General features: G+C 33.4%; 1 protein-coding gene across 5 annotated transcripts; it reads left to right on the top strand.

Moving 5' to 3' along the window:
- The first annotated feature begins 10,919 nt into the window (after window positions 1-10,919).
- Window positions 10,920-43,700, top strand: POSTN (periostin). Of its 5 annotated transcripts, XM_016218757.2 has the most exons (23): window positions 10,920-11,083; window positions 12,352-12,450; window positions 14,305-14,369; window positions 17,086-17,243; window positions 19,452-19,616; window positions 20,503-20,649; window positions 21,160-21,301; window positions 22,376-22,588; window positions 23,165-23,299; window positions 24,430-24,578; window positions 26,758-26,894; window positions 27,461-27,591; window positions 28,176-28,306; window positions 28,413-28,515; window positions 28,623-28,690; window positions 29,433-29,478; window positions 32,442-32,522; window positions 34,773-34,862; window positions 36,244-36,331; window positions 37,027-37,106; window positions 37,488-37,571; window positions 41,857-41,898; window positions 42,926-43,700. In XM_016218757.2, exons 1-23 carry the CDS (start codon window positions 10,965-10,967, stop codon window positions 42,961-42,963), a joined length of 2,511 nt encoding a protein of 836 aa, XP_016074243.1. In that variant the 5' UTR covers window positions 10,920-10,964; the 3' UTR covers window positions 42,964-43,700. The 5 variants fall into 5 exon arrangements, with proteins under 5 accessions (XP_016074243.1, XP_016074240.1, XP_016074244.1 ...); XM_016218754.2 differs by lacking the exon at window positions 37,027-37,106 and having other exon boundaries at window positions 36,244-36,333; XM_016218758.2 differs by lacking the exon at window positions 32,442-32,522.
- The last annotated feature ends 28,389 nt before the right edge of the window (window positions 43,701-72,089 follow it).

Genomic DNA, 72,089 nt, shown 5'->3' on the forward strand with positions numbered 1-72,089 from the left:
ATCCTTCTGGAGGACTTTAAGGGAGAGATTGACAGCTATAATCTCATAAAAGGGGACTTTAACACCCCACTGACTTCAGTGGGTAGAACCTCCAGACAAAAACATCAACAAGGAAATAGTGACCCTAAATGACAGACTCGATCAGATGGATTTAATTGACATTTACAGAACATTCTACCCCAAAGGTGCAGAATATACATTCTTATCAAGTGCACATGGGACATTCTCAAAGATAGAGCAAAGATAGGACACAAAACAGTTCTCTACAAGTTCAAGAAGGCTGAAATAATATGAAGCATCTTCTGAGATCACAATGGCATGAAATTAGAAATCAACTACAATAAAAACATGAAAAAACACTCAGACACATGGAGCCTATATAGCATGTTATTAAACAATGAATGAGTTACCAATGAGATTAAGGAAGATATCAAAAACATCCTGGAACTAGTGAAAATGAACACACAATGACCCAAAATCTATGGGACACAATGAAAGCAGTCCCAAGAGGGAAGTTCATTGGCACTACAGGCATATGTCAAAAAACTAGAAAAATTTTTAATAAACTATCTAAACCTACAACCTAAAGACTTAGAAAGAGAACAACAATAAAACCTCAGAGTAGGTGGGAGGAAGGAAATAATAAAGATCAGAGCAGAAATTAATGATACAGAGAATAAAAAACAATACAAAAGATCAGTGAAACCAAGAGCTTGTTCTTTGAAAAGATAAACAAGATTGATGAGCCTTTAGCTGGACTCATCAAGAAACAAAGAGAGGTCTCAAATAAACAAAATCAGAAATGAAAAGGGTGACGTAACAACGAACCCAACAGAAATAAAAAGAATTGTAAGAAAATATTAAGAACAACTATACACCACCAAACTGGACAACCTGAAGGAAGTGGACGAATTCATAGAATAATACAATCCTTCAAAACTCAAACAAGAAGAGTCAGAAAACCTGAATAAACCAATAACTGCTCATGAAGTTGAAGCAGTAATAAAAAAAAACTCCTAGTACACAAAAGTCCTGGTTGGGATGGCTTCACAGAGGAGTTTTACCAAACAGTCAAAGAACTAAAACTTATCCTCATCAATCTACTCTAAAAAATTAAAGAGGAAGGAACACTTCCAAGCTCTTTTTACGAGACCAGCATTAACTTAGTTCCAAAACCAGATAAAGATACTACAAAGAAAGAGAATTATAGGCCAATATCCCTGATGAACATAGATGCTAAAATCTTCAACAAAATATTAGCAAATCGGTTCCAGCAATATATTAAAAAGATCATAAATCATGACTATGTGGGATTTATTCCAGAGATGCAAGACTGGTACAATATTCACAAATCAATTAATGTGATGCATCACATAAACAAAATGGACAAAAATCACATGATCATGTCAATAGATGCAGAAAAGGCATTCTACAAAGTACAACACCCATTTTTGATAAGAACTCTCAGCAAGGTGGGAATAGAGGGATCATATCAACATAATAAAGGCCAAATATGACAAACCTACAGCCAACATCATAGTTAATGGGCAAAAATTTAAATAATTTCCCCTAAGAACAGGTACAAAACAGGGGTGTCTACTTTTACCAATCCTATTGAACATAGTACTATAAGTCCTTTCCACAGTGATGAGACAAGAAGAAAACACAAAAGGCACCAAATTGGAAAGGAGGATAGAAAATCGTCATTATTTTTGCAGATGACATGATACTGTTATTGAAAATGCTCAAGACTCCACCAAAAAACTACTAGATTTAACAAATGAATTCAGCAAGGTAGCAGGATACAAAATTCACACCTAGAAATTGATGGCATTTTTATACTCTAATAATGAACAGAAAGAGAAACTTAAAAATCAATTCTATTTATCATTGCATCAAAAAAATTAAGATGCTTAGGGATAAGCTTAACCAAAGATGTAAAAAAGACCTGTACTCAGAAAATGACAAGACATTCCAGAGAGAGACAGAGGAAGATATAAATAACTGGAAGAATATATTGTGTTCATGGATTGGAAGATTTAATATCATTAAAATATCCATACTATCCAAAGCAATCTATTGATTCAATACAATTTCTAGTAGTATACCAATAGCATCTTTCACAGAACAAGAAATATGACAATTGAAATTACTAGATTTGAACGAACACTTCAAAAATTTATATGAAACCAAAAAAGACCTTAAATAGCCACAGCACTCTTAAGAAAGAAGAACAGAGTTGGAGAGATCACAATACCAGATATCAGGTTACTCTACAAAGCCATTGTAATGAAAACAGCCTGGTAGTGGCACAAGAACAGACATATAGATCAGTGGAACAGAACAGAGAACCCAGGAATCAATCCTAGCTATTACCCTCAATTAATATTTGACAAAGGAGGCAAGAACAGATAGTCTCTTCAATGAGTGATATTGCCTGGCTGGGCGTGGCTCAGCGGTTGAGCATCGACCTAGGATCCAGGTGATCAGGGTTCGATTCCCGGTCAGGGCACATGCCCAGGTTGCGGGCTCGATCAATGACTCTCTCATCATTGATGTTTCTATCTCTCTCTCTCCCTCTCCTTTCCTCTCTCTGAAATCAATAAAGATATATTAAAAAAAAAAAAAATAAGTGATATTGTGAAAATTGGACAGGTACATGCAGAAAATGAAATGATACCGCCAACTTACACCATACACAAAAATAAACTAAAAATGGAAGAAAGACTTAAATGTAAGAGGTGAAAACATAAAAATCCTAGAAGAAAATGTAGGCGGCAACATCTCAGACACCTCTCATAGCAATATGTTTGCCAAAACATCTCCTAGGGCAAGAGAAACAAAGAATAAAACAAACAAATCAAAATAAAAAGCTTATGCACAGCAAAAGAAACTATGAACAAAACAAAAAAGGAGCCCACTGTATGGGAGAACATATTTGCCAATGACACATCTGATAAAGGGTTAATATCCAAACATGTAAGGAACTCATACAACTTAACAGAAGGAAGACAAACAGCCTGGCTGCTGTTGCTCAGTCATTGAGCATTGACCTATGACTCATGAGATCATGTTTTAACTCCCTGTTGGGGCACATCACCAGGTTGTAGGCTTGATCACCAGTATGGGGCATGCAGGAGGCAGCCAATCAAAGACTCTCTCATCATTGATGTTTTTACTTCTCTCTCTCCTTCTCCCTTCCTCTCTGAAATTTCATATATATGGAAGATAATCCAATTCAATTAGCAAAGGACCTAAATAGACACTTCTCTAAAGAGGACTTACAAATGGCCAAGAAACATATGAAAATGTGCTCAAAATCAGTAATCAGAGAGATGCAAATTAAAACAACAGTAAGATATCACCTCACACATGTCAGAATGGCTACCATCAACAAATCAACAAATGACAAGTGCTGGTGAGGATATGGAAAAAAGGGAACCCTAGTACACTTTTGTTGGGAATGCAGACTAGTGCAGCCAGTATGGTAAACAGTATGGCATTTTCTCAAAAAATTAAATAGGGAACTTCTGTTTGACCCAGTGATTGCACTTGTAGGAATATATCCTAGGAAACTCGAAACAACAATCTAAAAGAACTTATGCACCCTTATGTTCATAGCAGTGCAACTTACAATAGCTAAGATCTGGAAACAGTCCAAGTGCCTATCAATAGCTGAGTGAATAAAAAAGCTGTGGGACATTTACACCATGGAATACTATGCAGCTCTAAAGAAGAAATATATCTTACCCTTTGGGACAGCATGGATGGAACTGGAGAGTGTTGTGCTAAGCAAATTAAACCAGGCAGAGAAAGACATGTATCACTTGATCTCACTCATATGTGGAATACAATGAACAAAATAAACTGATTAACAAAATAGATTCAAAGACAGAAGCATGGAACAGACTGAGGAATCCCAGAGGGAAGGAGGGGTGGTGAAATGGATGGGGAGAAGTTAATCAAAATGCATATATGCATAAATATATAAAGCTTGGACACAGATAACACTGTGGTGAAGGCCTGGAGGTGGGGCAAATGTGGGGTGGAAGGGATCAATTGGGGGGGTAGGGGACATCTGTAATACTTTCAACTATAAGGATAAATTTTTAAAAATGAATAGAAAGTTGTAGTGAATAACAAACTTAATCAGTTGTAGTATTTAGAGAAAAAAATGACAATTTTAAGTAAATTTGAGCAAGGAAAGCAGGGGCCCTCAAGACATATGGGGTGAGAAAGAAGAATAAATCTCTAATAATAATGATGCTGAATCCCTGCAATTGGAAATTAATCATATATGATCAATATTTGTAGAACTAGAGAAACAGTTTATTTTAGGGCACAATATATTCAATGTCTTTGATTGGCGTTTTTCCTGGGAAGAGGTAAAATAAACTTTTCAAATGTGGAGGTAGAGGGTATACACCATGCATTACAAACACTGAAAAGAAGAGATAAAGAGAATTTGAGGACAGCGTTAGCATGGACAAATCAGCGAAGGAGACATCAGCAGACAGAGATCTAAATATGTTACCTAAGAATTGTTAACGTAAGAAACAGTCAAATCTGTGAAGAACTTTTTTGAGTTTATTTGAGGCAAATTGTGGACAATTACTGGGGAAGCAGAATCACAATAGATTGAGATAATACTACAGAGACTGGAACTTATGCACCTTGTTTTATGCATTACAATCAAAGAGGGAGATATAAGTGGGTTAAACAGAATCCACTGGTGATAGATTAGGGTGGAGGGAGAAAGCAAAACAGGGCAACCTCTGGGATTAGATAAAAAGTAAGATGATAGACACACACTTCTTTTAGGTGGGTGCAGGATAGTTAACAGTCAACGATTAACTCAATAACAATGAGCGAATTTGCGGTCTCCACAGAGTGGTGACTGTGCTTTGAGGATTCCAGAAAAAGAAAAATTACTTTGACATTCCAAAGAGATGTTACAGTAGATGCAAAAAGATAATAGGTTCAGTTAAGGTAAAGATTGACCTTTGTCAGGAAAGATACAGGTGTAGGACATGACTACCCACCATAAACTGCTTTATAATTTAAAAAGTTTTAATTTCAGACCATCCTTTGTGGTTACTTTAGGTCTCTGAGTTTGCAAGGCTGACACACAGGCCTCCCCTGAACTTGTCAGGTTTAGCATGTGGCCTCTTTTCATTCATAGAATGTTTCTATTTCAGAAGGACAGGATCCAAGGTGAGTGATAAACAATTATGAATTATGGAGTTATCATAATTAAGACTATTGTTTCAATAGACCAAATGTGCCAGATGGTATGCTGAAATTCTAGTAATAAAAGGGATGAATGTCTACAAAGTTTTATAGATTGCATCAATTACCCATCCCCTCATTTTAAAGTCTGATCTGAAAGAATATTGGAAGTTATTTGTAAGTGAGAGACAGATAGTGACTAGAATATTAATTACCTCTGAAACAAAATTGTTCATATGTAAAAGAGAGAAAAGATGAAAGGCACAATGTTAGCAGTATCAAGCAAGCCAGCGATGAGAAATACAAGGTTTATAAATGTAAGGGAAACCAATGATGAAAATAGACTGCAGAAGTGATTATTTCCAATCATTTATTTGAAGTAGAAAAACCTGTGACAATTTCTTATTCACAATTTTCTATTCTTGTCTCTAGTCTATATAAGTGTAGAGCCACAACAGCAATGACAACAACAAAAACTCAGATAAAAAGTAAAGCCACATACATACATTCTTTACCCACATACATACAAAAACAAGAGTAAATTTTTCACTTTTTATCTAGAGTTGACATCATTTATTGTGGTGAATCTAAATAAGCTTTAAAATATTTTATATAAAAGGTAATTTTAATTTTAGTTGTTTGGAATGTGTGTATGCATACAAAGTGTTTAAGATTATTTTATATCTATTTCATATTTATATTTTAATCAAAATATAATAGATGTTATATGTGCCTCTAGAAATATATACTGTATTTTCTCCACTAGATGTCTCCAGAGAAATACAAGTAAACACTGCTAATAAGAAATGGTGCTAATATACAACGAGTTCTAAGATTTCAGTAGTACCCAGCACAACTAGGGACATAATAGTGACACTGGTTACTTTGGATGAGACTAAGATCTGTCACTTGATGGCATACCACTCACATTTATTGAAGAAATCCTTTTGTTCAGCTTCTAAATAAATTAGCATTGAAGAGATAACATTTAATATTTATTTTGTGGTAAAGTTTGTCATTTCTTTCTCTGAATATAAGTTCATTATCTTAGTTATGTTAGGCTAGGATATATCTGTAAGGCCCATCAGGATAGAGGAAGAAATCCTCTGGAAATATACTGGGAGAAGGACTCAGGAAGTCCCACCATTTTTAGGCACTACAATGTGTCAGTAACAAAAACCTGAGCCTATATATTGCCCTTTAGACTTCTTTAAGTCAATTTAAAATTAAATTGGTATTTAATTTTATTTTGGCTGTTTGAATGTTTTATAAAGAAAAAAATCACAAAATTTAATTTTTGCTTAATTTGAATTCCTTCTACTGTTGTCTTAGCTCAGCATAATCTAATAATTTTAAGAAAACATTTCCCCTTACTCAAAGGAAACAAAGATCACTGGGTCTTTTCCAGAACTTTAGTTTATAGAGCTGCAAACCTAGGTACCAGGGAAAGCTGAGATGTTCCTTGGCCAAGGTGCTTGGACACTGAAGAGTACTATATCCCCAAGAATGTATATTAACTTCAAGGCCTTATCACAGTTTATAAATAGGTCAATAAAAAAGCAAAGTGATACTAAGAAATGTCAAGATCTCACAGAAATGTTAAAAGCAGGGGTTTAGAGACTTGGGGAAAATAACCATTCCGGATCATTCAAAGCCAAGAAAATTCCATCCTAAAAATCTCTTGCTTGAGTATCCAGTTGTTGTCATTGTTAATCCATAGGCCATGTCCAATGTTAGAGAGATTAGGATAAATCTAATATTGATTGCATGCCAGTAAGCATATTATTACAATGACTTCACAATCTCTAGAGGTTACAAGGTTTACAAAAAGATCTGGGTAATTTGGGAACTGCCAGTGAATTAGCATTCTGATACCTACAAACAAACGTCTCTGTCTTTTAGAGACATTATTTTTCTCTTATTGTATAATAAATAGTTTCTTTTTCACTAATGGCTTAACATTTCCAGGTCAGACTTTGTAACCCAGAAAGTCCTAAGACTTCAATCTTCCTTCAAACAGTGAAGAAAATTATGTAGGCAACCCATGGGCAGGATCTTTTCATGAAGCTTAAGAATAAGTATAGGTAGAGAGAGAGAGATTGACCCATGATGAGTGCTCTGAAAGGAGAGAACTATATTCCTCTCAAGAATTTTCTATCTTTTCTCTACAACTTAGACTATCTTTTCTTTCCATTCTCTGAAACTTCCCATTTTTTCCCCTCACTGTCGTACAAACTGTCAGCTATGGACCAAGATTCAATTATTATTCTCTCTCAAGCCAAGATTCTGTCTAAAGTAGTTGCTTGGACTTTTCCCCACTATTACCTTTGTTAGCTAGTTATTGAAAGGAAGAGAGCAAAGGAAGTCGAAATTTGGGGGCATGGTCAGCTGGGAAGCAGAGGCCTGTTTGCTTCTCGAGGAAGCTACAGCTTCACACTCCCCCCAGGGAACCACCAGTCCACTCCCCATAGATTACTTGGGGAAAGATAGAACAAAGGGGGAAGTAAACACATTAGCAATAAAGTCAAAATGTTGCAGGGGGAGCTGCAACCATAGAGGACTGTCAGGCTAACCTGGGAAAAAATCATTGGCTAAGGGGTGGAGCCAATGCAAGCCTTCAAAATCTTGGGAAGTTAATTGGTTATTTTGAAAAAGCTCCTAGTTAAAATCCAGTAGAGGATGAGCTCTCTCATTCTCTCTCTTGTTGGTGACCTGCACTGGCCCTATTCATTGTGTGCTATCCTGCCCCAAGCAGGTGACCATGTTGGTCTAGTGACCACCTTGGGTCCTCAGTAGACTGAGGGGGTTCTGAAGGACTATGAAGCTGAAACTCTGGGCACTGGCCTTTGCTTTGGCCTTGCTGAAGACATGTACATGGACAGAGATGGGCATTAGAAGCCCAGGGGTATGGGCAATTATCACAAATAAACCATGCCACTGCACCACAGTCTCCTGTGTGTGGGTTCTTGAAATGCTTTCCTTGTGATCCCATGGAGGATCCTGATTTCCACCAACACTACCAGTATATCACATTTCTTTGCTGAGCTCAACTTTTCAAGCTGCAGTGCTTTAATGTTTTTATATTTACCCTAAAATTGCCCTTGTCATGGAATGTTCTCCAACCTCTAAATTTACATGTAGTTTATATGTGCAATCTGGCTCTAATTTTCAAGATCCTCCTTGAATGGTATTACTCATCTTGAGTGTAAATATTTGTTGAGGGCTAGCATTTGTTGACTTCCATGAGACTTATACAAATTCCAAATATGATTCTCATGGATATAATTAAGACTCCATTGTTTGAAAATCTAAAAAGAAAGATTTAGGAAATGCTTTTTACTGGGTGAGCATATCTCATGTTTTTTACAGAAAGGAACCCTATGTCTCTTGTCAGAAAGGGAGCAATCATCTTTTGAATTACAAATAATTTCCATTTTCACTACTCATCTTCTGCAATTAATTGTCCATTCAGACCCTGAAGGATAAAACTGTGGTCTCAAGGAACAATTAGTTTTTTCTTGAGAAGAATCAATATATTTTTGATTTATTGCAGGCACTATTAAAAATGTAGGTGATATGGCAGGAAATTATTGGTTCTTCCTTCACAGTTATAATTAAGTTTATCTGTCATTATTCTAGACTATATTTAAAGAGCTCTTTGACTCTTAATACATATTATCCAAGTCTATACTCTATTACTTCCTCTTCAATAAAACCACATCAGATTTGAGCAGATTTTAGTTTCATTACAGAAAAACTTATAAACAGTTATGGCTGTCTAAAATAAAAAGGGTTGCATTAATAACAGTGAGCATCCTGGTAAAGAGTAAATTACTATTTATAATGGTGATGTTAGAGAGATTTCTGTATTGTAAGTTTGATTTATTTTTCTGTAACTCCAAAACTCTATTGTTATGTCTTATGAAAATAAGTAATCTACACTATGTCTAACCAACCTAGAACTGAATACTTTATAACTACATTACCAATAATGTTCTAACAGCTAATTTGCTGATATTAAGTAGAAATTATTTTCATTAGAGGCTTTTCATCCTACTCAATAGACAATTACTAACCACCTATTTGCACAACATAAGAGTAATAGGAATCTATTATATAACACATGCCAGCAACATACAGATGAAATTAGAATAATTTCATTCACAGAAATATAAATAATAGGCTAATTCTCTCCTTCCCACAAGGGACTAGAGAAAGGATACAATTTACCATCTATGCCATCTTCTTTTCATCTCTCCTTTTGCATAGCTCTTTTATTTTCTATACCTGACTACCAGTATTTTTAAATTGATAAAAAAGCCTCTGGATCATATTTCAGAATTTATTGTTTCATTCTATTTTTTCTTAATAAACTGGCAGCAAGTTGAAGAATTATTTATTTCCCCAACACAAAATCCTGTAGCAGTATTAATATAATTCTCCTGATAATATAATTCTCGCTGGTTCAATCCAGCCTCCTCCAACAGCACTTCCAATTGACAACATGGAGATTCAGTGTATAATTTCTTTATATTATCAGTAGGCTGGCAAAACTAATGTGCCATTGAAACAGAAGGACTTTGCCACAAGAAATATTTGAATTACACTTTGACTTTAGAATAGTGTGTAACTTGCTTATTCAAGGAGACTCCTTGCGGTTATCATTTTAGCTCAATATTGACTTCTGAAATTCGGAAATCTTGTACCCAAAATGTTCTGAAGATTTGACATATGTGTGGAGTTGTGAGAATGCATATCCCCTTGGCTAGAAATTGCATGTAGCATTAAGAGACTTTAGTTACTCTTGATAAAATCAGAATAATAATTCTGGCAAAGCCCCTGTTTCTTAATATAAATTTAATTATTCTGTTAAACAGTAATACTGTTTTCCGATAGGGGATACTTTTGTCCAGTGGTTATCAGTAGATGTGTTGCCTAGAGATTTTCAACATCATGTGAAGTATGTAATGAATAAACAATCAAGTTCAAATGTTTTCCTTTTCTGCTTTGTTTCAAGAGTTAGGGAAACTTGCCAGAAGTAGATTTATGTTAACTCCATCTATTCCTTGGTATTTAAAGAGAGAAGTGAAATGGGAAGGATCTCCTCAGTAGGATTGCTAGGAAAATGTGGTCTCTTCTACACTTTTGTCAGCAAGTTAGAATTCTTATTTCATATTTCGTGCAAGTTTTAAATCCATTCAACATTTGTTTTTAATCAACAGTCATTACTCCTTTGTGATTATCAAACTTACATCTTCCTTTGTTTTCTGGTGAAAAAATAGTAATTTTTCACTTCTGATGTAAACTAAATGTGACAAGATCAAATAATGATCTCATGGAGCACAGGGACATGTACTCTGAAAGGAATGAATTGAAGAATATTCCTTCAAACCCAAACAAAATTACTTTCCATTAAAAGGCCCCTCTAAGTTACCAAAGAATAAAATTGAAATATGAACAGGCAATGAGCCAGGTATTAATAAAGAGAAATAAAATAATATAAAAATAAATATCTTCATAATGAGTAAAAAACAGGCTCAATGTGTTCAGTAAATCTAACTAACAAAAGCGGATTTTAGCTGGCAACTTGAAGTTGCTGATGTTTTTTGCAGAGTTCAGATTTCCAAGGTTGATACAGTGCTCCCTCCCACAACTCTGACATGTATATAAACTCTGAGCTCTCCAAAGCCTACTGCCAGTTCTTTTTGTGGACAACTGCAACAAAGAGGCTAAAGATGATTCCTTTCTTACCCATATTTTCTCTACTCTTGCTGGCTGTTGTTAAACCTGCAAATGCCAATGGTCATTATGACAAGATTTTGGCTCATAGCCGTATCAGGGGCCGAGATCAGGGGTAAGTCAGTGGTTATAAACTTTTTTCTACCTCTTATCTTGTTGTATGTACAAGAATACATATTTTTTCTATTTGTTACAAAGTAATAAGAAAAAGAAAAAACTGAGTATTCTGTTATTTTATGTGTGTGTTAAACTTTAAGAATTACTTTCAAAATAACCTATATATTTGCTTTTTATGAAACGTTATATAATTCTAATCTAATTAACATTTAACAAGTCATTTCTTTATGATACCATTTATTTGTGTTTTTATTTCCTTCCAAAAATCTGGAATAAGATTTTCAAAAATTAAAGAATTTGTGGTTAGAGGTTTTCATTATATAAACAGCTTTGAAATACTTCACATGATGTTATGGAAATTTTTATTTAAGTTTTGTATAAAAATTAAATAATGGGTAATGTAACAACGTCTCTGTTTTGAAGCATTTAAGAATGCTTTTAAATTTTAGATTCAGTAAAATTGCAAACAATGTATATTTCTTAGGATAAATTCAACTACGATTTAGCATTTTGAAAGTTTTGTCATAACTGAGTATCTTAACCAACCATTTAGAATTTTTTTGAGAGATCTTGGCATTTCTTCCTATGTCTTAGAGGGATTTTCACAATGCTCAAAAGCTTCTTGTCTTACAGTGCAAATAAGACTTCCATCTTTTTAAGGGAGAAAAACACTTAAAATTTTGGCAAAGGATGTTCTAATCTATTATTCCCATTCAAAGAAATAAATATTCCTTTGTGCAGCCATATTATTTAAGTTAATTTTAGCCTTCATTTTGTTCTGTTATGACTTACCTAGAAAATTGCAGAATATAATGTCTGTGAACATAGTAAAACTTGTATATTTTGTTCTCTCATCTTCCATTGTTCCAGAGAGCCCTAGAGCTTCTCCCACACCCAAAATGAGCAAGAGTTTAGTTTAAAAGGGGTAAATGGATCATTTACAATTAAAAGTAATAATGAGATTATTCACAGTTAAAAGTAATTATGTTAAACTTAATGCTGCTTTTATAATCCTATTAGATTAACTTTTGGAACACTGACATTTTATTCTCAGGAATGTATCATTTCTTCTCTATTTACAATTGATTTTAGCTTTTACAATGATTCAGTAAGATTGAATCAAAATTCAGGTTTGTGCAAGATTAGAATTACCTGTTTGAAAATCAAATCTACATGTTAACTTTTTTTTAACCATCTTACCTGCAGATATTAAAAAAACTAGATGTCATTAGGACATTAACTCTTTTTTTTCTTCTATCTTTCAAGCCCAAATGTCTGTGCCCTTCAACAGATTTTAGGCACCAAAAAGAAATACTTCAGCACTTGTAGGAACTGGTATCAAGGTGCCATCTGTGGAAAGAAAACGTAAGTCTCATCTTTTTTCTTAATGTGCCAGCTCCAAAGACAACACCATGTCTATGCCTTTTCTTGGGCATAACTCCCCCATTTTTCTTGAAAATACTCCCCCAAATTGTGAGCTTTATAAAAAAAAGAATGGATCACATATATGAATGAAGAAATTCTCCCTGCATTTCTCCATATACTAGGGGAATTATGATTCCTGAACCTATGTGTCATAGAGGTCCAAAGGAGGCAAGTCACATGGCAATGTGCTTTGGTATAGAATCATTGTGAGAGGTTAACTGTGTCATTTCTACTCCCTTTTTTCTCTCAGGCAAGTCATTTAACCTTTAAGCCTCAGTTTCCTTAATTTATATTAAAAAAAGGATGGAAGAGCAAAATTATCTGAAATATTAGGGTTTTGGAGGCATAAATTTATGTTTACCTACAGTCGTTTGGAAATTATCTAATGTATGCCAAATGACCACAGAGTTTTTATGAAAGCTAAAGTTGCAAAGAATTTGAATATTTCAACTGAATATTTAATACAGCCATTCTATTCCAAACTAGCAGATTCTCAGGGGACCATAAAGTCCACTACTATAGTTAATATTTCAGTAGCCGGAAAGGCAATTACTCTTTAACTCAGTTATATATTTCACTGATTAACTTAAAATTGGAAAATATTTTTTGTTACTTGATAGACATGCTTATTGGTTTAATCTGTTAATAAATATGAATAGAAAAAATACAATATTGGGCATATAAAGGTAGAGAACTACTCATGTTGTCCAAATTCTTCATTATAAAATTAAGGAGCTGAGTCATAGATAGAATAAGTTACTAACTCAAAAAGATTAGAGATTTTCTCCCTAGTTAGGAAGACAGTGGAAATGACTCCTTGCTTTTTATTAATTTGGACTCCACCTTCAGTGATGAACATCTTAAGAAGCAGTCTCTGAAGAAGGACCTCCTTAGCACATCATCAATAAATGTCAGTTACTCTAAATAATGTGGAAGGATTGAAGGATTGTTAAAAACTTATTCCTAAATTTAAAATATTGGTGCAAATTAAAAATATGAAATCATTTAACCTCTTGGAGTCTTTTTGTTGTTGTTGTTGTTTGTTTGTTTTTTACCTGTGAAATGTGGATTTAATGCTTATAGAGCCTCTGATAGTAAATTGAATTGGACGAATGTGAAATTGCTAAGCAACTAACACAATACCAATTGTCCTCTTATTTTAACTATTTTAAACAAGTGAATATATGCAGATGGGAAAGGGTTTGTGAGTAGATGCCTATTTAAAATGCATAGGACTATTTTTATTTCCAAGTAAGAATCCTGTATTCAAGGCATGTAACCTTAACTGGACTGTACCTGCCATGGTAACCCAGTGCAGGACACCACAAGACATTGCTATCCATTCCCACTCATTGGTTTAATAGATTCTTGACTGATGTTACTTTTTTACCAAGACATTATTCCTGTTAGTTTGCAGACATTTGGTAGACTTGTAACTTATTCACACATTTACAATTACAATTACAAATCAGTAGTGACAATGATCTTAGTTTTGATGCAGGCCAGGCCCCAGCTAGGAGCTCCAAGTCTCTGGATTCAAATATTTTTTATATTTCTGGTTATCATGAGGTATATTTGGAATGCACATTAACTATACAGGAAATGACTTATTCTCTGAAATATTTAAGGTAAATCTCAAACAAATATAAATACCTCGGTGTCAAAAATAAATAAATAACTGATTTCTGGGTTCTAAAAATTTCATGGTAGTACGTGATATGCTTTACTAAGTTTATGTCAAAATGTATTCTATGTAGTTCCCCATTTTAATATTGATTTTCTTCCAATGTGCAGGACTGTGTTATATGAATGTTGCCCTGGTTATATGAGAATGGAAGGAATGAAAGGCTGCCCAGCAGGTAAAATTTCAATTATTGAATTAAATGAGGAACTTGTCTTGTGTGAAGAAAAAGGCTAAGGTAGCTTGTAGAGAAGTCAATTGTGTGTGTGTGTGTGTGTGTGTGTGTGTGTGTGTTTAGCATCATGATAAATACTAACAATACCTTCCATATATTTGCGTTAATCAATAATTTATCATAGCAATAAAATATTAAAACATGCTTTGGAAGCACTGAATGCTGGAAAATGCAACCAAAGCTTAAATTAAATTAGTTCAACTCTCTTTCATGATCAAAAATTTCTTCTACAAAATCCCTTTCTTTGCACTTGTCTAGAAACATGTAGCTGACTACTTGGCAAGGCATTATCTTTTCTAATTGGACAGCTCTGGTTTTATAATGTTCCTCATATTGAAAGTTGGTTTCCTAAAACTGTGCCAACTAGAGAAAAAAAATAGTTCACCTATTTCCTCTTTGAAATGACAGCTATTCTGATATTCAACACCAACCATCACACCATTCCTCCAGCTACCCTCTCTTTCCCAACAGAATCGTTCTTTTCTGGGGGAATTGGGAAGCCAACCTCACTACCTCTAATGCTGCTGACTTTGTATGTCTCACCATCATGGACACCAATCCACAAAAAGCCTCTAGTCCAGTCACCTTTTTTCTGATTGTGATCCCAGACTGAGGTTTACAATTTATGTGGGTCCAACTAACTGAATTTTGTTTAATATAATTGGTTACCATGTCATATCATTAGCTCATATTGAATTTGAAAATCAATTAAAATTGATTAAAGGCCTTGTTTACATGAACACTGTCCAGTTAATTCTTTCTTTCTTTCTTTCTTTCTTTCTTTCTTTCTTTCTTTCTTTCTTTCTTTCTTTCTTTCTTTCTTTCTTTCTTTCTTTCTTTCTTTCTTTCTTTCTTTCTTTTTCTTTCTTCCTTCCTTCCTTCCTTCCTTCCTTCCTTCCTTCCTTCCTTCCTTCCTTCCTTCCTTCCTTCCTTCCTTCCTTCCTTCCTTCCTTCCTTCCTTTCTTCCCTCCCTCCCTCCCTCCCTCCCTCCCTCCCTCCCTCCCTCCCTCCCTCTCTCTCTCCCTCTCTCTCTCTCTCTCTCTCTCTCTCTCTCTCTCTCTCTCTCTCTTTCTCTCTTTCTCTCTTTCTCTCTTTCTTTCTTTTTCTTTCTTCTTTCATCTTTCTTCTCTTTGTTTTTCTTTCTTCTTTCTTTTTCTTCCTTTTTTTTTTTTTTTAAATATATCTTTATTGATTTCAGAGAGAGGAAAGGAGAGGGAGAGAGAGAGAAACATCAATGATGAGAGAGTCATTGATCGGCTGCCTCCTGCATGCCCCCGACTGGGGATCAAGCCCGCAACCCGGGCATGTACCCTGACCAGGAATCGAACTGCAATTGCCTGGATCCTAAGTCGATGCTCAACCGCTGAGCCATGCCCGGCAGGGCGGATTTTTGTTTTCAATTTAAGCATAGAACTTGCATGGAACCCTACTACATTTAACCTGTTAATCTTGACTCATTTTCCTCATCCTGTTGGAGTCTTTTTATTATTTATTATTATTATTATTTTTATCCTCACTTGAGGATATTGTTTTTCCATTATTTTTCAGAGAGAGTGGAAGGGGTGGAGGGAGAGAGAGAGAGATAGAAACACCATGTATAAGAGATGTTGACTGGTTGCCTCCCGAACACACTTGGCCAGGGGCAAGGGATTGAGCCTGCAACCAAGTTACATGTCCTTTGCCGGAATCGAACCTGGGACCCTTTGGCCCGCAAGCCACTGAGAAAACCAGCTAGGACTGTTGGAGTCCTTTTAAATCTTGATTTTATAATTTAATATATTAATTATATCACCTAGCCTTATTATATTCACAAATGTACTAATCATTTATCCAATGCTATTGTCCAAAGTAGACTAATTTTTAAATATGATAGGGTTATAAAAATAAGTTGATCATGGGCGCAAACAGCAGTGTGGTGGTTGCCAGAGGGAAGGGGTTCCTAATATATGGTGATGGAAGAAGATATGACTTTGGGTGGTGGGCATAGTGCAATATACAGATCTTGTAACATAGAACCCCACACCTGAAACCTAATTTTTATATTAACAATTGTCAACCCCAAATTTTAATTTAAAAACAGTTGATTGTATCAACCTTAATGTTGACATTCATATGTTAACTTTTCTTCTGGAAGTTCAAGAGAACTATTCTGGACATGCTAGATACTTTGACCTATTTCCTTCCTGAAATTATGATTAAAAGAAGCAGGTCTATATATTTCTTTTAGTTACTCAAATCTATCAAAATTATATTCATATATGTAACAATAACATACTATTTAGGAATTTTAAGCCAACATGAGAGAAAATATTGCCTTGGCCATGAAATAATCAGAGATATTTATTGATGATTATAATTGAGCTATTATTGACATAGAAGGATCGACACCTAAACAGACTACATGTTAAACCATGAAGATAATTTAAAATTCATTTTTTCTCACAAGAATATACACAAATGGTATATGAAATAATAGTTTTCAATAGTATTTTATTTAGCACTCAAAAGGCAAATTTCATATAAAATTGATGATTCAGAATTTTATTGCTAAAATTATCAGTTTAATGTCTTGGGGAACTTAGTGTAAAGTTTAAATGATTGTGAAATAATCTCCTTGAAATAAAATCCTAAATTCTTATTCACTTCTTTATTATTTCAGTTATGCCTATTGATAATGTTTATGGTACTTTGGGCATTGTGGGAGCCACCACAACACAGCGCTATTCTGATGTCTCAAAACTGAGAGAAGAGATCGAAGGAAAAGGATCATTCACTTACTTTGCACCGAGTAATGAGGCTTGGGACAACTTGGATTCTGTAATTCATTATTACTTTTTTTAAATAGAATTATTTTTGTTGTCATTATTATTTTATTTAATTGCTTTATTAACTTGGAAATTAATAGAAGTATATATCTTTCTATTGTACATATATCAAGATACATAAAATAATGAGTTATTGAGGATAAGGAGTAAATTATTCTAATATACCATAAATGAAATAACTCCCCAGCAATCTCATAGCTTAATAAAGAAAAGACAAACCAAAAGTGGACTGAAGAAGCACTTATTATTCTATTTTACTCCTTTCCTCTGTCTTTTTTAGTTGTGAGAAAATATATGTAATTTTAATTGACATATCTAATAGAAAGGTAAGTTAAGAAGCCTAGTGAAATTTGAAATTTATTGTAATATGAAATAGATATACTTTATTATTTTAATTATATGTAAATACATATGGTCATTCAGAGATTCACAAATTTATAAACATGTGTATGAATATTTAAGTGAAGTGCTATAAACAATGCATTTGATTTTCAGGCATTTTGTGACTAGTCTGATTTACACACACCAAATTATGGCTCAATTTCCAAATCTGTAAAACTGGTATAGAAATCTATTTCTACTTTCTATTTGATGAATTGATAATTGTGACTAGAACTGAAAAATTTTGGGTAAAACTTAGGCAGATTCTTCTTGCCACATTAACTGTGTGATTAATTGCTTGCAACGTAGAACTCTCTCTTCTGGTTGTCTTTAACAACATCTCTAACTATCTTTCTTTTGCTGACTCCTCTTCTTCCTTGCCTGAAGGAAGGGTTTTACTAAAGTTTGTGCAGGAGCAGACTTTGTTTTTTATATACACGTCTGATGACCTCAGCTATCACTTTAGTGCAAATAACCATGGAATCTGTGTTTCTTGCACTTGCTCTTTTTGGAACTCCAGGAGAATATTTCTAATATCCATCTTAATATTGCTCCTTGGATACATATTTTGTATCTTTAAACAAAGGAATCTACAACATATGCCACATTCTTTCTCTCCATAAACAATTGTTTTTCTCTGGCTTTTTTCCATAATTGGCAGTAGCAATCTCAGTGTTCAGACTTGAAAATTGTAAATCATCCTTACCTCCTCTCTCTCCAATTCTTACAAACTACTTAGTCACCCATATACCATGTTTCATACTCTTAATACTCTCATTTCTGCTGTGCATTACAATCATATTAACCTTCTTAGGGCCCACTATGATTATTATAATCCAATGCCACAAAATCTTCAGTGGCTTCTCATTTTAATTTATAATTTACTCAGGCATTAAAATCTTACGTTATTGTTTCACATACTTTTCTAATTTTTTTTCTTAATATTATCTGAGAAACACAAAGTATGTGCTAACCCCACTGGACAACTTCTGCTCTCCTAATAGTCATCTGTGTCAGCAACTGGACTCAGAATGATCATTACACCATTTCTATCCTGTTTACCCTTCAAAGCCTATCTGTGAACCTTGAAAAGATGACTTTCCTTTGATCCCTGAAATAAATTTTCCTCCTTCTGTCCTCTTTCTTACTGTATTTATTTTTGTGTGCTGTTACGTGATAGGTACCTTAAATGTAGAGACTTCCCCTTAGCATCGTGTATACCATGATATGATATATGGTTTGGAATAAATAAAAAGGTATAGAATGCTTGAATTCTTCAATTTGTTCTTTCAATTTGTTTGTATGCTTTTTAATTTATCTTTATTGGTGAAAGAATTACAGATGTCCCTTTTTTCCCCCATTGACCTCTTCTACCCCATACCCTCCCCCTGCCCCAGGCCTTCACTACACTATTGTCTATGTACATAGGTTATGCATATAAATACTTTGGTTAATAAACATAAAATCTTTTTTTAAATTCAAATATTGTATACAAATATATTTTTTGTTTTCTTACTCAAAATAATTTAAATATCTGATAATTGTATATCCCCATAAGCCTTTACTTTATATCAAGATTGTTACTTCATCGATATATGCATTATAATTTTGTTTTGTCTTTAAAAATGCTCAAGCACTCTACCAAATTCAGGACCTTAACTGAGTACCTGTACTTACAAAATTCCTTAATTAGTTAAAATAAAAAATAAGTTATTTGTATCAGTTTTGGTTGCCCAGCTAGACAATACAGTGAGAAAGTAATCAGAGGAGAGATAGTGTAATTATAAGAATATTAAACTATAATTTTAATTTTTCCTAGGATATTCGTAGAGGTTTGGAGAGCAATGTAAATGTTGAATTGTTGAATGCTTTACATAGCCATATGGTTAATAAGAGAATGTTAACCAAGGACTTAAAAAATGGCATGATTGTTCCTTCGATGTATAACAATTTGGGGCTTTTCATTAACCATTATCCTAATGGGGTAAGTTTCACTAGTAAACATTACATTTCTAAGTAATGTGCCCTTAATTTTTCTGTACTATTTATATAATGTTCACAGAGCTAATAAAAGTTAGTAAATATAAGTGCCATATCATGATTTTGCCCATGTTTAGGGCAGGTACATTACTGATTCAGTGACTGAGTTCTACTAAACAGTGATTGTGAGGAATCAATTAAATTAATAGCAGACTTAGATGTTCTAAAAAATGACATTTTAGTGGTTGATGAGTTTAAAAAAATAGCAGAGAAAAATAATAAGAATTTACCAGAGAAGTATTAAAGAATAATCAGAGAATTAGAATTCCTTTACTCAGCCTCTGACTACTATACTATAGGTTTATGTTCTTGTGTATTTAGATAAGAGTCTGTGAAACTTACAAGTTCATAGGGCTCTTGCAAGAGTCAAATTTTCAGGGTCAAAAAGGGTCACTGATGAGGCAATATTTAGGACATTATTAGAATCAAATTGATTATATTTATGCAATAATTATAGCTCTCAGAACTTATTTTAGGATTATTTAGACATTTTATATAAGTTATTGCCCTACATTAGAAATAATTGATTACTATCTCTTTAAAAGAAAGAAAAGTATCAAAGCAATAATTAAATGAAAAAATGCTTTTGTCTTGTTTTGTGATATATTAAGCATATCTGTACTTGAGTTCTCTACTGGCTCTGTTTTCTCTTATTCCTTTTTTTATACATAGCAATATGTAAGCCTTCATTCTCAGCCTTTATAGTCAGAATGTCACTTTCTTCATGTTAATTTTCTTAGTATAAATTAAAAATAGTCAATGAGCTTTCTGTCTCAGTGGTCAATGGGTAGCTCTGATTCCTGCACTTTGATTTTCCCAAATAATTATAGGTTGTCACTGTTAACTGCGCTAGAATCATCCATGGGAACCAGATTGCAACAAATGGTGTTGTACATGTCATTGACCGTGTCCTTACCCAAATTGGTAGCTCAATTCAAGACTTCATTGAAGCAGAAGATGATCTCTCATCTTTTAGGGTAAGAATAAGAAGTAACAGTAGATTGTATTGGATCATTGATATTCCTTCTCTTTCTCTGTCAGAATCTAAAAACAATAAAAATGTTGTTAAACAAATCTGGCAGAAATGTAACAAATATATTTCTTGAAGTGAAAAGGTTTTCATTTCACATAGAATAAATCATCTCATATGAAATAATATTTATATGAGCAACATAAATAAAAATAGTTACCTGACTGTAGTATATTTAGTACATTTAGAATTTGTCCATCTCAGTTATTATATGTACTGCTGGATAGTGCTACAAACAAACAATGGCAGAATTGTCATTTTTAAAAACTTAGTTGAAGAAAGTTGGAAATGACATGGTGTACCAAAAAGTACTATAATGTCTTGAACATATAACAAGAGCAAACTTTTATAGTGTTCTATAGAATGAGCTTATTCATGTCAGCTTAGGCTAAGTGTGCTGTAATTTTCTTTTGGATTTATACTTTGCAAGCCTCTGAAAAGCACATTTGTGTTTTAGGCAGCAGCCATCACATCTGATATATTGGAAGCCCTTGGAAGAGATGGTCACTTCACACTCTTTGCTCCCACCAATGAGGCCTTTGAGAAACTTCCACGAGGTGTCTTAGAAAGGATTATGGGAGACAAAGTGGCTTCTGAAGGTACAAAAATGTTTTCCTATATGAAAAACTTTCCAGAATTTCAAGAAGAAAATAAAATAAAAAAGAGATTGCCATGCCAATATTAGCTTTGATAAGCAAAGACAAAGAAAAACTTTTTTGAAGCGAACCATAAAAATCTTAAAAAGCAGTCTTTGAAAACATATGCAGAGTAATTAAATAATAACTAAAGTAGTTAAAATAATAATATTCTAAAGATTACACTTTTGTACTGCTTTCAAGTAAACAGCAATATTAGAAAGAATCAGCAAGTACTGAAAAAATATGAAACCATCAAATTTTAATATTACATACATATTATGAAATGTTCTTAATTCTAAATTTATGCTAAAAGATATAATTGAGTTGAGAAAATTACATGGTTCTCTTGGGCCATTACTTAGTGATGTACAAAATTTGGCTTCTTTCCAGTCTCCCTTTCTATTTTCAAATACATTTTACACTGTGACTACTACATTCCAAAATACATTTAACTGATTTAAGATGAGAATTTTAAAGATGCAGATATCGATATAATATAGTTGAAGCATCGATCCCTTGAGATGCCCTTCAAGAAATCTTCTTTAGCTACTTTCTAGATGTTGTCTTTAGGGAACCTTCTGTCTTGTCTTCAGCCTCTACTGCTTTACAAATTAGGTACAGCTATTCTGTTATGTGTGCCTAATGCAAGGTACTGCTTGGGTGTTTTGGGATAGGTATCAGTTAACAACTTTACAGGCTTTCTGAATGGAACAATTTTATTTTTGGCTTTCACATCAGAAATAACTTTCTTATGATAGTGGGAACTTGATCTAACACATTTTGTTAGCATACACAAATCATTTCATGCAACTGATCCTAATTCCTACTGAGCTGAGTTTTGTCTATTGTATAGCCAATGAAAAAAACATTCCAAGAACTTAAACAGATTTTGAAAACATTTGATGGATCCTTAGATAAGATATATGTATTATATTTCTTAGGAATAGTTAGTTTCACAGTGAAACAAGTTTTTTTAAAGGGTCAAATTCTATTTCTCTTGATATAAATACTTTCTCTTTTTATTTTGTCCTCCAGCTCTCATGAAGTATCACATTTTAAACACTCTCCAGTGTTCTGAGGCTATTATGGGAGGAGCAGTCTTTGAGACTCTGGAAGGAAACACAATTGAAATAGGATGTGATGGTGACAGCATAACAGTAAATGGAATCAAAATGGTGAACAAAAAAGATATTGTGACAAATAATGGTGTTATTCATTTAATTGATCAGGTCTTAATTCCTGATTCTGGTGAGTAACAGTTTTATATTTTTCTACTCACTATTGTTAACAATTATGATGCTTCAAGAGTAAGTCCATGAAAGACAAGTGTGTAGTATAAGTGATGGCATGTGAAACACAAACACAAAATAAATAACGAGTGAACTGAGTGTTAAATAGTTAACCTGTGGAGTCATGGGCACTCCATGCATGGAAATTTTCCAAGATTTCTAATACCTAATATTTATAAAGGTTCTTACAGTGTCGAAGGTTTCTTAAAAACACAAGGAAACATATAACTAAATGGTCATCTTTGAATAAATAAAAGAGCTATGGCACTCGCAAGAGTAGAGTCTAGAGGTGAGTAATAGTGTATTAAAGAAAATTGAAAGAAGAAAGAAATATATTTTCCTTCTGAAATGTTTTGATGTTATTAATCCCCAAAAAGGGAAGCCAAAATTCTTACTAGAGAAAGGCAGGATGTCTTATTACATTGTCAATGCAGCAAATAGCTTATGGAAAACAGTCAATAATTGATTTACTGATTTCATGATGATGATGATAACACTGATGACATTTTGGGAATGGTGATGGTTTATTTTACAGCCAAACAAGTTATTGAGCTGGCTGGAAATCAGCAAACCACTTTCACAGACCTCATGGCCCAATTAGGTTTGGCCTCAGCTCTGAGGCCAGATGGAGAATACACTTTGCTGGCACCTGTGAATAATGCATTTTCTGGTATGTACTACTGGACAATGTCATTCCTGCTCTTCAGCCTTCAGCCCACCCACACCATTTTTATTCACCAGGATTGTTTGCAATAAGAAATAATACATATTTTACAAGTTGTTGATTAGGTTTTATATTAGCTACCCATACAGTGTGTTAGCACTTCATAGCCTCTATTAAAATGTCCTTTATTTCAGTTTATTATAATAGGTAATAGCATACAAGGAGTGAAAGTTTGTGCTAAGGGGTATTCAGTTATTGTCTGAATATAACCATATTACCAGCACACATAATGGGTCTTAAGAAAAATAAATTTGATTTTATTATTTAATACCAATGTAATATTTAGGAATAAACAGGTACATTTTGTATCTCAGAATTTGACAGTAACATGTTACATTATAAATAAATAAAAACAAGAGAATATCATACACTTCTATATTATGGTGTAAACTATTTTACTTAGTAGCTGCTATTCAGTGACAGTGTTTAGATTAGTGTAACCTGCCACTTTTTCCAGAAAAGTGATTTTATAAAGACATTTAAATTGTTAGGCACAATTTAATAATTATAAAAACAAATAAGTGCCACCTGTTTTACAATTTTACAAGTACCAAATTGTGACATAGAAATTATTAGTTAAAAAATTCAAATTCCTAGAAATGTTTATCTTCTTTGTAATAATATCCATATGTGTTAATATTAACCCACTTTTAAGATGCTGTGTGCTTTGATTTTTCTCTTCAGTAATAAAGGTAAATTTACATGTGATTCATCAGAGTCTTTCATGTGACTGATTGATGTGATCAAATTCTTGGAAAAATTGTTGGCCAGCATTAGAGTTTAACTTTTGCCAATGACCACATAAAACTATGTAGCCCTCACAGTAATGAAATCCATTGTTTGGACTGCTTGGAATCATGTTATAGTCACTTGATGGAATAACTCATAGAGCTTCTACTGGTGCATAAAATTCATTGCCTTTAATTGAGCATTTAATTGAGTCACATATGATATGAGTATAGAATCCATAATATCAACAATAAGAATTATTCGTTTTCATTATTTTCTCTTACTAGGAGAAACTTTAATGCTTTCTAAATAAAATCGTCATTTTTTCTTTAAAAATTTATTTATAGGTGATACTCTGAGCATGGATCAGCGCCTTCTTAAATTAATTCTGCAGAATCACATATTGAAAGTAAAAGTTGGCCTTAATGAGCTTTACAATGGACAAAAACTTGAGACCATTGGAGGCAAACAGCTCAGAGTCTTTGTGTATCGAACAGTAAGTGAATAAATCAATATAAAGTACCTACATTGGCTTAAATGTCAAATGACAAGCACTTGTCAAAAGACGTTGCTACAACAAATGTTTCCCAGAATTTTATTTATGCAATTTTAACAATAAATATACATCAGAAGATTAGGGAATGCCTGGCCAGTGTGACTAAGTTGTTTGGAACATCAACCTGTACACAAAAAGGTGGCAGATTGATTAGTGGTCAGGGCACATACCCACGTTGCAGGTTTGATCCCTGATAGGAGCGTGTGGGGGAGCCAACCAATTGATACTTCTTTCTCACATTGATGTTTCTCTCTCTCCCTTCCTCTTTCTAAATATCAATAATAATAAAAAAAAATCTCAGGGATCTGAGTAACATGTGTGAAGACAGAAAGTTACACAAAAAGTGCTGTGTTAATTCTTAAAATTTGCATTTGTTTAATTATAAATAACTTTATATTCTAAAACATTAGTTATTTTGATCCCAGAAATCACTAAAATTTCTCTAAAATAAGCTTTCATTATTATTTTACTTAATTTTAGTTGGTATACAAATTAGTTTCATATATATATAATTTCATATATATATAATTTATTTTTAAATTAAATTTAATTGGGCAACATTGGTTAATACGATTATATAGGTTTCAAGTGTACAATTTTATGATAAATCATCTGTATTGTATTGTGTGCCCATCACCCAAAGTCAAATCTTCTTCTGTCACCATATACTTGACCCCTTTTACCATTTATTACCCCCATCTCCATTCCCTCTGGTAACCGCTCTACAGTTGCCTGTGTCTACAAGTTTTTGTTTGTTTTACTTGTTTGTTCATTAGTTGCTTTCAGTTTTGTATCCTACATATGAGTGAAATCATATGGTTCTTGACTTTGTCTGACTTATTTTGCTTAGCATGATATTATCAGGATCCATCCATGTTGTCACATGGCAATTTTTAATCTTTTCTTATGTCTGAGTAGTATTCCATTGTATATATATATCACATTTTCTTTATTCAATCATCTATTGAAGGACACTATGGTTGTTTCTTGGCCACTGTGAATAATACTGTAGTGAACATAGGGGTGAATATATTTGGGTTAGATACACAGAAGGGAGGTTTCTGGGTCACATGATAACTCTATTCTTAATATTTGAGTTTTTTATAATAGCTATTCTGACTGGTCTGAGGTGGTATCTCATTGTGTTTTTGACTTGCATTTGCTTGATGATTAGTGATGTTATACATTTTTTCATCTGTCTGCTGGTCATTTGTTGGTTGGTTTATAGAGTCTGTTACAGTTTACAAGATCACTTTTATACATAATCAAATATGTAGAATGATCTTTTACTGTAAGATAACAATTCAGCAACTGAATATCTTCAGAATGACTTTCAAGATAAACTTTCATAATCATAGAAATATTTTTGAATTCTATAAAATGGGTCTAATGTACTTTATCTGAGGAAAATATTTTAGAAAATATTGCTTATCAAAATCACAGTGCAACTAGTGGTATTGTTCAGTTTCTGTCCAGGAAACACATGCAGATATAGCTAAAATATTTCACAGAAAGTCAAGCATTATCTAGAACTGAATGTGACACAGCATCTGCTCATCATAGTTCCACAATTCCAAGATAAACATTTTAAAGGATGCAGATAATGGGCTGAACCCTAAATTATACATATACCTTTATTTGTTTAAAAATGCTGTAACTAAATCAATAATTTCATTTATAATTGATGGGATCTTACAGTTAAAATATAGAAACTATTTCTGAAGATCACAAGAGGCACTGATATCAAGAAACTTTACTGTTAAGGAAGGTCCTAAAGAGATAAAGTTTCCTAAGAAGGTTGGAAAAATGGTTGGACCATGAAGAGGAATGGTAGAAAATGTAGAAATGGAATTTTATGGAACTTTTGTAACTTACTCACAAAACTACCTGCCTGATACCTAGGGTAGCTTGACTAGTAGGAGAAAATCTGGTTGAATAAGAAGGATGATGTCAGATTGTGCAAAGTATTAAAAACAGAGGAGAGAAGCTGTTTCCTCTGGTCATAGAGATCAGGCTACCTTTTAGAAGAGTCAACCTAAAAATCTAATTATGCAATTATTTCCACATAGGAAATTTCAAATAAGGAAATGGAGAGCTGTATCTTTTTTTTCTTTGCTAGGCTGTCTGCATTGAAAATTCCTGCATGGTGAGAGGAAGCAAACAAGGGAGAAATGGTGCCATTCACATATTCCGTGAAATCATAAAACCAGCAGAGAAATCCCTCCATGAAAAGTTAAAACAAGATAAACGCTTCAGGTAAACTTAATTTAGTTTCACCTCCACAAAAGAATGAGAGCTATTGGCATATTTTTGTTTCACAGTTAATATTCCAAAAGACATTCAATATTCAGTATTGCTGAGCATAGAATTTAGAACAAGAAGTCTATGAAATGTTTCCAAAATTAAAATATATCCTTAACATTATTTTGCTTCCTGGTGCACCATAATATAATTTGGTGAAAAAAACAACCTTATAAACTGAACTACTCTTTGCAAGTTTTTTTGTCATTACATTTATAATATATAATAGTAAAGGTTATTTTGTAGAATATTAAATGAAAAAACATGCTTCTTATTTGCTATAAAGTGTGACCTTGTCAAATTTTATAGGAGAAAATTTAAAAATCATATGTACATTTAAATAATTTCCCCATGATAAAACTTTCTTTACAGGTAAGTTGCATTTGAAACAAATGAAAATGTATGAACATTTTCTCATGCTTCCTGCAATACATGAATTATATTTTACTTCATGCACTGTGGGCAAGCATACTATACCTAAATCTAAATCTAACAAATAAACATATGTATTTTCTGTTTAGTATCTTCCTCAGCCTTCTAGAAGCTGCAGACTTGAAAGAGCTCCTGACACAACCTGGGGATTGGACTTTATTTGTTCCAACCAATGATGCCTTTAAGGGAATGACTAATGAAGAAAAGGAAATTCTGATTCGTAAGTAGAAGTGGATACTGGGTAGTTGCCCTTTGATATCAGGATCTCAGTTTTTCCTCAAGAGTTTCTGCCCAGACATCAGCCTCAAAAATGTATCCTTTTTAAAAATTCTTATCTAGCCTTAGTTTCCTTTATTTCCACTTAAGATGTGTGGAGGGTGACTAATTAATTTTTGTGTGTGTGTGTGTTTTTTCCAGAGAGAGGAAGGGAGAGGGAGAGAGAGAAACATCAATGATGAGAATCATTGATTGGCTGCCTTCTGCATGCCCCGTGCTGGGGATCGAACCCACAACCCAGGCATGTGCCCTGACCAGGAATCCTACTGTGACCTCCTGGTTCATAGGTCAATGCTCAACCACTGAGCCAAGCTGGCAGGGCTCATTAATGTTCTTAATTAACTGCTTACTGTCATGTTTTGGGGCCAGATGTTCACTTATTTATCAATAACAACTTGAGAGAACAATAACAGGAGAAATTACAGTGTGGAAAAATAAAGACAAATATTTTTCTCTTTAGTCTTCATAGTATCAAAATGCCAAAACAAGATGACATGTTATTAAATAAATATACATTTTTCCCTCTAGGCAACAAAAATGCTCTTCAAAACATTATCCTTTATCACCTGACACCAGGAGTTTTCATTGGAAAGGGTTTTGAATCTGGTGTTACTAACATTCTAAAGACCACGCAAGGGAGCAAAATTTATCTGAAAGGAGTAAGTTCTCTGGAATGAATTTATGAGAGTGTTCAGTCATCATTTATTTATTGTAATGTTAATTTTACATTAAATTTCTCATTGACATTGTCCCTTGTTTTGACAGGTAAATGACACACTTCTTGTAAATGAATTGAAATCAAAAGAATCTGACATCATGACAACAAATGGTGTCATTCATGTTGTAGATAAGCTTCTCTATCCAGCAGGTTGGTAATTATTGAATTCATTAATACACTAAATCTTTTTTTTATAGAAACCTAGATTTCTATTTTACACATTCTTGCTAACATTTACTTAATATTCCTCTTCATAGACACACCTATTGGAAGTGATCAGCTGCTGGAAATACTTAATAAACTGATCAAATATATCCAAATTAAGGTACAGAATATTATTGGATTTATTAATAATGTATTGAACATAATAGACTATAAACGTGTACATTAATGAGTAGATGGACACTAGGCTTGGATTGCTCTCTGTTTATTATGTATCACTGGCCTACCTTTAAAGAAATTACATAAATTCTTTACGGTTTTATTCAACAAATATCCATTAAAATCTATTTGGGGCCCAGCAGTATATTAAGTGTTATGTGAAATATTAAGTTGAATCAGGTATGGCTCTTCATTCAAAAAGCTTACAGTCCAATAGGGCAGATAAGACACAGACATAAAAAAAAAAAAACTATAATTTTTCTATCCTCAAATGTCTTTGCTACTGAATATAAAAAAAAGTAGTTAGTTGTAAAAAGTTGTCATTAATCACAATAGTTAAAGGCAAAGGAATATTTTCCTTCTTTATTATTATAGGGTCAAAGTGTCAGAAAACACATGAGATATTACTTTATAAATCTATTTAACTTTGGATTAACTATTCTATAATTTTCAAGACTGAGTAAAAAATCCATAATTTTTAAGCCATCTGCCTCATAGCAGGAAATTAGGTGATTCATACGAAGACTTCATATCTGTTAAGTGTTAATGATAACTTCACTTTACTTTAGTAAGAATTACAGTGGTACCATGATTTTGTTAATACAACTAGTCTTAGTTTCATGTTACTAAGTATACATTTCATGTTACTACATTTCATGTTACTAAGTATAAACATTTATTTTCAGTTTGTTCATGGTAGCACCTTCAAAGAAATCCCCATGACTGTCTACAGTAAGTACATAATGAATATTTGTCATATACAAGTGGCAAAACTTAAAAAAGCTAATAATACTATTTTTTTTTTTTGTATTTACAAACAGAGACTACTGATAATCTGGTATTTAGAGCTCTAAACAATGGCAAATGTAATCCCATTTGAACTAGGGCTTGAGGTCAGAATGAGACCTCTCAGCCTTAGCCATAACCTGCAACTTGAAGAAACCACTCTCCCACTCATCCAACAAGATATAAGAATAGCAGTAACATATAATAGCTAGCATGGCAAAGATGCAGAAAAAAAAAAAGAGATACAAACCTAAAAGGGAAGAGATAGGTAAAAGGCATTCCAGAGCTATCTGAAAATTCAGATGTGTGGACACAGAAAAAGCATTCCCAAAGGATTTATCACTCATGCTGCTTTCCAGCCCTCAGCCATCTAAAGGCAGGGTGCCAAAGAATCTTAATCTTTATGACTTGGTGGTTAAAAAACTCTCCATCCAAAACTGTACAAAGAAATAAAAACTTTGCCAGGTGATAAATGTAAAGTTTCTAGATCCCAATGTTCTTTTATCCCTGATTCTACCAGATTATCAAAATTAAACCTTTACTATTTAACAGTGGTAAAGGATATGCCATTCTCATAAACATAACTTGCGTATTTCTTTTTCAATGTGACTTTTGTTCCTTTGTATTTTTTCTTTTTTTCTTATAGCTTTCAAAGCAAAAATTCTTTTCATTTTGTTTTGACTCTACAGTTAATCACTCAAACTGTAATAGTAGCTAAAGCATTACTTCAATTCCCACACTTATCCTGAATTGAAAATTATTCTGTTTCATACCATGAGCATCTGTTACTTAATTAAGAAAATTTTTCTTAAGATTTACACTGGGTATGGACAAGAAGTAAAGACAATGTAAGGAGCAAAACAAAATGTCTGCTGCTCTTACTGATTTCAATTATGTAATAATAACATATGCAAACCCTGTATCAGGACAGCTCAGCATTGTTTTAAAAATTCAGCTGAAATAATTTTGATTAAACATGGTTAAATTTCAGTATGGAAGTGTACAATATTTTAAAGATATATTTTGTAAGAAATTAAGAATCCTTATGGGCTCTATTCATCAAAAATGTTATGTCATCTTTCTCACTAAAGATGTGTATCTGTAATTTTTTTTTTTTTTTTTACTTTTCCTACTTTATCCATAATAAGTTCACCACTTTCCATATATGCCAATGCAATATTTTTCTTACAATGAGCCAGTGTCTATTTTTTTATTTTCCTCTACTGAAATTAGATCTTCACTCACAGAGAATGTTATACTTATAAATTATGCAAGTCAAGTCTAGTGAATCTCACCTTCCTACTCAGAGCTCTTGAAACAGCTCTGAGGTTTACATTCTGGTGTCAAATGTTTCTTTAACTCCTCTTTGACATCAGATGGGTAGACTATTATTTAGAAGTATAATTCAAATACAGATAGAAACTAATTAAACCAAAGATTTCATTTATATGTTTCTTTATTGACTACAAAATTTCTTTAATATCCTTGCTACATATTGTTCCTGTCCCCAAAATACCATACATCTAAATTTGGGGAGGGGATGCTGTTTAGCAGTTTTGTCAAATATGTAACATTTGAGGTAAAGAGGAATAAAATCAGTATTTAATTCTCGGACGGTGACCTGTTGAAACTATTTATCTTCAGAAAAGCATGACTGAAACAAAACTAACAATCAACTGAACACCCTAAACTTCAAGCTCCTTAATATGAAGTAAAAATTTAAGATAAAAATAATTAACTCATTTTGATGATAGCAGTGGATTTGACCCTCATGGAAAGATTTCTCTATGATAGGACCACCTTTGAAACCAATAATTGGACACAAAGATTTATTATACTTTAGAGCTTTATAATTTGAGACCTCAAGATATAAAGTCTGATATGACTAAAACATGGTCACAATTAAGGCCTAGAACCCATCTTAATTCAAAAGCTGATACAGCTAAAAGTCTCAGGAACCTGAGGTGAGAATGTTACAGAAACCCAAACTGTGCTAACACCTCACCTTTAAAGTGTCAATACAATCCATTATGATTGCACTGGTAGCTTTAGTGCAGCCTGTTATCTAATGGAGCCATCTTTTAAGGAAAATAATTAGAAGTGACAAAAAGCCAGTAACTGCTTTTATGGCTCTAGAGGCTCATCCTTAATTAATCTGTACAACCAAAAGCCAACCAAATAGTTGGCTACTATCTTAAACACATTTTGCACATTATTATCTTAGTTGGGTGGATGACATACATTCAAAATATATACTTTTAAATTTAAAAGAAAAAAAGATGATGATGATAAGGATAAAAATCAATGACATTGTAGCCTGTAACTTAAATATTGATCATATAATGTTTGTTGCATAGAGCTCATATCTGGCTGGCTGAGATTTATTTTTACTTTTAAGTATACCAAACTCTTTTTCATATTCCCTCTGAAAGTCACTGTTATAAAATGCATGAAAATATTTTGAGTCCTTTTCTATTATTTTTTTCTAATTGAGGAAGAATTCAACAATGCAATTTGAGATATTATTAATTGCATGGAATTAATCGTGTTTATTTGTCTTCTGTTGCTATGCAGCCAATATTTTCAAGAAGTACAAAAGAAGGTAAAGAGCTTTAGTGGTGCAGTTCAAAATTATAGATTTCTAGATAGAACTCCTCACTTAGTAAGTCTATATTTCACTGGAACAAATTCAAGTCCCTGGACTTCAGAGTTCAACATCTGGCCATGAGAATATACTACTAGATAATGTACCATGAATATTCCCTGCATCAACTCCCTGAACATATTGCCATATCTGATACCTCCATACCCAGCAAAAACAAATCAAACAAAATAAACCAAAAAAACCCGATTTTGTTCAGCTTGTTTTTATGTCAACATCATTTATGTTCCACTTTCTATACTTTCAGCAACTAAAATTATAACCAAAGTTGTAGAACCAAAAATTAAAGTGATTGAAGGCAGTCTTCAGCCTATTATCAAAACTGAAGGTAAAAATCAATGTTATACATGTTTCCTTTTATTGTGAAAAAATTCCATATAATAGACTGAATGTATCTACATTCTTTTTGAAACTAACATGCTAAATATTTCTATACCAATGGCATGCTTATGCTTATCTTACTGAAGAATACGGAATGCAAATTATTTCACAGAGTAGATTGTTCAGTCCTAATACTTTCAGTACATTTGCTTGTTCTGTGCTGAGAAAACACAGTAGTTTCAAATGAACCTAACTGGCTATTGCGTTAGCACTAAATAAATAAATAAATAAATCCTGAGCATTTTTACTGCAGTTAGATTCCTTTGGAGAATATACTGTTTTTTGTCGTTTCATTTCCAATCTCCCCACATGGATCTCTTTTATACTGTTACAAGAAACTCAAAAAGTTCAGGTATTTTTCATCACAGAACTTAAGAGAGTACAGAAATTGTACATTGATGAAAGCTTTTAAAATTACAGCCACACATGATATATTTTGAAATTAGATAACCAGAAACAGAAGAAGGAATAATAGCTGGTGCACCAAGCAAGTCAAATCTTAGAAACCTTAGTTCTAGCCATGAACTTATATATATGAGAACATATATATTCTTGTAGACATTATATATGTGTGTGTGTATTTATTTATATATGAGTTAAACATGTCTTGATGTTTCAGACTAGAACATTAAACAGTTTTCTTTCTATCCCTACTGTCTATGTTAGCCAACTTCAACATCCTTGCACCACCTTCATTTCATGTATGTTAATTATTACTAAGAGTCAGACATCAATAAATTTTATTTCCATGCTTAAACATCTTCATGTGACAAATGCTTATTTTGGCAGCCATTTATAATTGTCCTGCTCTAAAATGTGACTGATATTTCCTTCTCATTATTTGCACTTTTGCAGATTTATTGATGATTCTTGAATTCTCACTAAATAGATTGGACTCCAAGGCACAATTTTGAGAGGTTTCTTATTTTAAAAAAGGATGCTTAACCAAATTTCAGAATTAAGGCTAAATCAACAGAAATTCATTTCAGCACATACTTAATGAGCATTTCTTGTGCTGGTTACTCTCCTAGATGCTGGAAATAAATATGAAAAAGAAAAGTTTTTTATGAAAAATCTTGCCTTCATAGAGCTTAACTATAGAGGATATTTCTAAAATATCAGTTTAGGCTCCTTTAAAGAAATGCCAATTCAGATAATTTATTAACTCATTTTCTATACTTAAATGCTTTAAGTACTTTCCTTTTGAAATATCTACACCTTAAAAACCTGGCCTTATGTTTTGATACTAAATATCCCTTAGCCCCATAGATGGAATATCATGGTGTGAAATATTTATTGTTTAAAAGAACTATACTTTTATTTTCCCGATTTTAATTTGTTCTAGCCTATTTAATTCTGGGTAATTGACAATTTCTGGACAAGCAAATAAATCCCTTCAAAGATAAGCAAATATAGTTACCTTTAACTGTTGAAGGATGTTACAGAATGGGTAAAATGTACTGAACTTTATTTTTCTTCTCCTCTATGAAATAGTCTTGATTAACTAATGTAGTAATCAGCTTTCTAACATTCAAAATGATTTTCTATGGGAGCAAAATCATTTTGCAAGTCAAATTCAACACATTTAACTTTTTCATTTGAAGGACTGTTTATTACTTAGTAAAGTTTTGAGTCATTTGCATATAGAAGGTAAGTACTCAAATTCATTTCCTCATAAAACCTGAAATTCAGTATCTTAAAAACAGGCATAAATTTGAGATTTTTTTAATGTTCAATCTTATGCTCACTAGATTAAAAAGTGTAAGACTCTGAGTAATTAAAATTAAATTAAAATTTTAATAAGAAAGGAGTAAGAGACAATCTCAGTGTGGTAAAGTAGGATATACACTAGTATCAGGGCAATTCAAATTTGTAAATACTGTATGATTTACAAAGTATAGCCATATATATTTTGTGTGATCATACTTTACAACCATAAATGAATGGATGTATTTACAAATCAATTTAAATGCTCTTGCAGATTAAACTAATTTTAATACCAATAGACTGAGTCGTTTTTTCCTCTCATAAATACTGCCTAATTTGAAGAAAATGGGAAATGTTTAAAACTGAATTCATAAAGCCTGAAACCACTTTCATGTTTGAGTAACAACAAATGTTGAAATAAATTTCCTGTTCTGGTAAATTTAGAGGACTACTTTAACATGATAATTTGTCTCCCAAAACAATGTATCAGGACCAACAATAACAAAGGTGAAAATTGAAGGTGAACCTGAATTCAGATTGATTAAAGAAGGTGAAACAGTAACTGAAGTAATCCACGGAGGTTAGTTATGTGTTTCCTAGTGCCTGGTTTGGATTCTTGTGATTCTTTTAAAATAGCATTGGTTTAAATATATTGAACATCTGGTGTTTTCTCTTGGCTTTTGTTTTATGTAAATTATGGGAGCACTTTTCTCAGCTAATGGGTTCTTATTAGCCTGTCAAATAAAATATACTTTATTTTTAATTGATCTAGTTGGAAATAATGTAACCATTAAGTCACCAGGTTCAAGAAACCTGTCATTACTTCTCTATATGAGGTGATAATTATGAAATAGAATGATGGCAAGGTCAACAAAAGGACATATTGGACTTGGAAGAAAAGAATAGCCCTTGTATTAGACTGACTAGTAAGACACTGTTAGGATTATCATAGAGTTCTCATTCTAATAATGTAGAACTCACTGGATTCCAACTAAATACTCATTCCATAGTCAGGAAAAAAATATGACATGGAGACTTAGCTTATTGAAGGCCTTTGATTCAGGGCACAATTATGAGCTTTTAGATCTCTATTGATCTGAATTTTTTGAGATATGTCCCCAAAATGATTACAATGGAACCTTGGTTCTCAAACTTAATTCATTTCAGAAGGAAGTTTGAGAAGCAATTTGTTGGAAAACCAAATCATCTTTTCCCATTAGAAACAATGTAAATTGAATTAATTCATTCCAGACCCCCAAATGATGCCTTGTTTTATCCTGTCTAACGTACTGTTTAATCTATAAACAAACACTTCTTAAACTTGTCAAACCATCCCCTACTCATCTTAAATGGATCATGTTCAGCTCTCAATCCAGGAATGCCATTCAGGAGGTTAATATGCAGCACTGTTTTTTCACATATCATTGCCTCCAAAAAGCTATCACTAGCTAACCGCTTTTTGTTTATCCAAATCAACAACAATTTTTTGACCTCTACAATTGCCTGTGATCATTGTTTCATGAGCACTTTCACACCTTTAGCAACATCAGCACACTTGATGGTCTCTTTACATTTTAAAATTATGCTAATTGTCCACTTCATCAGCAACAAAACAAACAAAAAAAGAAAATATTTCCAGCACAATTTCCTGAGGTGTTAACAATGGGAGGTTTAGTGGTAAACTGACTCATACCCCTCCATTTTCTCTTTAGCGGCTTGAGAGAGGCTTTTTGTCATGCTGATGTATCAGCATAAAAGGGTTGTCACATCAAAGTTTTGTTCTACAACCGTGACATTTTTCCAAAACTGTTTGAAATGAGAGATGCTCAAGAATTGACTTTTGACTGTATAATTAAATTGTAAATGGTATTGTTTTGAGAGAAACATTTACTCATTAAAATGTCTAGCTTTTGACACCATAAGGCAATGAATCAAATGCATCTTTTTACCCCTAATTTCAGAGCCAATTATTAAAAAATACACCAAAATCATTGATGGGGTCCCTGTGGAAATAACTGAAAAAGAGACAAGGGAAGAACGAATCATTACAGGTAATCTTTAATTCTGTAGATGGAAATATGCCTGGATTATAAAAATCAAACTACTGTTAATCCTAAAATATCTCTATAAGAATTATTGGACAAACTAAGTCATTTTTATGGTGGTTACTGAAGTAATTTTATTTATTTATTTATTTTTGGAAGATATAAGATTATTCTAAATTGTAATCTGTTTTTTTCTCTGAGTTGGAAATTTGTAGACAAATCTATAAGCAATTGTTTTTATTATGTGTATCATACACATTATATAATACATGATTATATCCTAGAACTAAAACCATTCCCTCCTTTGGTTTTCCATTAATCTTAAGGTCCACACATCTACATACCAGAATATATACAAGTTTGTATAAAACAATCAGTAATTTCAGTAAACCTCTGTATCAGTCTCCCACCAATAAATTAGCCTAAAATTCTGAATACAACTATTCTATAAGTATTTGTTTAAACAAGTGACTAGCAACTATGGCCCATGCAACATACTTACGTAATAAAGTTTCATTGGAATGGATAATGTCCATTCATTGGTATAATGTCATGGCTGTTTTCACACTACAGCTACAAAGTTGAATACTTGCATCACAGGCCATATCACCTACAAAACCTAACATGCTTACTATCTGGCCCATTACAGAGGAAGTTTACCTACCTCTGTTTTAGACCTATTTTTAGTGTCCTTCCTTTTGGTCCTGAAATAAAATATACTAGGATTACTACTGGTGATAGAGAAACAGAAGAAACTCTGAAGAAATTGTTTCAAGAAGGTCAGCATACTGAAAAAATAAGACTATGACTTTACCTAAGCTGTCTGTAGCAAAGTCTGAATAATCTTTGAGGCTTCATGTATATTTTCTATTCTACATCATTTTATTGTTTAAATTCTATACCAACATAAGAAAAGAATCCAAACATATAGAATGAATCTTAAATGACAGTCTTATTGATTGTTATGTTACATATTTGTTATATATTGTTCAACAGATTTATAAGAAAATAAGTTTATTGAAAAGCAGCACTAAAATATGAGAAAGAACCAAGTGTTGGTCTTGATTTCATTGTTGGGCAGATGCCATTATATATCACATCAGGTCACCTGTTTTTTTGTTACATACACCAATTTCTGTTATAAACATGTATCCTCTCAGAGGTCAACAAAGTCACCAAAATCATTGAAGGTGGTGATGGTCATTTACTTGAAGATGAAGAAATTAAAAGGCTGCTTCAGGGAGGTTAGTAAAAGAGAAACAACTAACATGTTAACAGGTCTGGTGACTGAGTTCTTCAACTTTTTAAAGACTAATTGTTCACAATTTTTTTAAAAAGATGGCATCATGTATTATCTTAACAGATTTATTTGTTCAATGATAGTTTAATTAACATTTATAAAGAAATGATTACTAGCGTAAGCAGTCTTTAAAAAGTATGGTGTAAAGCTTGGGGAGCACTGAATATTTTTTTGCCTTGATATACATGATTGTAAGAAGATTTTAAGTATGTGAAAAGGGGAAAGTTACAAAATTGGTAGTTATTTGAACAAACCCAAATTGACATATATTTTTATATTTTAAAAAATGTATTCACTGCTCCCACAACAATAATACAAGGCATGTTTATGAATTCTTTAAGCTCATAGATCTAGAAAAACTCCATTGCACTTAGTAATTTTCTTTCCTAAAACTACATTCTTGGGAATGGATTTGTTTCTTCTAACAGTCTGAGTGATAATCTGTACCTGGAAATGTAAATTATCTTGTATATGAAATTAATCATAATCTTTAAAGTATGGAATGTTCTCTGGAATGTTCTCTGTCTATGGCATTAAAAGGACCTACTTTTAAAGGCAAAAGAGGAAAAAAAATTCAAAATCTTATGCAAACTCTAAAAGCAGTTTTACTCTGAAGAAACAGTAAATGTTATAAATATAATGTGGATAGTTTTTATTTGAATAAATGAATTTCTAAGTTTCTTTTATTAAGAACAAAATGCCAACAGATTGTTTTAGAGAAGCAAGCATTTAAACTATATAGAAATATCAAATATTCTCCTTGAAATATAGCTTAAATTGAGAAAATTTGAGAATGCTTATTCAAAGTATGGTCCAGATGGCTTTTCTGCTTAAAATTTTGAAAATTGTATCATTCTGTCCAAGGAAATATAAATATCTTGGGACCATGTATAATCATTGGTTTTTTTATTCCTTATTTTAATACCGATAAAATCTCTTATATAGTGTTAATACTGTTTAGCAATTATAAAAATAAATAATGTTTGTTCAACCAATGATTGAATTTTCCCTCAATAGAAAGATATATGTTTGAAATATACAAGATTTCCTTTCAGACTGCAGGGAATATGTGACACAGCCAAAGCTCTAATGGAACCAGAGGTTTCTGTAACATCTAATACAGAATTAGCTCATCTACCTCCAAAAGCTTAATAATCTGCAAGGAAAACATATGAATTTGAGGGAAGAGGTGAAAACATTTTGAAGATTAAATTGAATTATTTTAAATTTTTTAGTCCTTGCCACACTAAACAGCTTTGTAGAATGGCAGTGCTTTTTATTTTAAAAAAATTTATCTTTAGAGAATGAATTAGTTAGTTCCTGTGTATATTTTTTTAATTTATTTAAGCTTAAACTTTGTTAGTATGTTTTCTTCTCTTTAATAAACTCCCATTAACAAGTCTATGATAAACAATGAACTAAATTCTTAAGAATAGCTTCACTCAAGAAAAGAAGAGAAACCTACTACAAGTTAAGAATATGATATTCTATTTTTGGTTAATAGACTCTTCCTTAACTCATGTTTCTATTCATTGCAGAGGTTTATTCCTTTAGTTTCCACTATATGGTTTCTCTGCATATCTATAAAGCATCAGTTTCCACCATGCCACACCATGAATTTTTACTTAAACATTTCCAAGGTTTTTCTTCTTAGTAGTATAATCAGTATTACTACTAGTATCTGGATATTGATTGAAAATGCTAGTTATTTTTTCAGTCTTGTAAAATAACTGGGTCATTCCTGAGTTACAAGTATCCTCTTACCTATATCTTAAGAGACACTGATTTATAAAGAAGCTGGTGTGAATAAAAATTAGGTTATGCAAGACTGGCTTTTTTTTCCCCTTTGAGAGTATAGATAATTGATCTATATCCAAACTTTGGTCTTTATCTCTAAGCTTGGAGTTTTCCATCAGAATTGCTCATATTGTGATACATCTAGTGCATTTTGAAGAACTGAGTGTATTCTTCAATCATTTAAGTTATGACTAAGCGGTCCTTTTGGTACTGATACTATGATTTTTCACTAAAATACTGCAGAGCCCTCCACTAAAAATTGTTCTCACAAAATGCATAAAGTTTTTTATTCTTATCATACGCAGAACTATACTTACCAAAATTACTAAAGTAATTAAGGAGGAATATCAAACTATGGAGAAAGGAACCAAAAAGCTCATGGGAGATTTTGACAAATCTGCCTATATAACCCATAGAGATTTATGGCTTTTTTAGACAATAGCGGATCAGGTTGTACATCTAACTCCCAATCTGGGCTCCAACTCAAACTAACTTAAGCTGATACACACACGCACACACACACACACAAATATATATATAATTTTTTTTGCCTTGGTTCCTTCTGAAAAGTGGGGCTAGTAGTGTTATCTACATCTAAATGAGTTAATATATGAAAAGTGCTTAGAATAATGTTAGGTACATATGAGATCACAGTGCTGTTAACTGCTACCAGTATTTTGGTCAACTAACATTAACCTGATCAATATTTTATGCCTTATTTTAAATTTCCAAAATAATAGTCACATAAAAATATGAAAATCTTACAAATAATTGAACTGAAACACTTCGCATGTTTCACAAAACATGCGGTAGAGACGGGGCCTTTGTTGGGATCATTTGTATGATTGGTTTATCACCACATATTTTCCTTCTCTAAACATGTCCTGATACAACTCTCATTCGCTTTGAGATAGCAGAATGCCAGTGGGAGGAATTCTGATTTTGTGCACTTTATTCACAATTTCTTCTAAAGACATTTGTTTCCCATGATGAACACTTATTTTGATATTATCATAGCAAAATAGTAATGAATTAGGAAACTGGGTCCTCATCAATTGGATGCTGTCAAGTGTATGAAAGAAAATCCAAGTGTAAGTGCTAATTTTGAAAAGTAATGTTACAAATACTTTTCTGATCTTGTTTTAAATTGTACAATAACTTATTTGGAATTTAACAAGTCCATTATAAAAATTGTCTTATTCATTAATTAAAGGTTGGACCCATCTTTTCTTGACAATATTTTATAAGCCATATTTTGATATCAAATAAATTTGAAGTTATGAAAAACTATAGTAATTGAAACATATTCTGTAATTCAGACTTTTCTATCTCACATAAACTTTGCCCCACTATCCAACTGAATGAAGTTTTTCACAGTTCTGTATTTTATTATAGCACTAATATGGTGTTAAATCACATACATCTTATATTCTGGGGAAACAAAAGACATGTTGGAAATCTGCCACATAGAAAAAGAATTTAAAATATTTTTTTTACTTGGTGTCATATAGCCAAAATTAATGTTGGTGACAGTTTCATGCCTTACATTTTATGGAATATTAAACTTAATTGTCTAATATAAATGATTTATAAAAATCAAGAAGTCAAAATTTGAAGCAAAAATAAAGGTAAGCAGAAAAAACAACTTGCTGTAGGAAACTATGCCCAACAAGAAAGTGAAAAATGTGATTTTAGGTCTTCCAGGTAGATCTTATTGATGAATTAAAAGAAAAACAAGGGAATTTAGAAATATTTTGCAACATTAACAGCCTAAAACTACACAGTTATAGACACTTGAAATTCTTAAAATTGAAAGTTTTTATTATGTTTAAATAGTTACTTTTTAAAATGGTCTTGTAGGATTGGAATTAAATCTGGGGATATGTAGGCACACATGCTCTGAATTGCTTATTATTATGTTTCTAGAGTTATTAGGCCAATGTTATTTTATTGTTCTCAAGTACTAAAAGGTAATCATGAATTAATTGACAATGATAATTCACAGAAGCAGAAGTTTGACAACATTACAAATAGAAATGAGTATGTATCTATGAAGATACTTCTGCTAAGCTTTATATAATGTTAAACATACCTTCATCATAAAGTAATGCTGTTTACAAAAAGGGTGGAAAAATCATGTAAGTTATTTACTTTTTGCAAAGTAAATAACTATATGGGGCTCCAAATGTCATAATGAAACTGTGTTTTTCAAATAGTGAACATTCATTATTACATCTGAAAAATAAGTTTCTGTTTTGTCTGTTGCCAATGCAAAAGCCTCATGTTTGTGAAATTCACTACTTCAAAAAAGAAAATCTACACACTTAAGAGTTGTTTATTTAAAACATTATACTCTTCTGCTTAACTGTGGTCTCCTGTCTGATGTCAGTCATAATTTTGAAGTTTTTCTTACTATAACTATTTAATTTTAGACACACCTGTGAGGAAGATACAAGCCAACAAAAGAGTTCAAGGTAAATGTATTGACTATAGTAATGTGCATATGTAACACGTGTTGTTATGTTAAAAGAAACCAAAGAAAAAGAGTGATTTAATATAGTTTATTGTTTTTTGTTGTCTGTCAGGGAGAAAAGTTAGCCAATTCAGGGACAAAGTATTTTGATGAAAAGAAAGAATAAACTGTTAATATTTTGCAGTATTAGTAAAATCTAAGAATAACAAATATTAAGGTAAAAGCAATTATACTCATCTAAAGTGCTAGATATTTTGAAACCCTTTAGGAAGACCTAAATAGAGTTAATATGAAATGAAATCCTTAAATATCAGAGCAGAACAAAGGTAAGTACAGAAAGACCTGAAATCTGTAAAATGTTATTTTTTGAGATAAGGTTATAGTTTGAAACATAAACACTGTCCACATATAGGATATTGTTAATATAGCTGTACAAAATTTTGATATAATGTGTAAATTATATATATGTAAATATCACCCATGAACTATAATATTCTTCATAACTATGCTTATGTGCATTTTCTAATCTTCCACTTAGGTTACCCTACATTTTGATACATTCAAAAATCAAAGATTTGATTTGTGGAACTTGGAATAAATTACAAATTTGGAATTTCTAAAATAATTACAGTCTGTCAAAATAAGTTGCAAGTCTTATAAATGAACTATGGATATATCTGATTTTAAGCCAATCCAATAGAGACATTTGAAATAAAAACAACAACAATGATACAAGTAATTTTTAATTGAAAAATTTATCAGGGATTTCTTCTGAACATCCAAGTTCATTCAAATTTTCTAGAGAACTAAAATCTCTTTAAGTGTTCATTTTCATATATATCTTTATACAAAGGATAATCTGGATTTCATCATCATAAATAAAATATATTATTAAGAAAACATAATCTAAAGTTTACTGCAATAATAAATACAGTCTTTTAGATATAATTATGCATAGAATATTATATTTTAAACTCTAAAGTTTCATTACATTTACAATCTATATGTTCTCCCTTCTTCCAAATCAGGATCTAGAAGACGATCAAGAGAAGGCCCTTCTCAGTAAAAATCCAGACCAGACAACAAAGTTTATACAACCCTAAACCCTGACATTACAGAAAAATTATGAGAACCACTTTGACTTCAGGAGCAAAGCCATCATCACAAAAAATCAATCATTGAACAATTCTGAATGCAAGTTAAATTTTTAAATTAGGAATATGAAGGAAATTGTGGGGTTAACCGCCTATGGAAAAAGAACTGAGGGAATTCAAACACCTCACAGGCTTTTACACCTTGACATTAAGTGTTCTGGTGAACTTTGGGATGCCGCAAAGAAAATCCTTATCACTGGCTTCATTACAATTCAGATCTCAGTGGTGAGATATTATCTTATTCAGAAGATTAAGCCTTGAGTTTATTTAGTGGATAAACAAAATTCATGCAATCAATTACTTCTCTGTGGAAAGGTAATTTATGGAAAAGGGTGCTGAGTGTTAAAAAAAATCAACCCATACATCAAAAGGTTTTGCACATCTCTAATGCAATGTGGGCTTACTGGTAAATTGTTATAATTATGTATTTCTACAACTCATTTTGTACTCTTGAAATGTTTATCATATGCTGTTTACAGTACATATTTTTATCTCAAATATTTCAATAGAACCCTTTTTGAGGTATAAAGAGAATTATTTCAGATTGAGTAATTCAGAAAACTCAAGATTAAATAGGTGGTTTGGACATGGGAAAAGGACTGTTACATCTTTTTTTATAACAAATATTCATTAAAGGAAGTTGAATAAATTTAGCATTTCTTGCATTTTTAAAACTATTGTTAAAAAAATAATCATTATACCATAAATAGTTAAAAATGAGCTGAGTACCTAATATAACCCCAGAACTATATGAAGTTGTGAGGACCCAAAGGTGAATAAGACATTTACTCTCCTCAAAGGGTTAAGATAAATCATCAATAATCTGTAATACACCATGACCTTTAATCAGCAATACACAAGCTCAAATGCATCAGTTAATTTTTTCTATGATTGGGCTAGACACAGGAGGAGCAACAGAGATGCTCATAACTAAGACTGAAATAATATTAGAGTCCCTTGCAAGCAAAAAACGAAAGAAAAATATTTGCTAAGAATGACAAAGGTATCAGGTTGTTCTACTCAGATCTCAATAAGTGTCATTCTTGCTTGGACTAGTTGATATAAGAGCATTTAAGAAATAGAATTCAAAGTAGTCCTAAGAAGGAATTTCATAGCACTACAAGCCTACCTCAAAAAATAAGAAAAAATTATAACACATTCTATAACTCTACAACTTAAAAACTTTAAAAGAGAACAACAGAAAAGCCCAGAGTAAGTAGAAGGAAGGAAATGATAAAGATCAGAGTGGAAATAAATGACATAAAGACTAAAACAATATAAAAGATCAATGAAACCAAGAGCTGGTTTTTTGGAAAGATAAACAAGATTGATGAACCTTTAGCCAGACTCATCAAAAAACAAAGAGAGAAGACCCAAATAAACAAAATCAGAAACAAAACAGGTGAAATAACAACTGACCCAACAGAAATAAAAAGGATTGTAAGAAAATACTGTGAACAACTATATGCCACCAAGCTGGACAACTTGGAGGAAATGAACAAATTCCTAGAAAATATAACTGGATGAAAATCAATAGAGTGAGAAAACCTGAATAGGTCAATAACTCCTGATGAATTTGAAGCAGTAATAAAAAAACCTCCCAGCACACAAAAGCCCTGGGCAAGATGGCTTTACAGGGGAGTTTTATCAAACATTCAAAGAAAAACTAACACCTATCCTCCTCAAACTAGTCCAAAAACTCAAGATGAAAGAACACTTCCCAGCTCTTTTTACAAGGCCAGCATTAGCCTAATTCCAAAATGAGATAAAGGCACTACAATCAGAGAATTATAGGGCAATATCCCTAATGAACAGAGATGCTAAAATCTCAACAAAATATTAGCAAATCAGATCTAGCACAATATTAAAAAGACCATACACCAAGATCAAGTGGGATTTATTCCAGTGATGCAAGACAGATACAATATTCACATATCAATAAACGTGATACATCACATAAACAAATTGAAAAATAAAAATCACATGATCATATCAATAGATGCAAAAAAGCATTGGACAAAATCCAACACCTATTTTTGATAAAATCTCTCAGCAAAATGGGAATAGAGGGATCATATCTCAATATAATAAAGGCCATATATGACAAACCTACAGCCAACATCATACTCAATGGGCAAAAAGTAACACAATTTCTCCTAAGAACAGGAACTAGACAGAGTTGTCTCATTTCACCACTCTTATTCAACATAGTACTGGAATTCCTAGCCACAGCCATCATAAGAGAAGGAAACTTAAAAGGCATCCAAATTGGAAAGGAGGAAGTAAAACTGTCATCATTTGCAAGTGGCATGATATTTTACAAAGAAAATCCAAAAGGCTCCATGAAAAAACTACTAGATTTAATCAATGAATTCATCAAGGTGGCGGGATACAAAATTAAATAGCCAGAAATCAATGGCATTTTTATGCACCAATAATGTACTCTCAGAAAGAGAAACAAAAAAAAAATCCCATTTACCATTGCAAAAAAATTTAGATACTTAAGAAAAAACTTAACCAAGAAGGTAAAAGAGATGTACTTGGAAAACTATAGGACACTGCAAAAAGAGATAGAGGAAGATATAAAAAACTGGAAGAATATACTATGATCATGTATTGGAAAAATTAACATCATTAAAATGCCTATACTACCAAAAACAATCTATACATTCAATGCAATCCTATTAAAATACCAACAGCATGTTTCACAGGTTTAGAAAAAACACTTTGAAAATTTATATGGAACCAAAAGTTCCTGAATAGCCACAGCAATCTTGAGAAGGAAGAACAAAGTTGGAGGGATCACAATACCAGATATCAAGTTATACTTCAAAGCCACTGAAATCAAAACAGCCTGGTACTGACACAAGAACAGACACATAGATCAGTGGAACAGAATAGAGAACCCAGAAATTGACCCACACCATTATAGTCAATTAATATTTGACAAAGGAGGCAAGAGCATACAATGGAGTAAAGAGAGTCTCTTCAATAAATGGTGTTGGGAAGATTGCACAGGTACATGTCAAAAAAATGAAACTAGACTACCAACTTACACCATATACAAAAATAAACTCAAAAGAGACAAAAGACTTAACTGTAAGATGCGAAAGCATAAAATCCCTAGAAGATAATGTAGGCAGCAAAATCTCAGACATTTCTCGTAGCAATATGTTTACCAATACATCTCCTAGGTCATGAGAAACAGGAGAAAATAAACAAATGGAACTACATCAAAATAAAAAGCTTCTGCACAGCCAAAGAAACCATCAACAAAACAAAAAAGGGAGCTCACTGTAAGAACATATTTTGCAATGACACATCTGATAAAGGGTTAATATACAAAATATATAAGGAACTCATACAACTTAACAATAGGAAAACAAACAATCCAATTAAAAAATGGACAAAGGACCTAAATAGACACTTCCCCAAAGAGGGCATACAGATCACTGGGAGACATATGAAAAAATGCTCAGTCACCGCCTGGCCGGGCATGGCTCAGCGATTGAGTGTCGACCTAGGATCCAGGCAATCGGGGTTCAATTCCCGGTCAGGGCACATGCCCAGGTTGTGGGCTGCAGCCGATCAATGACTCTCTCATCATTGATGTTTCTATCCCTCTCTCTCCCTCTCCTTTCCTCTCTCTGCAATCAATAAAGATATATTAAAAAAAAAAATGCTCAGCCACTAATCACCAAAGAGATGCAAATTAAAACCACAATGAGGTATCGCTTCACACCTGTCAGAATGACTATCATCAACAAATCAATGAATGTCAAGTGTTGGCAAGGATATGGAGAATAGGAAACCCTAGTACACTGCTGGTAGGAATGCAGTCTGGTGCAACCAGTATGGGAAGCAGTATGGTGTTTCCTCAGAAAATTAAAAATTGAACTGCCATTTCACCCAGTGATCCCACTCCTAGTAATATGTCTTAAGAAACCCAAAACACCCATCACAAAGAATTTATGCATCTCTAGGTTCATAGCAGTGCTATTTACCATAGCTAACATGTGGAAACAGCCCAAGTGCCCATCAGTAGATGAGTGGGTTAAAAAGCTGTGGTACATTTACCCCATGGAACACTATGCAGCTGTAAAGAAGAATGATCTTTTACCCTTAAAGGTTCTTTTTTAACCATAGAAGAAAAAATAAGTCAGTGCTGGCTCACACACACACAAAATCTAGCACATCTCTCTGGTAAAATACAGTCTTTCAAGTGACACATGTAAGTATAATTAAATAAAAAATTAAAGAGGAATTATTAATAAAATAGAAATAAATTAATAGTTCAAAGAATAATATTTAAAATATATGAAAATGGAGAATAATTTAAAACCACAGAATAAGAATTTAAAATAGATATATACTCAAATATCAATCCTACTCACTTTCTACCAATTGAAGAGGCAGAGTAGTATTTGCTTTAACACACAATATTTAATTGTTTAAAATTTTTGAATAGTTTTATTGTTTCTAGTTTTATATGAAAAAGAAAAGAATCTCAATGAGTTTATATAGCTTTCTTGTTTTGCCCTGTATTCTTAAATCAAGCCAATAACTGACAACATGTCTATTATCAAACAACTACAAACTTGGACATAGAAAACACATTTGTTTTTGTAATTGTGTTTATTCTATACTACTTGATTTCAGCTTTTTTCTAACTCTCCTCTGTATGAGTAGCATATAAACTTAATCCTGTATTTTAAAATAAACCCCCTTGGTTGACCCAGATGCACAAAATCCACAGCCCTAACTTTGATAAATATTGCTTTTTAGAGATTTCTGCTGCTACTTCAAGTTTCCACACAACCACTTATCTACTTTTGCCACTATAGAGAACAACAATATCTAGACTATTATACAAGTTGAGTCACACAGAATTCATAGCTTTATTTGATTTGATTTCTCTTGGATTAATATGTAGGGGTGTGTTGGCAGGTATATGATTAACATTTTGGAAACTGTAAGATCATTACAAAAGAGTTTTATTTTGCATTTCCAATAGAAGTATATGAGAGTGACAATTACTCTTACAAACACTTGACATGGTTAATCTTTTGATTTTAGCTAGTCTAATAATTGTGTAGTGATACATAATTGTCATATTTAATTAGCATTTCCCTAATATATGATTTTCATATGCTGAGATCCAAGATGGTGGTAGGCTGAGTAGAAGCTACACTGACACTCTCCCAGAACCAATCTGGGTTTACAACTAAAACATAGAAAAACCATCCTGAAAACCAATTGAAGACTAACTAGAGAGCACCCTCATAACCAAGGAAAAGTGAAGACTGTACAGAGACTGGTAGATAGTGCTGACATGACAGTGCTGGCTGGGCTCCCACAGGCAGCAGCTGAAGGTCCAGAAGAATATATTAGCAGTGGGGGGTTTCTACTGAGGACTCTGGGGCCTAAAGCCCAGGCTGGGATTCCCAGCCAAGAGCACCAGAAGTGAGAAAGGTGCCCACATAACATCTGGGTGTGAAAAGCAGCTGGGTTTCTGTCTGCCAGGGAGAGGCAGGTGCCACTGCAGGCACCCTCTTAAAGAGCCAACACAAAAAGTTTCCTGTGTAGCCACTCACCATGCACTCTGGCAGAGGGGGAGTGGAGTGGACTAGAGCTATGTGGGGAGAGTCTGGGGCTGTGGGCTCTGGAGAGTGTGATCAGGGATGCCTATCTTGATTACTGTGTCTGATCTGTTTCTGTACCCAGGCCTTAGAAAAGCAATCTTTGGTGTGCATCTTGGTCTTGTTTCCAAACCTATCCACCCCAGCAGAGGAAACCTCAAGCTTAGGGTTGTTGATAGCTCAAAACAGGGTACTCAGGGATATTCACAAGCTGCATCTGCTATTGGCCTGTACCATAGACCCTCTAAAAAGACTGAGAGTTCTAGCAGATCTACCTAATATTTAGAAATAGACCAAAAGTTGTAGCCAAAAACAGGAGACCAAAAAACAAGCTCCAATTGAAAGAATGAGAGAAGTCTCCAGAAAAAGAGCTAAATGAAATGGAGATAAGCAATCTCTCAGATATGGAGTTCAGAATACTGATGGTAAGGATGCTCAACAGCATGAAAAAGGATATGGAAACTTTGAGGAAATTAAGAATGACATAGCAAAAATAAAGAATACATTGGAAGGAATGAACAGCAGATTGGAGGAAGCTGAGGATTGGATCAGTGTAGAAAAAAATCACTCAGAGACCCCAAAACAAAAAACAATTAAAAAACAGAAGGACAGCCTAAGGGAGCTGTGGGACAACAGGAAGCATAATAATATTCACATTATAGGAGTGCCAGAGGAGGTCGAAAGTAAGCAAGGTTTAGAGAACCTGTTTGATGAAATAATGACAGAAAACTTCCCTAACCTTGTGATGGAAAAGTCACACAAGTTCAGGAGTCACAGAGAGTCCCAAGCAAGAAGAATCCAAAGAGGTCCATGCCCAGACACATCATAATTAAAATGCCAAGAATTCAAGACAAAGAGAGAATCTTAAAGGAAGCTAGAGGAAAACAATCTGTTACCTACAAAGGAGCTCCCATAAGGCTGTCAGCTGACTTCTCATCAGAAACTCTACAGGCCAGAAGGGAATATCATAAAGTATTCAAGGTAATGCAAAACAATAATCTGAAACCAAGACTACTCTATCCAACAAGATTTTCATTCAAGATAGATGGCGAAATAAAGAGCTTCCCAGACAGAAAAAGACTACAGGAGTTTATCGCCACAAAACCAGCATTGCAGGAAATGTTAAAGGATCTGCTGTAAGTAGAAGTAGAAATATATAGAGAGAGAAATATTGGTATAAATAAAATGGCAATAGATAAGTATCTATCAATAATAACCTTAAATGTAAATGGATTAAATACCCTATTAAAATGATATAGGGTGGCTGAATGGGTAAGAAAAAATTACCCAAATATATGCTGTCTACAAGAGACACACCTCAGAACAAAAGACTCACACAGGATGAGAGTGAAGAGATAGAGAAAAAGTTTTCATGAAAAAGGAAATGAAAAAAAAGCTGGGGTAGCAATACTCATATCTGACAAAATAGATTTCAAAATGAAGACCATAATGAGAGACAAGAAAGGTCATTACATAATAGTAAAGGAAGCAATCCAACCAGAGGATATAACCGTGATAAACACATATGCACCCAATATAGGATCACGTAAATTTACTTAAAAAATCTAGAAAACTTTAAGGGAGATATTGACAGCAATACGGTCATACTAAGGGACTTTAACACCACACTGACTTCACTGGATAGGTATTCTAGACAAAAAAATCAACAATTAAACAGTGAACCTAAAGGACACACTAGATCGGATGGATTTAGTTGACCTTTACAGAATCTTCCACCCCGAAGCTGCAGAATATACATTCTTCTCAAGCGCACACAAGACATTCTCAAAGATAGACCACATGTTAGGACACAAAACAAGTCTCTGCAAGTTCAAGAATACTGAAGTCATAGCAAGCATCTTCTCAGATCACAATGGCATGAAATTAGAAATCAATGACAATAAAAACAGTACAAAACATTCAAACACATGGAGGCTAAAAAGCATGTTTTTAAACAATGAGTGGGTTACCAATGAGATCAAGAAAGAAATAAAAAACTTCCTGATTTCCATGTACTTCTTTGACATTTGTATATCTTCTTTGGTAAAGTGTCTGTTTAAATATTTTATCAATTTTTAATTGGGATGGTTTTAAAAATTATTATTATTGAGTTTTCAGATTCTTTATACATTATGGATTCAAGTTGTTTGTCAGCTATATAAGGTGCAAATATTTTCTCCTAGTATGTGACTTATCTTTTAATTCTCTTAGCAATGCTTTTCAAGTTACCAAAGTCAAATTTACCATAATTTTGCCTTTATGAATTTTGTTTTTTGTGTTATATCTAAGAAATCTTTTTTAATTGTTCAAAATATTACAGATGAATCAAATGATCTAATATACTTTATTTTAGAAGTTTTATTAGAATCTGATCCATTTTGAGTTAATTTTTGTACATGGGGACAAACTATAATCTGGTTACATGTGGCTTTCCAGTTTCCCAGCACCATTTATGGAAGAGACTCTCTTTACTCCATTGTGCGTTGCTGGCTCCTTTTTCAAAAATTATGTGCCCTTATACATGTGCTTTTATGTCTGGGCTCTATTTCTGTTCCACTGACCTATGTGTCTGTTTCTGCACCAATACCATGTTGTTTTGATTATTGTTGCTCTGTAGTATAATTTGTAGTCAGGTAGCGTGATACCTCCAGCTTGATTTTTTTTCTCTCAGGATTTCTTTGGCTATTCAAGGTCATTTCTGGTTTCATTCAAATCTGGTGATTTGTTCTATTTCTTTAAAATATGCCATTGGTATTTTGATGAGGATTGCATTAAATCTCTATATTGCTTTGTGTAATATGGCCATTTAAACTATGTTAATTCTTCCAATACATGAACACAGGATATTTTTCCATTTTGTTGTGTCTTTTTCAATCTCTTTTAATAATGCTTTGTAATTTTCAGTATATAGGTCTTTCATGTTCTTTGTTAAATTTATTCCTAGATATTTTATTCTTTTGCTTGCAATTGCAAAAGGAATATTTTTAAATTATATTTCTATAGTTTTGTTTTTAGTATACAAGAAGGGAATGGATTTTTGTACATTGATTTTGTATTCTGCAACCCTACTGTATTTGCTTATTGTTTCTAATAGTTTTAAGATTTACATTGAAGTATATGATTTTTCAATTAATTTTTTATTGTGATATAGGTATAAGACAATCCTCCCCTTTAAATAGTCCGTTATTCCAGCACCATCTTCTGAAAAGACTATCCTTTGTCAATTGATTTGCCTTTACATCTTTGTAAAAAATATATATTAGTGTACCTATTTCTTTTATTTTTTTTCTAGTCTTTCTATTTTTTTTTTACTCTGTTGTATTAATGTATTTGCCTATATTAATTGAGATACCATACTGACTTGATTAGTGCAGGTTTAAAATAAGTCCTGATATAAGGTACAGTTAGTCCTTCAACTTAGCTCATTTTTTTTCAAAGCTGTTTTGGCTATTTTAAATTATTTGCATTTTCATATAAATTTTTATATCAGTTTGACAATTCTTTTTTTAAAAAAGAGAGAGATGTTGATTTTTTAACTGAGATTATATTGAATTTGTAGATTAATTTGAGGATGATTAAAATATTCACAATATTAAAATTAAAATCATTAATGAAATACATTTCTTAGTTTATATAGATATTCTTTAGTTATTTACAAATGTTTTATCATTTTAATTGTACAGGTCTTGCATATCTTTTATAGATTATCCTTACACTCTTAATATTTTAATGTGTTATTATTAGCATTGTTTTTATTTCAATTGTTTCTTTTCTGTGAATTAATCTTGTATTCTGCAACCTTGTTAAACTCACTTATTAGTTTTTAGTAATTTTAATAGTAACTTTTTACCACAGAGTAGTATTCTATTGTCTAAATGTAGCACAGCTTTTTAATCCACTCATCTACTGGTGGACACTTTGGTTGCTTCCAAATTTTGGCTATTGTAAATAATGCTGTAAATAATATAGGGGTACATATGTTTTGTTTCAAATTAGTGTTTCAGGTTTCTTCAGATAAGTTCCAAGAAGGGAATTCGCTGGGTTAAAAGGCAGTTCCATTTTTAATTTTTTGAGGTAATTCAATACTGCTTTCCACAGTGGTTGCATCAATCTGCAGCCTACCAACAGTGCACAAGGATTCTCTTTTCACCACATCCTGGCCAACACTTCTTTGCTGATTTATTGATGATAACCATTCTGACAGGTGTGAGGTGATATCTCATTGTGGTTTTAATTTGAATTTCTCTGTTAATTGCTGAATTTGAGCATCTTTTCACATGTATTTTGGCCCCTTGTATATCCTCTTTGGAGAAGTATCTTTTCAGGTTTGTTTTTGCTCATTTTTTAATTGGATTGATTTTTTGGGGTTGTTTCATATGTTCTTTATAATTTTGGATATCAACCCCTTATCAGATGTATCATTGGTGAATATGTTCTCCCATTCTGTGGGTTGTATTTTCATTTTGTTGATGGTTTCCTTCGCTGTGCAAAAACTCTTTAGTTTGATGTGTTCCCATTTTTTTTCTATTGTTTCCCTTGCCTGAGGAAAAAAAATATTGCTGCGAGAAATATCTGATATTTACTGCCTATGTTTTCTTCTAGAATTTTTATGGTTTTGAGTTTACCTTTTGCAACAGCATGGATGGACCTGGAGAGCATTATGCTAAGTGAAATAAGCAAGTCAGAGAAAGAGAAGTGCCATATGATTTCACTCATATGTGGAATTTAACAAACTGATCTACTAAGCAAAATACAGACAGACTCAAAATAGAGAAAAGGCAGACAGCTCTGGTGTGTGTATTTGGGGGGGTGGGTTGGAAGGGGCATTGAACAAAAAAGAAAAAGAGAGAGAACTCATGGGCATGGACAACAGAGTGGTGATTGTGAGGGTTGGTGGAAGAAAGCATAGAAGGGACAAATTGTGATGGAATAAATAAAAAATAGTAACTTTTAGCAGTTATAAATGACATTTTTTGTAAATTATATATTTTCTACATTGACAATCATGCTGCCCACAAACAAAGACACTTTTTCTTTTTTTGAAATCTCAATGCTTTTGATATTTTCTTGCCTTGTTTTGTTGGTTGATGTTTAATACTAGTATAATGTTGGATAAAAGTGGCAAAAGTGGGCATTCTTTTCTTCATGATATTCACATCATAGTGCCAGAGCATGAAGAAAAGCATTCATTCAGTCTTTCAGCCATAATGATTATGCTTAATTTGATGTTAGCATCACTGCTTTTTTCATAATCTAGTATACATTCTCAGGTTGGTGAAAGTGTCTTCTATTACAAATTTGCTGAGAATTTTAAAATCAGGAATAAATGTTAAATTTTATCAAATGCTTTTCTGCATCTACTGAAAATGTCTTGTGGGTTTTCTTCATAGTTTTCTAAAATAAGGAATTACATGGACTTAATTTTGAATGTTAATTCCCTCATTACATTTATTACATTCATTTTGGGGCAAATTCCTGAGTAATATAGTATATTAAAATTTTAAAAATTTTTTAAGAATTATGACATATATGTTTATGAGAAATATTGTTCTATATTTTTCTTTTGTGGTAATTTCTTTATCTTAGTTTAGTATTTTGGCAATGTAGGTGTCACAGAATGAGTAAGGAACAATTCTTTTCTCCCTATTTTCTACAAAATGTTTTTATAGAACTAAAAATTTAATTTTTTTTTCTTTATTAAGGTTTCATATAATTCAAGAGTGGAGTTTATTTTTGGAATTTTATTTGAAGTAATTTTTCAACTACAAATTCTATTTATTTAACAGGTATAGGGCTATTAAGATTATTTCTTTTTAAGTCTTTAATTTGGTAGTTTGTGAAACTTGTTCATATTACACAAATTTCAAGTTTATTGGCATTGTTCTTAAAAATATTCCATTATTGAGGGATTCCAAGATGGTGGTGGATTAAGTGGAAGCTACACTGACACTCTCCCAGGATCGAACTGGAATTACAAATAAAATATGGGAAAAACACTTTGAATAATCAACTGCAGACTAGCTGGAGAGAACCTTCCAAAAGTGAAGACAACACAGAGACTGGTAGGAAGAGTGGAGGCATGAGAGGGCTGGCTGGGCTCCCACGGGCAGCATATGAAGGTCCAGAGATTATCTCAGCTGTGGGGTGTTCCCACTGAGACCTCTGGGGTTTAAATACCAAAATGGTCTTGCCAGCCCAGAGTAACAGAACTGAGAAAGGTGCCCACATAACATTTTGTTGTGAAAAGCAGTGAGATTTATGTTTGCTAGGGAGAAATGGCTGGAAATGTAGGTACAATTTTTATTATTTATTTATTTATTTATTTATTTATTTATTTATTTATTTATATTATTGTTCAAAATATTACACATATCTCTTTTTCTCCCCAATGACCCATTCCACTCCATCCCACACGCCCCCCCCCCCCCAGTCCCTCTCCACATCATTGTCTGTGTCTTTGGGTTGTGCATATATGTAAATAAGTTCTTTGATTAATCTCTCTCCCTCCACCAACCCACCCTCTTCCATCCTTCTGAAATTCATCAGTCTGATCCATGTTTCCATGTCATTGAATCATTTCTGTTCATCAGTTTATTAAATTCTTTAGATTCCATATATAAGTGAGATCAAGTGACATTTGTCTTTCTCTTCCTGGCTTATTTCACTTAACATAATATTCTCCAGGTCCTTCCATACTGTCCCAAATTGTATGAGATCTTTCTTCTTTACAGCTGGATAGTATTTCATGGCGTAAATGTCCCACAGCTCTTTTATCCACTCATCTACTGATGAGCACTTGGGATGTTTCCAGATATTAGCTATTGCAAATTGCACTGCTATGAACATAGGGGTGCATATATTCATTCTGATTTGTGTTTCAGGATTCTTAGTATATATTCCTAGAAGTGGGATCACTGGGTCAAAAGGCAGCACCATTTTTAATTTTTTGAGGAACATCCATACTGTTTTCTATAGTAGCTGCACTAGTCTGCATTCCCACCAGCAGTGTTATAGGGTTCTCCTTTCTCCACATCCTCACCAGCACATGTCATTTGTTGATTTGTTCATTGCAGCCATTCTGATAGGTATGAAGTGAAACCTCATTGTTGTTTTAATTTGAACTTCGGAAATGTAGGTACACTCTTAAAGGACCAACACACAAAATTTTTCGTGCAGCCCCTTACTGTGGCCTCCAGAAGAGGAAGCACATTGTGGACTAGAGTTGTGTGAGGAGAATACAGGATTGGTGGCTCCAGGGACAAAACTAGGACAGCAGCTACCTGGATTCCTTTGCTGAGTCATTCCCGCTTACCTCAGGCAGACCTTAACCATCCAGGCCGGTTTTGCCTCAGGGGAAAGCAATCGCTCCACCATATTTTGAAACCTCTCTCCTCATCCCTTGGAGTTTATGCCTTGCTGTCGTATATAGCCTAAGGTTAGTTAAGAGTCTGAGTATATCAATCAACCTGCAGGCAGTGGAGGAATACTGGGTGCTTTGAGACTTTGCTTGATCTGTTTCTGAACCTGGGGTATAAAAATAAGACCCTGGTGTTCATCTTGGGCATTTCAAAACACACCAAAACCCAGCAGAGTGAGCTACAAGCTGTGGATTGTTGATAGTTCCATAGAGGGTACTGACAGCCAGTAACAAAGAGTGTCTGATATTGTTCAGCACAGAGACCCTCTAAAAAGACTAGGAGTCCTAGAAGATCTACCTAATACATAGAAATAGACCCAACAGGCAGCCAAAATGAAAAGACAAAAAAATAAACAAAAAAATCTGCAAATAAAAGAATAAGAGAATTCTTCAGAAGAAGAGCTAAATGAAATGGAGGTAAACAATTTATCAAATACAGAGTTGAGAACAATGATTATAATGTTCAACAATATGAGAAAAGATATAGAAACTACGAAAAATGACCAGTCAGAAATGAACAATGACAGAGCAGAAATAAAGAATACATTGGAAGGAACAAACAGCAGATTAGAGGAAGCTGATAATCTGATCAACGAGCTACAAGACAAGGTAAAAAAAATTAGTCAGATAACCAAAAACAAAAATTAATTAAAAAGCAGGAGGAAACTTTATGGGAGCTGTGGGACAACAGGAAACGTAAAAATATTTGCATCAGAACATGAAGAAAGTGAACAAGGCATAGGAAACCTGTTTGAAGACAAATGGCAGAAAACTTCCTTAACCTGGCAAAGCAAAAAGTCACACAAGCTCAGAAGGCACATAGTCTCAAGCAAGAAGAACCAAAAGAGACCCATGCCTAGACACATGATAATTAAAATGCCAAAACTTCAAGACAAATAGAGAATCTTAAAGGCAGCAAGAGAAAAACAATCTGTTACCTGCAAAGGAGCTACCATGAATGCTGTCAGGTGATTTCTCATTAGAAACTCTACAGCAAGAAGAGAATTGCACGAAGTATTCAGGATAATGCAAAACAATGATTTGAAACCAGGAATACTTTAGCCAGCAAAGCAACATTCAAAATAGATGGTGAAATAAAGAGCTTCCCAGAAAAAAAAAAAAAAAAGGCTAAAGGATTTTATCACCACCAAAGCAGCATTGGAAGAAATGTTAAAGGGACTAATGTAATAAGTAGAAATAGAGAGAGAATCATAGGCAAAAAGAATTAAAATGGCAATAAGTACCTATCAATAATAACCTAAAAGGAAATGGATTAAATATGCCCATCAAAAGACATAGGATAGCTGAATGGATAAGAAAACATTATCCAAATATAAACTATCTACAGGAGACCAATCTCAGAAAAAGGAAAGTGTGGGTGGGGGTGGAGGGAAGAGAGAAACCAAAGAACTTATATTCATGTATGTATAAACCATGGACACAGACAATAGTGTGGTGAAGGCCTGAAGGTGGCAGGTGTGGGTTGGAGGGGGTCAATGGGGAAAAATGAGCACCATCTGTAATACTTTCAACAATAAAGATAAATTTTTAAAAATATTAGATTATTATTCTTATATATCTTTAATGATTTCACTTTTCTCATGTCACATTTTGGTAATTTGTGCCTTCTCTCTCTTTTTTTTTAACCAATCTAAGTAACCATCAATCAATTTCTGAAAAATTGTCCAAGAATAAATTTTTGTCTTCATTAATTTTCTGTATTGTATTGCTTTTAAAAAATTATTGAGATCTACTCTTATCTTTATTATTGTCTTCTGCTTTACTTAGTTTTATTTTATTTTATTTTTAAAAAATATATCTTTATTGATTTCAGGGAGAGGAAAGGAGAGGGATAGAGAGATAGAAACATCAATGATGAGAGAGTCATTGATCGGCTGCCTCCTGCACGCCCCCAAATGGCTGTCGAGCCCGCAACCCAGGCATGTGCCCTGACCGGGAATCAAACCCCGATCGCCTGGATCTTAGGTCGACGTGCAACTGCTGAGCCATGCCCAGCCGGGCGGTTTTATTTTTGTTAATTGATATATAACTGAAATACAATATCCTATTTAATGTCTAACGAATATGCAATAATGATTCAATATTATAAACATTATAAATCATCCTCTTAATTATTTTAGTTACCATCTGTCACCCTACAGAGTTATTAAAATATTGACTATATTCTTTGTACTATACATTACATCCCCATGACTTATTTAGTTTACAATTCAAAGTGCGTACTCCTTAATTCCCTTAAATTATTTCATCTCCCCCATGCAACCTTTTCTCACTCTGGTAAGCACAAATTTCCTGAATCTATGAGTTGGTTTTGTTTTTGTTTTGTTCGTTCACTTGTGTTTTTTATAGATTGCACATATTAGTGAAATCATATAGTATTTGTTTTTGTCATATTTCATCTAGCACAATACCCTGAAGGTGCATCTATATTGTTGCAAATAGCAAGATTTTGATTTTGTTCTATTTTGTGGCTGAGTAATATTCCACTGCATACATATATACCACATCTTCTTTATCCATTCACCTATTGGTAAGTACTTAGTTTGCTTCCATGTCTTGGTTATTGTTAATAATATTATAATAAATATAGAGGTGTTCATATCTTTTCAAAATAGTGTTTTTATTTTCTTCAGTTTTATACCCTGAAATGGAATTGCTAAATTGTATGGTAGTTTTATTTTTAATTTTTTGAGGAAACTACATACTGCTTTCTGTAGTGGCTAAACTATTTTACATTCCCACCACATGGTGCATGAGAATTTCCTTTTCTTTACATCCTCACCAACATCTGCTTTTCATTGTTTTGTCTTTTGATAATAGTCATTATGACAAGTGTGTGGAGACGCATCATTGTAGTTTTGATTTGCATTTTCCTGATGATTAGTGATGTCAGGCATCTTTCCATGTGCTAGTGACCATCTGTGTGATATCTTTGCAAAAATGTCTATTTAGGTCTTCTGCCCAATTTTAATCAGATTGTATGTTTTATTGATATTAAGTAAGTTATATATGTGTTTTTTATATTAACATCTTATTGGATGTATGAATTACAGATTGTTCTTCCATTCAGTAAGCTGCCTTTTGGTTTTATTGATAGTTTCCTTTGCTGTGCAAAAGCTTTTTAGTTTGATGTAGTTTCTTTGTTTATTTTTGCTTTTTTTGCCCTTGCCTGAGGAGACTAGCAAAAAAGAAAAAAGAAGCTAATATTAATGTCAAAGAGCTTTCTGCTTATATTTCTTCTCTGAGTTTTATGATTTATGATTCCAGGTCTCATATTTACATGTTTAATCCAGTTTGAATTTATTTTTGTATATGGTGTAAGATTGGGGTTCAATTTTATTCTGTTGCATGTAACTGTCCAATTTTCTGAACACCATTTAAAGAGAAGGCTGTCTTTCCCTTGTATATTCTTGCCTTTTTTGACAGATTATTTGACCATGTATGTTCAGATTTATCCCTACCTCTTTATTCTATTCCATTTGTCTGTGTGTGTGTTTTTGTGCCAGTACCATACTGTTTTAAATATTCTATCTTTGTATCTTGGTTTGAAATCAGGGAGTATAATACCTCCAATTTTGTTTTTCTTTCTCAAAATTGTTTTGTCTAGTAAGGATCTTTAGTGGTTCCATACAAATTTTAGAATATTTTGTTCTAGCTTTTGGGGGGAAAAGTCATTGGTATATATATATAGGGATGGCATTAAATCTGTACATTGCTTTCGATTCTATCAAAATTTGATATAAATTCTTCTAATCTATGAGCATGATATGCCTTTCTACTTATTTGTGTCCTCTTCAATTTATTTTATCATTGTCTTATAGCTTTCAGAGTACAGGTCTTTCACCTCTTTTTAGTTTCTTAAGGTAAAAGGTGAAGTCATTGACTTAAAAACTTCTTTTTTATAATACTATAGGTTAGAGGTATAAACTTACCTATTAAGTATTCCTTACAGGTATCTAACTAAATAATCATTTTAATTTTCATTGAATTCAAAGTAATTTCTAGTTTTCTTTTTAAAAATTAAAATAATAAGGCAAATATTATCTATTTACACATGTAGTAACTGGTTTTTGTTTGTTTGTTTGTTTTTGTGCTCTTTATTCATTTGTGTAGATCTATATTCTCTCTGATATATTTTTTCTTTTCCTAAAATTTATTTTATTGAAAATCTGCTAATAATTAATTGTCCAAATTTCTGCCTGTAAAATATCTAATTTTATGTTTGTTTTTGAAATATATATTTGCTGGATATGCAATTCTAGGTTGACATTTTTTAAAATTTATAGTATCCTAAATATATCATCTAATCTTTTTCTTGTTTGTCTTATTTTTTATTTGCTTTGTATAATATATCCTTTTTTACTTTTTTATCACTGGTTTTGAAAAATTTGATTTTAACATTTTAGTCATCAATGATTTTTTTCCTGTCCCTTCATATCTGGAATTCAAATACTACAAATATTAGGCTGTTTTTAAGTTGTCATAGAGCTCACTGTTGCTCTTTTAATTTTTTTAAATTATTTTTTGCTTTATGTATTTTAGAGAGTTTCTATTTATGTTCCTTCTGGATGCTGGATATTTTGTATTCCTATGAATATTCTTGATCTTTGTTCTAGGATGTAGTTAAGTTACTGGAAACTGTTTGATCTACTGGGGTCTTGCATTTAAGATTTGTTGGGCAGGGCCAGATTTGTGTAATCTAGTTTCTTCTGAGTAATATTCTCAATGGCCAATGAATTATGAGTTTTCTAATCTGGCTAGTGGGAACAGGTATTATTTCAGATCCTGTGTGAATGTAAAGTACTATCCCCTCCAATCTTTTCAGGTAGTTCTTTCTCTTGTCTTTTTTATTTTTCTCAAATGCTTATGCTGATCACTGTTCTGAAGAATACTCAAAGGAGGCTCTTTGCAGGTATTTGGAGTTCTCTCTCGGCCTCTGTTCTGTAAATTCTAGCCTTCTTAGTCTTTCTTTGCACTCATCTCCATCACAGACCTCTATGAACTGGCCAGGCTCCAGCTGGATTCTGTCTCCCTGCACTGCATCCTGAAGAATGTCTCAGGACAGAATGTTGAGACCATAAAGTGCTAATGTCACTTGTTTCCTGCCTCTCAGACATCACTGTTATTTGTTGCCAGATGCCCAGTGTCTTGAAAACCATCCTTTAGATAGTATTACTGTTGTTTTTAACTGTTTCAGTAAGGGGAGTAAGTTTGGTTTTGACCCTTCCATTTTTCCAGCAAGTGCAAGATCATCTCTTATTTAATTTAGTTATATTACTCCATTTCATAATGATGAACTGCAGCTTTAAAAAGGAGAAGCCCATAAGAAAATGTTAATCATAAGAGCTGGATGGGAAAATGTTGATGGGATGAACTCAGATTTATCATAGGTAACAGAAAAAGAATTAAAGATGAAACAACATCTTAGAGCTAGTATTATGGCTATACAATGTGCACATGCACTCACACATACATCAATGTGAAACTGCCTGAAAGAAAATGGTAGTGAATTTTAGCTATTGAGATTATTTTTATATTCATTTGAACAGATATTTGTTTTCATCTACAAACACTGAAAAATACTTTTCTTAAAATTTCAAGCATTTATTAACTTTTTAAAAATTAACCTCATTGTCTTCACTTTACATAACATCTGATAAATATTTGATAATATTTTACATAATATGATAAAAAGTAGTAATTTTTTAACCAACCTAAGGTTTCAAAACAATACTTGGAAAGCTAGATTATATGTAAGGCTGTTGGGTGACTTTAATCTATAGTAATAAATCAATTAACTAATGCATTTCCTAAAGATTTATGAAGTTTCACAAAAAGTTGTGGAAAAAGAAAAATATGAGAGATAAAGGGTAATTATGAAACTTCATCAAAGATAAGCAATTTCATAATTACAACCTTCAAGTGATTGATAAGAGCTTGGAAATATAATAAATATTTCATCAGAATTTAGAAAAAAACATTTAACATAGCCCTGGCTGGGTTGCTCAGTTGGTTGAATATTATCCCATACACCAAAAGGTTGCTGGTTCAATTCCTGTCAGGGCACATGCCCAAATCGCAGCTCTATTCCCAGTAGGGGGTGTGCAGGAGGCAGCCAATCAAGGTTTCTTTCTCTCTTTACCTTCCTCTCTTTCTCTAAAAACCGATGAAAATAATTTTTAAAAATTTAACATAAACAGGATTAATAACCAATGTGTAAATTAAAGATCTACCTCAATTGAAGGATTTTAATATGCACTTGCAGAATGAACTATTCTTAAAAAGTAGTCCCAATTTAATTTGGTTAAATTTTAGAAACTATTTATTAGGTGAAGGCTTCACTTTAAAAATCAATCTATTGTTGAGTTTCAAGTAAGAAGGGAGTGGCAAGAAATATTCAAAGTGATGAAAACCAAGAACCTACAATTAAGATTACTCTACCCGGCAAAGGTATCATTTAGAACCAAGGGTCAGATAAAGATATTAACAGATAAGAAAAAGCTAAAGGAATTCATCACCACCAAACCAGTATTACAGGAAATGTTGAAGGGTCTTCTTTAAGAAGAAGCTAATGAACAAAAAAATCTGACAAACAAAATAGACACAGAGACACTGAAACATGAGGCAGACAGTAGTATCTCAGAGGGAAGAGGGAAGAGAGGTGGGAGGTGGGAGGTGGGAAGAGATTAACAAAACAAGCTATATGCATATATGCATAACCCAAGGACACAGACAATAATGGGGTAAAGGCCTGGGGAGGAGGTGGGAGCAAACTGGAGGGTTTCAATGGGGAAAAAATGGGACACCTATAATATTTTCAAAAATAAAGATAAATTAAAAAAAAATCTATCTAGATATTTGTCTTTATATGGCAGAATAATACAGCATCTGGTGAAAAAATTGAAAAATCACTAATTTATCTTGCTCCAGGAGATCTCAGTTATTTTTCAAAAGTTAATTAAATACAATCAATACTTGATTTCAAATTTTTTTCACTTCTTTTTAAAAAATGTATCTTTTTTATGTTGAAAGTATTAGAAATGTTTCTTTCCCCGCCATTGATCCCCTCCACCCAGCACCCCTCAACCCCTCAGGCTTTCTCCACACTATAGGCTGTGTCCATACATCATGAGTATATGCATCTAAGTTCTTTTATTAATCTCCCCCCAATCCCCACTCACGCCTTCCTTCTGAAATTCATGGTTTTATATCTCTGTATATATTTTGTTCATCAACTTATTTTGTTCATTATATATCACATATGAGTGAGATAATGTGATACTTGTCTTTCTCTGGCTTCTTATTTCACTTAGCATAATACTCTCCAGGTCCATTCATGCTATCCAAAGTGTATGAGATCCTTCTTTTTCATAGCTCCATAGTATTGCTTGGTGTAAATGTACCACAACTTTTTATCCACTCATCTATGAATGGGCTCTTTGGCTGTTTCAATATCTTAGCTATTGTAAATTGCACTGCTATGAACATAGGGGTGCATAAATTCACTCTAATTGGTGTTTTGGATTTCTTATGAAATATTCCTAGAAGTGGAATCACTGGGTAAAATGGCAGTGACATATTTAATTTTTTTCAGAAATTCCATACTGTTTTCCATGGTGACGGCACCAGTCTGCATTCCAGCAAGCAGTGTACTAAGATCCCCTTTTCACCACATCCTCACCAGCACTTGTCATTTGATGATTTGTTAATGGTAGCCATTCGGACAGTTGTGAGTTCATATCTCATTGTTTTAATTTACATCTCTCTGATGATTAGTGACTGAGCATTTTTTCATATGTCTCTTGGCCCTCTGTATCTCCACTTTGAAGAAGTGACTATTTAGGTCCTTTGCTCATTTTTTAATTGGATTGTTGGTCTTCTTTTTGTTAAGTTGTATGTGTTCCTTATACATTTTGGAAATTAACCCTTTATCAGGTATATAACTGGCAAATACATTCTTCATACAGTAGGCTTCCTTTTTGTTTTGTTGATTATTTCATCATGCACAGGCTTTTTATTTTGATGTAGTCCCACTTGTTTACCTTTCCTTTGTTTTCCTTGCCTTAGGAGATGTATCAGCAAACATATTACTACAAGAGATATCTGAGATGTTGCTGCCTATGTTTTCTTCTAGGATTTTTTTATGGTTTCATGTCTTACATTTAAAACTTTTATCCATTTTGAGTTTATTCTTGTGTATGGTGTGAGTTGGTAGTCTATGTGTGTTTTTTTTGCATGTACCTGTGCAATCTTCCCAAAATCATTTATTGAAGAGACTCTCTTTACTCCATTGTATGTTCTTGCCTTCTTTATCAAGCGTTAATGAATGTAAAAGCTTGGTTCAAGTTCTGGGTTCTCAATTCTGTTCCATTTATTCATATTCCTGTTCTTTTGCCAGCACCAAGCTATTTTGATTACAGTGGCTTTGTAGTATAACTTGATATGTGGTATTGTGATCCCCCAAACTTTGTTCTTCTTTCTCAAGATTTCTGTGGCTATTTTGGGTCCTTTTTTGTTCCATATAAATGTTTGGAATATTTGTTCTAGATCTGTAAAATATGCTGTTGGTAATTTAATAGGAATTGCATTGAATATGTAGATTGCTTTGTGCAGTATGAACATTTTAATGATGTTAATTCTATCAATCTATGAACACAGTATATTGTTACAGTTGTTTATATCTTTTTCTCTGTCTTTTTTAAACATCCTGTAGTTTTCCAGGTACAGGTATTTTACCTCATTGGTTAAGTTTATTCCTAAGTATCTTATTTTTTTTTCAGTAGTAAATGGGGTTCCTTTTTAAATTTCCCTTCCTATGTGTTCATTATTGGCATATAAAATGCAAGTGATTTTTCTGTGTTAATTTTGTATCCTGATACATTTTTGAATTTGAGCCACCATTTCTGTCTGCTTCTGTCTTACCAAAATAAAATGATCATCTCCTACCCCCCTTTAGATTGATGGTGTCCATGTACAAAGCCATCAAACACAGCAAGCAACCTGTCAGAAACTCATAACTACATTATTATCTCCTTAACACAAAGCTGTTTTGTTTGTTATTAGAAATGTTTTTAAAGATATTGAAAATTAATTGCACAGTAACATTTAATACTAATTGCAAAACAGATGTAAAATGTTTTATACAGATTGACCTCACCTATATTAAAATAATCATGTAACAGGGATGGAGTGAATGGGTGCTACACTGACACTTTCCCAGGACCAAACTGGGATTACAACTAAAATATAGAAAAACCACCCTGAATAATCAACTGCAACTGAAAATGAGCTGGATAGTGCTTTCATAACCAAGGACAAAAAGTGGAGACCACATAGATACTGGTAGGACCTGCAGAGGTGCATGAGGGCTGGCTGGGCCCTAACAGGTGGCAGTTGAAGGTCTGGAGGTATATCTCAGCTGTGGGAGGTTCCCATTGAGAACTCTTGCATTTAAACCCAGAACTGGGATTCTCAACCCAGAGCACCAGAACCGAGGAAGGTGCTCACATAACATCTGGCTGTGAAATGCAGTCAGTTTCTGTCTTCCAGTAAGAGATGTCTGGAAATGCAGACACCTTCTTAAAAAGCCAATGCACAAAGTTTCATGTGCTGCCAACACCTTGGCTTCCAGAATTGGGAGGGCAGAGAGGACTGGAGCTGTGTGTGGAGAATCTAGGGCCGTGTGCTCCTCAGATAGAGCTCAGAGGGCACCCCTCTGGATTCCTGTGCCAGGTCATTCCACCATACTGCCTAGTACATCTTTCTCAGGCAGATATTTACCTTCCAAGCAGCTTTTACTTGAGGGGGAAGCAATTGCCCCATCCTGCTGGAAAACCTTTCATTCTACCCAGAGAAGTTTCTATAGCCTCCAAATCATTAAGAGACTGATAACAATTAGCCACCCCGCCCTGTGGACTTTATACGGCCTGAGGCTTATTAAGAGAATCAGATTAACCAACCTTTAGTCAGAGTTAGACTTCAGAGTGCTCTGAGTCTTTGCTTGATCTTCTACATGACCTGGGCCTTAGAAAAGCAGACTTTGGTGTGTATCTTGGTCCTGTCAAAAGGCACCTATCCCCAACAGAGGGGACCTCATGGTGTGGGTTGTTGAGAGCACCAAACAAGGTACTAAAGACCTGGCCGAAACAGTGTCTGACATTGACCTACAGCAGAGACCTTCCAAAAAGACTGAGAATTTTAGCAGATCTACCTAATATATAGAAACAAACTCAAATAGGCAGCCAAAATGGGGAGACCAAAAAACAAACCACAAATGAAATAAGAGAAGTCTCCAGAAAAAGAGCTAAATGAAAAGAAGATGAGCAATCTCTCAGATATAGATTTCATAATACTGATTGTAAGGATGCTCAACAGCATGAAAAAAAGATATGGAAACTAAAAAATGACCAGTCAGAAATGAAGAATGACATAGCAGAACTAAAGAATACATTGGAAGGAATAAACAGCAGATTAGAGGGAGCTGAAGACTGAAACAGTGAATTAAAAGAGACAGGATAGAAAAAATCACTCAATCAGAGACCCAAAATGAAAAAAATAGTTAAAAACAGGAGAACAGTCTAAGGGAGCTGTGGGACATGAAATATAATATTGGCATCATAGGAGTTCCAGAAGAGGTAAAACATAAGCAAGAGTTAGATAACCCGTTTGAAGAAATAATGGCAGAAAATTTCCCTAAGGTGGTGAAGGAAAGAGACACACAAGGTCAAGAGTCACAGAGAGTCCCAAGCAAAAAAAATCCAAACAGGCCCACGCCCAGACAAATCATAATTAGAATGCCAAAAATTCAAGACAAAAAGAGACTATTAAAGGCAGCAAGAGAAAAGCATTCTGTTACCTACAAAGGAGCTCCCATAAAGCTGTCAGCTGACTTCTCATCATAAACTACAGGCCAGAAGGGAATGGCATGAAGTATTCAAAGTAATGCAAAACAAGCATCTGAAACCCAGAATACTCTATCCAGCAAGGCTATCATTCAAAATAGATGGTGAAAAAAAGAGCTTCCCATACCAAAAAAAAAAAAAAAAAGACTAGAAGACTTTATCACCACAAAACTAGCATTGTAGGAAGTGATAAAAGGACTGCTATAATTAGAAGTAGAAATAGAAGCATTGCAAGAAATGTTAAAGGGACTGCTGCACTAAGTAGAAGAAATAAAGACAGAAACAGAGGCAGAAAGAATTAAAGTGGCAATAAATAAGATTTTATCAATAACAATCTTAAAGACTTTAAGGGAGAGATCAACAACAATACAGTCATAGTTGTGTACTTTAACACCCCACTGTCATCACTGGACAGATCTCCCAGACAATAAATCAAAACAAAAAGAGTGCATAAATGGCACACTAGATCAGAAGGTTTTAATTGATATTTACACAACATTTCGCCCCAAAGCCGCAGTATATTCATTCCATTCAAGTGCCCATGGATCATGCTAAAAAATAGACCATATGTTAGAACACATAACAAGTCTTCACAAGTTCAAGAAGATTGTAATCATATCAAGCATCTCAGATCACAATGGCATGAAATAAGAAATCAACTACAGTAAAAATTCTCAAAAACATTTGAACACATGGAGGTTAAATAGCATGTTATTAAACAATGAATGGGTTACCAATAAGATCAAGAAATAATATCAAAATCTTCCTCGGAATAAATGAAAATGAACACAAAACAAATCAAAATCTATGGGATACAGTGAAAACAGTCCGAAGAGGCAAGTTCATAGCACTGCAAGCCTACCTCAAAAAGCAAGCAAGATTTTTAGTAAACTATTTAACCCTACAACTTAAAAAATTACAAAGCTCCCCTGTGGAGCCATTCCTCATGTGGGGGGTAATACTGCATTGTCATTTTAATTTGCATCTCTCTGATGATTAGTGACTGAATATTTTGCCATATGTCTTTTGGCCATCTGTATATCTTCTTTGGAGAAGTATATATTTGGCCCTTTGCCCATTTTTAAATTGGATTGTTTGTCTTCCTTTTAAGTTGTATGAGTACCTTATATATTTTGCATATTAACCCTTTATCAGATGTGTCATTGTCAAGACATAAGAAATGATACACATTAGATATGCCAGTATGGGGTTGAAGGAACCATCTTCTTCAGAGAGCTGCACCTTTAGAACTGTGGCCAAATTTAGGATATCATTGCTAAAATTGGTATTATTTATATGAGGTCCCTAAGCCTCCAACTCATGTGCAAGAAATAGAGTTTATTTTTATTTTTCTCATCTATGACTTAAATTAGTTTTCTCTATTTTTCTTCACATTCTGTATGATGACATAAAATTTTATCTTGGCCAATTGTAAACACTCCAAAGATATTTAGAATTGAGTGCAGATGTTTGTCTTTCACTTCTTAGATATCCAGCATAGTCTCTCTAGTTGAATTGACATATCCAATAATTTCAACATATGGAAGGAAGTAATGAACTGCTTGTGTACATCCAGAAATTGGACACAGCTGCTATTTAGATGGAGTTGGATCTGCTTGCTGTTCAGCTTTCATTAGTTATCCACATCAGTGCATAATCAGGAGTACATATTCTCACACTACCTCTGGCATTTGGCTCATGACACTGCTTTTATACTATTTCATTTGTCCTCCCTGGGAACAAGGTTTTATATTCATGCTGACAACTCTATGTGGCAGCAGAAAACTCAGAATTTCTGCCTCATTCTGCCAAAATCAAAAACCACTACACAGCCATACTGAAAAGCAGTAATTCAAAATATAACACTAATTTTGGGCAAAACTGAAAAAAATGATACTAAATTTTAATAAGAATGAAAGTATATGAGAGAGTATGCTGGCACATTCCTTTTGGAAATTATATCAACAGCTTTAAATTTGACATACCCTGATTTCCAAGATGGTGGCAGATTGAGTGGAAGCTACACTGACACTCTCCCAGGACCAAACAGGAATTATAACTAAAATATAGAAAAATCTTCCTGAATAATGTACTGCAACTGAAGACTAGCTGGGGAGCACCTTCATAACAAAAGATGAGAAGTAAGACTACATAGAGATTGAGCGGATGTATGGGGGCACTAGAGGGCTGGCTTGGCTCCCACAGGCAGCAGCTGAAGTTCCAGGGGAATATCTCAGCTGTGGGTGGTTCTCAATGAGAACTCTGGGGTCTAAACCACAAGCTGGGATTCCCAGCCCAGGGCACCAGAACTGAGAAAGGGGCCCATGTAATGTCTGGCTGTGAAAAGCAGCAGGGTTACCATCTGCCAGAGAGAGATGACTGGAAATGTAGGCATCTTCTTAAATAGCCAACACACAAAGTTTTGTGCGCAGCCGTCACCTTGGGATCTGGCAGAGGGAGGGCAGAGTGGACTACAGCTGTGAGAGGAAAATCTAGGGGGACTGTCTGGAGGAATAGAGCTCAGAGGGCACCAATCTGGACCCTGGTGTTGAGTCTTTCTCCTATACTGCTGAGAACATCTTTCTCAGATAGATATTTACCTTCCACTCAGTTTTGCTTGGGTTAGAACCAATTGCCCCACTCTGCTGGAAAAACTCTCATCCCACCCTGTGGAGTTTCTGTAGCCTGAAGTTAATTAAGAGACTGAATAACAGCCTCTGGGTGCTTTGAGTCTTTCCATGATTTGCTTCTGGACCCAGGTTTTGGAAAAGCAGACCTTGGTGTGCATCTTGACCATTTCATAACACACCAAGCCACAGAAGAGGGAGCCACAAGCTGTGGATTGCTGACAGCTCCAAAGAGGGTACTAAGAGCCAGTCACAAAGAGTGTTGGACAATGTCCTGCACTAGAGACCTTCCAAAAAGACTAGGAATCCTAAAAGATCTACCTAATAAACCAAACCATGCAGTCAGAATGGGAAGACAAAAAAAAAAAAAAGTTGCAAATAAAAGAACAAGAGAATTCTTCAGAAGAAGGGCTAAATGAAAAGGAGACGAACAATTTGTCAAATACAGAGTTGAGAACAATGATTATAATGATGCTCAATAGCATGAGAAAAGATATAGAAACTATGTAAAATGATTAGTCAGAAATGAAGAATGACAGAGCAGAAATAAAGAATAAATTGGGAGGAATAAAGGGCAGATGAGAGGAAGCAGAGGATTAGATCAGCAAATTAGAAGACAGGGTATAAAAAAATCACTCAGAGAACCAAAAAGAAAAAAACACAATTAAAACATAAAAGGAAAGTTTAAGGGAGCTGCGGGACAACAGGAAACATAACAGTATTTGCATCACAGGAGTGCAAAAACATGAAGAAATTGAGCAAGTCATAGGGAACTTGTTTGAAGAAATAAAGGCAGAAAACTTCCATAAGCTGGTCAAGAGAAAAGTCACACAAGTTCAGGAGGCACAGAGAGTCCCAAGAAAGAAGAACACAAAGAGGCCCATGCTTAGACACATCATAATTAAAATGATGTGTCTAGACAAAGAGAGATTCTTAAAGGCAACAAGGGAAAAGCAATCTTTACCTACAAAGGAGCTCCCAAAAGGCTGTCAGTTTATTTCTCATCAGAAACTATACTGGCCAGAAGGGAAAGGCATGAAGTATTCAAGATAATGTAAAACAAAGATCTGAAACAAGAATACTCTATACAGAAATGCTATCATTCAAAATAGATGGTGAAATAAAGAGCTTCCCAGACAAAAAAGAGCTAAAGGAGTTTTTCGCCACCAAACCAGCATTCCAAGAAATGTTAAAGGAACTGCTGTTATAAGTTGAAATAGAGTGAAAGAGAAACATAGGCATAAAGAAAGAAAATGACCAGACAAGTACCTATAAATAATAACCTTAAATATAAATGGATTAAGTGCTCCAATCAAAGAACATAGGGTAGCTGAATGGATAAGAAAACAATACCCAAATATATACTGTCTACAAGAGACTGACCTCAGAACAAAAGACTCACACAGGCTAGAGAAAACAAACAAACAAAAAATTTCTGGAAAACTTTAAAGGAGAGATTGATAGCAATATAATCATAGTAGGGGACTTTAACACCGCACTGACTTGACTGGATAGATCTTTCAGACAAAAAAATCAACAAGGAAACAGTGACTCTAAATCACACACTAGAGCAGATGGATTTAATTGACATTTACAGAGCATTCCACTCCAAAGCTGCAGAATATGCATTCTCCTGAAGTGCACATTGGACATTCTCAAAGATAAACTGTGTGTTCAGACACAAAACAAGTCTACAAGTTCAAGAAGCTTGAAATCATATCAAACATCTCATTGGATATTTACACCATGGGATACTATACATCTGTGAAAAAGGAGCCCTCACCTTATAAAATAGCATGGTAGTACCAGAAGAGTATTATGCTAAGTGAAGTAAGCCAGTAAGCCAGTAAGAGAAATATAAGTGTCAGATGATCTTACTCATATATGGAATCTATTGAACAAAATAATCTAATGAACAAAATATATACAGAGAGAGAAGCATGGAACAGACTGACCAATGTCTGAGCAAAGTTGTGGTTGGGTGGGTGGGTGAGGAGAGATTAACATAAGAACTTATATGCATATATGTATAACCCATGGACACAGACAATAGTGGGGTGAAGGCCTGGGGGAGGGGTGTCAGGTGAAGGGGGGGAAGAGTACATTTTAATACTTTCAACAATAAAGATAAATTTAAATTTTTTTTTCGTACACTGACCTAATAACTCCTGACTATACTAGTATGTAGATAGAAAGACTTATGGTTGTAAATGTCTTCATATTGATTACAATAATAATATTTCTAATTAACTTATTTTCAAATAATTTTTCATTTACAGAAACATTGCAAATATAATGCAAGGAGTTTCTCCTTACCTTTCACCAACTTCCCCCACCATTAACATCATACATAACAATAAAAAATAATTTTTAAATAACTTGAATGTTCAGTTTAAATATGATAGCTTTTAAAAATGTGTTTGAATCTGTATT

Source organism: Miniopterus natalensis, chromosome 2 (assembly GCF_054644295.1).
Source record: "Miniopterus natalensis isolate mMinNat1 chromosome 2, mMinNat1.hap1, whole genome shotgun sequence".
NCBI lineage: Eukaryota > Metazoa > Chordata > Mammalia > Chiroptera > Miniopteridae > Miniopterus > Miniopterus natalensis.

Bases quoted from the DNA above. Each gene is read 5' to 3' on its own strand.
- POSTN (XM_016218757.2), top strand. From the start codon at position 10,965: ATGATTCCTTTCTTACCCATATTTTCTCTACTCTTGCTGGCTGTTGTT. The intron at 32,523-34,772 runs GTAAAAATCAAT...ACAATGTATCAG, and splicing joins GCCTATTATCAAAACTGAAG to GACCAACAATAACAAAGGTG. The intron at 37,572-41,856 runs GTTAGTAAAAGA...ATTTAATTTTAG, and splicing joins TAAAAGGCTGCTTCAGGGAG to ACACACCTGTGAGGAAGATA.